We start from the raw sequence: 60,948 nt of genomic DNA on the forward strand, positions 1-60,948 counted from the left end.
ATCACGCTTTAGTTTAGAAATTACGTTTTCCTTGTCGTTTACATACTAGAAAGGTTATTTATTGTTATTGTAATGTATTTCCTTACGTAATATCGATGATGATTGAAAGATCTCGATCGAATTTTAGATTGATTATCCCGAGATTAGTGAAGGGTTTCAATACTCGATCAAGTTTGTAATGTTTTTCTCCTGAGATTACAATTTTGTTTATTAACTTTTTGTGCATATTTGTAAGATGCCTCATATATTTGTTAATTTTGGTGATGAATAGAAGGAGAGTGAGAAAGAATATGTTGGAGGACAAATCAAAGGGTTAAATATGGACGTTTGTATTAAATTTGAGAATTTCTTAGGGGAAATATATCAAATTAGTGAGATAAGTTCTGCTGAGCATGATTTGATTTTTGAGGTGTTTGTATAATGTAAAACCTCTTATAGATGCTTCCATTATTAGTAATCAAGATAATCTCGATTTTCTTTTAAAGTGGTGATGATGCCTCTCAAGTTGTTGTTTTTATTTCTATGGCATTAAAACCATCTCTTAGGAGTACTACAACCCAAGTGTATAACATTCCAATGGCCCAAAAAAAGAAAAGAAATTGTACTCGTCTGATCCCAACCTTGAGATTATTCGAGAGTACACATCTATCTTGAATGAGGTTTAAAATTTGAGTCCATTAGCTACGAGTGTGTGTACTTTAGAGTTGGGAGATAATCCAGGTTGATTAGGTAGCATGGTCGATGTTTTCCATGATAATGATAATGAATTTGAAATGGATGACTCATCGAATTATGGTGTCGATGCATTAGATGTGTGTGATTCGGATGTCAGTAATTATCCTAGAACTAATATTGATTCGATAACATTGATCATATACTGATGGCAACAGAGGTTGAATGAACTTTCAGTCTACAATCAAGTGAAGAAAGTAAGTAGTTCGGTGAGCCTAGTAGACTGATAGAGCACGGTGATCAGTCATAGGGTCTAGTGGATAGTGATGATGAACCTCCATCAATGAGTCCCAAAAAGGGAAAATGTGTAGAAAAATTGTTGGAATGGTCTGTTTTCGTCTCCATCAAGTCATACCTCAAAGATGTACATGTCAGTCACTTGTTTTTAAGCAAGAAAGATTTGGCGAAGAAACTTTCTATGTTTACTTGTATGAAGAACTTTCAGTTCTGTGTTTGTACTCTGATTCTGCCTATTTGTGGCAACTAATGGCTATCAAACTAAAAGTTTAACTTGTTCAAATTTTTCAAGTATAAGAGTACGCATACATGTCAAAATATTATGAGAAAACAAGATCACAAACAAGAAAAGAGTTGGGCCATAGTCGAATTAATTCAGTCAAAATACCAAGATGTTAGTTGTGATTATAAGCCCAAAGAAATAATTTAGGATTTTCTTAAGGAATTTGGCATAGACTTGTCGTACGAGAGGGCGTAAAAGGGCTCGAAAAGTTGCATTGTCCATGGTAAGAGGGTCCCTTAGAGAATCTTACACTTTGTTAGTTCGGTATAGGGAAGTGTTGAAGATTACTAACCTAGGTACTCAGTACAATTTGCGGGTGGATCCCATTGGTCATTTCAAGTACGTGTATTAGGCCAGTTTTGATGGTTGACATTGTATGCTACAAAAGGGAGTATAAAAGTATCATGCTCGTAGTAGTGTCCATTGACGCTAATAAGCAAGTGTACCCAATGGCTTTTGGGTTAGGTGATAAGGAAAATGATGAATCATGGATGTGTTTCATGAGAAAGTTAACAACTATCGGCGCTGTCAATAGGCTAGTGTATTATATTTAGTAGTTATAAGAGTGTTGCAAAATCCATTGCACTAGTCTTCCTAGATAATTTCCACACATTGTGTATTCATCATTTGAGCTTGAACCTAACAACGAAATTCAATAATGATAACGTGTGTGCAAATTTTATGTTAGCTGCCAAAACATGTCGTGAGTCGGTGTTTCAGTACTATTGGAACAAGTTCGAATCATACCGGAGAGTTAAAAGATATCTAACCAAAGTAGGGTTATCAAGGTGGCCTCGTGTATACCAGGGTGGCATGTGATATGAACTGATAACAATTAATATCACAAAGTGTATCAATGCAGTTTTAAAGGATGCATAGGCATTACCAAATCACCGCTTTCTTTGACCACATTAGTGGTATGCACGAAGAATGGTTCGTCTACCATAGGGAAATAGCGTCAAGTCAAGATTTAGTATTGTCTAACCATGGGAAGTCCCTACTTAAGCTAGTTGATTTGAAGTCCGAAAGGTATGTAGGTGCCCAGTTGACCACCACAAGTTGGAGATTGTAGACGGTCATCTAAATCCTCACGCCAATTTACATGAAAGAACTTGCATGAGAGGGAAATTTGGTTACTATGAAATCCCATGTTCACATGCAGTTGTTGCTTGTAGGGTGAGGAACATCGACCCATATACATTATGCTCCAATGCCTATACCGTCACATCCTAGTTGGCTAGTTAAGCCAAACCTATCTTTCCGATCTGCCATGTCCCTGAATGAAAAACTACATAAGGTTTTGTCGATAAAGTGATCTTACCACCACGAATAGTTGATCAAGTTGGTCGTCGTCAAACCGTGCAAATCCCATCAAGCGGTGAAATAAAGAAAAGGAGACATCATTGTTCTCGTTACAAGACTGTAAGTCACAATTAGAAGACATGTAGAGTTAAACTTGTGGACCAATAGTACATTTTGTTGTATTTTGAATTTGTATGTTTTTACATTCAGTACGTGTATGTGTGTTTTACTTCATTTTGATACATTCAATATGTTTTATATGTGTTTCTTTTTAAACTCTTGGGCAAATTTTGGCATGAAATCAATCGATATTTTTTAAAAATCAACTCTAAACTCTACATCTCGGTCTAACTCGGGGCCACTTTGGCCCGAGATTTAGTAACCTAAAGGCTTCTGTTTTACATCTCAATCTAATTGAGAGCCACTTTAACCAAGATCTAATATCCTAAAGGCTTTTGTTTTTCATCTTGAGAAATCTCAAAGCAACTTTTGCTCGAGATCTAAAACCTATTGGCTTGTGTTTTTCATCCTTGAGAATCTCAAGGAAAATTTGGCTCGAGATCTAATAACCTATTGACTTTTTTTTTCATTCGAAGAATCTCGATGTCACTTTGCCGATAACTGAAGGAGAGAATTCGGACTTAGGGTTGTTTTGTAGTGTTGTGTGTGTAAAATTAATTTTATGCGTTAAGTCATTGGTCATGATCATTGTATGCAAAGTACTCACTATGTACCTCTTTATCGCATAATAGCCAAGTCTTCCATGAGTACATGTTTTCCTAAATTATAATCGAAATAGTATGTTTTCCTGGATGAACCAGAGTTGTACACATGAAATTGATATCAAAGCTTAGCTCTAGGGTCTACTCATCAATTAGGTGGTACAAAAGAATCCTATACAGCATGAAAGAATATAAACCTGAACTATATCTACTTATGTATACCTAGAGAATCTGTAAAAAGGGATTAAGATGGTTGTGAGATGGAAATGCAAACTAACATGCATAAGAAAAAAAGTGAAAGAAGGTCTACGCATTATTAGGCGATTAAACAATGCAAGAACCTTGATGCGATACAACTTACTTAACTTGCTTATGATTAAGACGAGTTCCTCTAAGAGTGTTTGAACGCCACACATAGTCACCTTTCAGGATCCAATTGAGTAAGCTTGATTAAGCGAGATATATCTAGAAGAGTTCACTTACAAGATTTATAGAGCTTCGTGTTTAAGAGCGGCAACCTCTCGGCACCTAATGTCCACACTTGTTCTCCTTTCAAGATACAAATGATGAAAGTTATCTCGCCAAGGTGGATTTTGTCTCCAAACTCCTCTTTGCACGTGTTAGGTATATCCTTGCTACTTACCCTCTCGAGTAGTTGGTGATATACGCTGGCCAAGTGATGAATGTAGCTCAGCTAACGCGATAAAATATATAAGCTAAACTTCTTATCAATAACTTAACACAAATTTAAACTACAGATGGAAAGTAAAGATGTGATGAATTGGAAAGGTAAAAACATGTAATATATATTAAAGAATGTAAGTCTTCGACCACTATACAATATGAATAACATATATTACATACAAATACAAAAATGGAAAGTATCGAATAGAAAATATTACAAGTTAGGGGAAACTAGAACATGGATTCTTCTCTACCCAGAATCTAAACTTTCACGTTACAATTTGATTGAATAAGAAGAAGAAAACCTCTTTACAGATGGTAGAAAGATTATTCCTTTCCACCTCTCTCTAGGGTTTGGCCTATTTAGATTGTCCTTGTAAATAGTGTAGAAGAAGGCTTTTTATAGACAACTTTTAGGCTGGAAACTATTTCTTTCGTTGTGTCAGTGCCTAAAGTAGCCTCTGTCAACAGGTCACATCACTCCAACTGCGGCTTTTGTCTTATATCGAACTTTTTCTCGCAATATGGCCTTCTCGTCTAATTTTCGCGCAAGTTTCCTTGTGATTCGCTAGCTTCATCTTTTGTTCATAAACATGCATTAAAACAATAAAAACACAGTAAAAGAGGCATGAGAGCTTATGTAAGGTGCATTTCCAAATATTTATAGATTTTCAACATAAGCTATGCGTTTTGACAATTTTACTATGCATTTTGACTTCATTATCTATTTGAAAGGCCATAGTAAGTTGTATTTCTACAAGTTATCTATAACTAAGTTGTAACAGATCACTTGGCCCACGATTTGGACAAACTGATAAGGTCTTACGCTTCACCAAATGTCTATGATTTCAACAGTGGGTTAAGACCCTAAGTTTGGCGAAACTGTGCGGTTTGAAATCAAACTCATAATGTTGTAAATAATTAACTAAATATGCAATGAATAGAGAGATACAGAAAAATGAGAGAATCATAAAAAGAAAACATCAATAACATAAATTGACTTTTAAGCCTATCTCGTTATAGAGTCAATATTACAAATCAATGTTATAAAATACACAAATGGAACACAGAAAAGTGAAGCAAGTTGTAGAGTATCAGTGTTCATACTCTTTGGCTCTGAGTTTTTGCCTTTACACGGAGGGGAAATAGAAGGGAGAATCTCTCTCTCTTCAGACTTTTACCTAAAACAGAGACAAAATAGAGGAAGAAGGGTTCTTGCTGTCTGCAACAAAGTCTGCCAAAATTCACACTCCTCCAATGAAGAAGAAACTTCTTATTTATAGGCAAAACATGATGTGACAAGACGGTATGGGCAGCAGACAACATGGGCACTAATAAATTCTGATAAAGCTAAGTTGCTGCAACAACGGTTCTTTATTAGCTTTATAGGTATTCGCACCTGTTGCAGGGTTACATGCCAACCACTTTTGTTTGCTAGTGCTTTTATGTCGCCTAGTCTAGCTACAATGATTGCTAGGTTGGTTCTTGTACATCCTTCTCGCCTGACATTATCTCGTCCGACTGTTCTTTATCTCACCTAAAATCCTGAAATAAAACACTAACATGCGATTAAAAAAAAACATACGACTCTTTTGTAGTTTGCAATGCACAACCTAATACAAAATGGAATGAAATTTGAAATGAACCTAGAAATAATTAATAAAAATCTCAAAGTACATAGATTAGATTATGTTGTTTCATTTCAGTGGAGTTATGCGTCATAGTAGGAAAACCTGAAAAACAAAAGCTTGTTAACAAAATGGTTTAGCTGCAGATCTCGTTTTCTTAAAGACGTTTCGCGACTCTCCTCGAATGTGAAAACAGATGTGAAGTGCCCCGTCGTCCCCAAGATAAAGCAGGCTCTAATTCGTCTATGGAACCAACTAGTATACTAACACTCGCTAGATACTTAGTTGCTCAGAAAACAAGATTAAAACAAAAACATAAAAGGAGGGAGAGAACACAAAGTAGAAAGTGAGAGGATAGAAATTTGATTTTTCATTTTTATATCAAAATGAGAAGAATGTGTGCCATACATATAATGGAGCAAAACGTAACCGTTCAACGTGATAAATGGTGTAACGATCAAAATGATCAAAATAGTTCAATAACAGTTGAAATATTTGTAACATTTGTATCGGTAAAAAAATTTCATCAACAATCCCCCACTTAAAGAATTTTTAGAGAACATTTTCTTTTAGCAATATCCATCTCTGTAATATTGTGCTTAAGCAAAGGTGTTTTACAACTTAAAATTTTACATAGTAACAATGATTTAGAATATTGTGTAGTAACCATTGGTTTTGAACTTTACCTCTAACAACATTGCACACACAGTATTATTCTAATGAATTTCTAAATGATCCTACATTAAAGCATTGCATGTATATCCCAGTTGAGTGGATGCTCTAGAGAATTTGCCTAAAATTTCATAGGAAATGTCGCTCACTTCCACATCTACAAAGGTGAGTCTAACAAGACTACCCCTATACCTAGGTACTATACTTGATATCAAGTATAAAATTCATTAAGAACTAAGTTCAACCTTTTCATTTGTTTCAGAATATCATACTAATCACTGTATCATAAGAATGAAACTCCTAGGTGTTTTAGCATGATTCTTTTCTTATCACTTGTATTAAGTTATTACCCATTCAACTTGTTTCTTAGGATTTCCAGTCTTTCAAGTTGGATTTACCTCATAGGTGATTCAGTTTTCTATATGCTTGAGTTGCATTCTTTTTAATTTTTTGAAAACTTTCTTTCTAGCTAGTCCTTTCGTCAAAGGATATGCCATGTTATCACCAGTCTGTATGTGATCCACTATTACTGCACCAATAGTGAGAAATTCTCTAATGGTACTGTGTTTACGACGTATTTATCATCTTTTGCGTTTGTAGTAACAATGAAAAATAAGCCCGACCCAGATGTGCACGCTTCTCATCTGTCGGCTCAATCACTTGTATATGAACCTGAATTTGGAACATCAACCAACAAGTATGAGTTATTAAACCTTAAATCCTAATGTGAAGGTGGAAGAACAAAAGAAACCAAAACATACCATTTGTGACCCGAAGATGTGTGACTTAATCACCTTCAACCTAGGTGAGTAAGTGCAACTCTATCGCATGATGTGTGGTATCACATAATGCAAATCCCTATTTGATATGCAAATAATTGACATTGATTATCTAAAGCATAGAACAAGTAATTTTCAAGCTAAGCTTTCCAGTAAACTTAAAGAGTTGCAACGCTTGGTACTTCAAAAGTTATTTGGACACTCAAGAGTCATAATGAATCTAGAAATTTAGATTCATTCACATATTTAATGAATTATGTACTTATTTAATATTATGTGTTTTAATTTAATGTTATGTGTTTTAATTTATTATAGTAGTTGAAAAAGGCATAAAATTAAATGTTGTGTGTTTTTGTTTAACATTTTTAATTAGATAAATAGAATTGTAGTTTCCACATTTTTGGGAGGAAAATATCAATATTAAAAAGTTTGTGCTTATTCAACTATTTTGATGTTATCTTTTCAAATCTTGCTTTAGATTTGATGTAAAAAATCAAATCATTAGATTAGTCTTGATCAAGCTAATTCTGGAGTAAGTTGTCTTAAGATCTAAGAGTGACCATTATAGATTCTAGGTTTGATCTAAGTTAGCTTTATTTGTGAGTTTTTGCCAGGATCCTAGAAGGACCTTTAGCTTTGCATCAAACAAACATAGTGAGCGCTTATCACTATTGGCTACCCACTTACACAAGCGCATATTGATGAAATTGTCAAGATTCATCGAAGAAAACCACATCATTAACTTAAAATCAAGTTCTACATTCAACTACAATAGAAAACCAACTAAATATTTTTTTACCTGAGGTCCACTTCAGATTTCAAAGAAAATACTATAAGATAACCTAAAATTCAAATCTAAACTGTGAAATTGTTCAAAGTAAATCAGATTCACAAATTTAAGCTTAAGAATGACTTCCTAAAATTTTGGGACAAAAAATCAGATAAATCTCTTCAATTTTGGGAGCAAACACATTCCATCTCGGCCGAAATGAGCATTGGGTTTAGAGTTTTGAGAATATATAACATTCAAGCATCCAAGGATATTTTGGTCATTTGAAAATATCCTTTATTTTGAAATTTAAAAATAAAACCTACAATCTCGATGACGATCTCGGGCCAGATGAACCAAGAAATTACGTTGAAATAGTTTTTTTAAAATTTGAGAAGAATCTCTATGTCGAGGTCCAAGTTTCTTTTTTAAAGTGTGCAACATTCAAAATGTAAAACTAAAAGTGTGCAACATTCGAAATGTAAAACTAAAAGTGTGATATTTCTAAAAAAATTCATCCATAAAAGCATATAGTAGTGTATATTGGTCTATTATAATAAGTCGTGATATTTTATTATATTTGTAAATATTTTAAAAAGTTTTATTAGTTAAAATAACACAAAGAAGCACCGAAATGGTAATTTAACCTAAAAAAAAAGAAGAAGAAGGAAATAGGCATAAAAAAATGTGTATATGATTCCATTGTTTAATTTGTCGGTATTTCCCTCCCCCGCCCACTTCATCCTCTCCCTCTTCTTTCAGTTTCCCTCTTCTTTACAAAATTCCTCATTTCTCTTCTTCGCTGATCTCTCCCCTTTCTCAATCCTCATTCCTCACAATCCTTCCGCGCTAAAATGGGTAAATACATCAACAAATCCAACCTCACTGCCCACGTCCCACTCATGGACGTTTTTTCAAATCCCACCACCACCACCACCGTCCGGACCAGAGCCGCTTCCAAATCCCTCGCATTGCAGAAACTTCACAAATCGTCTCTTCCAGACCCCACTTCTGACCTCTCCTTCTCTTATCTCCAGCTTCGAACTCGCCGCCTCGATAAAACCGAGACCTCTCTTGGGGCTTCCACCAAACACGTCTCAAAACCTAAGAAATCTGCTCGGAATCCTAAGCCTCCCTCCAGTTTGGATGGTGAGACCCAGAGTTTTGGTTTTGTGTCTCAGATTGAAGATTTGGAATTCCATCTCCCCAGAAGGTACGTTTTTATGTGTTCTGTTGCTTCACTTCTGATTCTGAATCTGAAATTAGTTTATGGTAAATTGCGAATTTCATTGATTAATGCTTGTTTCAAATTTGAAATTTTGGCAACAAATTTAGAGAACAAATGTGCAGATGTATGTATAGATACAGAACAGTTCATAACTTATGAAATCTGCCCTAAACTTTTGAACTTTCTTCAGTATGAACTTGGGCTTCTTTTTGACATTCTGGCCCTATGAAAAGGCAATGGTTAGGGGTGTAGAGATAATATGAGGGTTTTTTTCCCCTTACACAATTTAATCATACATGCACCAAAACAGGGGAATTTATTCCTGTTTATTGGTTTAGAATTTTGTTCTTGTTCAGATCAATAAGTTCATATGTTTGGGTTGGCATTTGTTTTGCTGCTATATGTTATTGAAGTTTTGTTCTGCCTTAAATTTTGCAATAAATTTGGTCTATCCTTTTGCATTTAGAAGCTTCAAAATTACTGGGAAAGCTCTCTATAGCTTTGCAGTGTCTTGCCAAAGATTGTATTTATTTTGAGGTTGAAACTATCAGCTATACATCCGACTTTAAGAGCCTGAGCCTAACATAATCGTAGATTAGCTAGTAAGACTTTTACTCATTTCCTTTATATTGGAGTTTCAAATCTTCTCATTTCCACATTTTTTCGTATTAAAAGTAAATAGGACTTATTGAGAAAATATTGATGAAGCCTTCTTAAAGAAGAAAGTTACGATTATGTATTTGCCCCTAACGGGTTCAAACCAATTTCTGCGAAAATATAAAGCAACTTGATTAGACTTCATACCTAAAATTAATATCATATGATTAAACCAATAGGGACATTGTAGAATATGCTAAACTTATATGCGAATTGAGATTGAGAAGAGGATTTTTTAAAAATTAATTTCTTAATATTTTTGTTTCTTTTTCATGATGTTAGTTGAAAGGGTATTCAAATTAGAAACTTTATGATATTGTGTTATTAGAAACAATTATTTGGTTTTCAGAACATCCATAAAGTCAATGAAACCATTTACATTTGCAATGACATATCATTTTCATGGGGCCTAGACATGTCTTGGTGTATCATGGGATGCCTCTTCTTTGTTGATAATGCTTTCTCAAGTTAACATGCAGTTATTACAATTTTTTTTTTTTAGTATTCTGCTGCTGCCAGTTGACGCTGATTTTGTCCTATTAGATTCATTGTTCCTTTGCCACAAACTTTATGCATTTGTTATTTACTCTGTATACTGAGATCTGGCATAAATAGGGATATACATAGGCCCCTTCGGTGATACTTTTTAATATCTTTTCTTTTTTTAAAAAAAAAAAAAGTTTTAGTATTTGAATTGCTGATTTAGGTTTTAAAAATGTAAGATTATTAGTTTCTTCTTATTTTCATCCATTCTTTTTGTTTTGATTTTGTTTTCCCAGAGACTTAACTACTTCATAGGGATCAAATTGAAATCAAACACAAACTCTAAGCACTAAAATAATAGTTTAGGTCTTGTTTGCTAACCATTTACTACTGTTTTTAAAATTAGGCTTTGATTTTGGAAGCACTTCTAAAATGTAAACGAAAACACATGGAAATTAATAGATGGAAGTGATATTTATAGGCATAATATTCAAAATCAAGATTCAAATAACAAATGGTTACCAAACAAAGCCTTAGATTTTTGTTTTCATTTTTCATTTTAAAAAGATGTGGCTAGAGTTTTAACCACGTTTTCAAGAAGTAAATACGAGATTGTATCTATAAACATACAAGGTGACTATTTAAAAATAAAAACTAAAAGCAATTATAACACGGGTTTTCAATTTCTGTGGATTTAAAATCATTACTCAATTTCTTTTGTACAGGAGCACAAACGAAAACACAGCAGGCAGCAGAAACCCCTGTTCCCGTACACAGTACAGTAGTGACAATGCAACTAATAGTATTATTCAAAACAATTTGCAAATCCCAACAGCACATGAGATGGAAGAGTTCTTCACCTCTGCAGAGCACCAGCAACAGACATCATTTATGAACAAGTATTTATTCTGCTCAAATCCATTTAAGTTATTAAGTTCACTGGTGATTTAACAAACATAGTGTTAGCATCACGAATGTGATGGATACCAAGCAGATAAAGTGTTTGATGGTTATGAAAAACTTTCATACAAATCTACTGAATGATTATGCAGGTACAATTACGATATTGTAAACGACAAGCCTCTCGATGGACGATACGAATGGGTTGAACTCGTTCTTTGAGCTTCTCGAGGAATGCAGGTTGCTATAGACAAGGAAGTGGTGGGAAGAGGAAAGATTAAAAAATTGGGACAGCCCCCAGTTGGATTTCAAACTATCTGTTGTGTATATTTGAGAGAGGTGGAGAATTGCGGACATGAGTTTGAAAAAAAGGGAAGTGTCCTGTGTCCAACAGAATGAGTGAGTACAAAGGGGTAAGGGGGTCCTTGTAAAGGGACACTGCTCACTTGCTATCTGGGGTGGGGTCCTAGGGAAGTCCATTATCAACTCTGTCTTTTTAACTTACCTCATTTGCCTGTTTGGGAAAAGAGGAATTTTTCTTCTCTTTTTGTTTTTTTCTGTTTTGTTAAAAGAAAAGTTTGAGGTGGTGTTGTGTTGATAACATAGGATGCTAGTTTGGAGTTTCAGTGCTTCTTCATTGTATTTACCCTTTCAAGGCCATATCTTTCTTTCATCAAACATTTAGTTTTCAGTTGTAATGTTATCTCTCATCTGGATTCTCTCTATTTATGGGATCTTACCGGTGTAGGTTATCGGGCTTGATAATTAATTAGTCTTATCTAACCACAGTTTTTGTTACTAATTTTTAAACTAAGGCAATTAAAATTAGTGGTACATTCGTTTTAAGTTAATATGTCCTTCAAGAATTGAGGAATTATTCGAGTGAGTTGCAGAAGAAAACGTAGAATCCAATGGATTGAAAAGCTCTCAGAGAGGAGACTCTTAGAAATCAACTGATACCATATTAAGATGCTCTTACAGTAAATTGACTTTGCTTGTATTAATCAAAATGTGAAATTTTATAGGTTTTACATAAATTTCTATTTCAAGATAAATTTAAAGTATTAAATAAATATTCTGAGTGTTAAAAAATTTGGTATAAAAATTGAATTAAAAAAAGAAAAAGAAAACGAAAGGAATGATATAAAAGAGAGAAATGGGGAATGCAAAAGGGTGAGTAATAAAAGTGTGAAATTGGTAAATTAACAATCATGGAGATATGAATGCGAGCACTGAATAGACAGTACAATGGTAGACCAAATAATTGGATTCTGCATTCATTACTTTCAAGTTTGAATCTCACGTTTTCAAAAAAAAATATAATTTCTTTTTCTTTTCTTTTTCTTTTTTTTGAAAAGTTGAAAAAATTACATTTTTGTCCCTAAATTTCTTGTGACAAGTTTGTTTTTGCCTTTAAATTCTTTTAAAATGTACACACTTTTAGGTATGAATTTTGAGAATCTAACCAATGAAAAGAAAAGAGAAAGGTTGTTTATACAAAAGTTGGATGACAACCTTGTGATGAGTGGATGAGTTATAAAATGTGTTTGTTTGTTTGAGCCTTTTCATGGTTGAAATGTTTTTCAATTAATTCACGACAAATTAAGAGTAAATTTGCTTTTGTATTAATTCCTTGATTTAAATTCTATATTAGTTTCTAAATTTTGTAGCATACATTAGAGTGTGGATTATAGCAAAGGATCAACATTAATGATTGATTACCTCTTTACTCTTCAAGATCCTACTTCTAAACATTGAGTTCATACAGGATGATTAAGAAGATAAAGCTAAGTATTTGAGTTATGGGAATTGGGAGGATTTCATGGGTTAAGTTTAATTTTGTAAGCATTTTTGTAGGGAACTCTTGTTCACTTATTTTGTACAATAAGCAGTGGGTTTCACTTTTGTAAGGTATAGAGGTGGGTTAGTGGTTGATCTTCATATCTATGTAAAAATTCTCTCATTTAAATGGATCGAGAAATTTTATATAGAGACACTACATAACCAACACTACAAAAATATTAATTAATTTTAAAAATTAATTAATTTAATATATTACAATTATTCTTTACGAGTTTTCATATTTTGAAATATATAAAGTAAATATATGAATTTAAAAAAAAAATTCTTCGTAAAATATTGTTGAGAGAGTGAAAGTTGGTTAGATAACAAGTGGTAGTAAATCAAATTATAGTTTTAGAAAATCAAATTTTCAAATGTCATTTATTATAATAATAATGGATTAATTGACTTTTATCGTAGAATGTGTTAATTTTTTTTTACGTTTGCAGAGAGTAAATTAATGAATGACATTGGTGAGTTTTCCATTTAAAGAAAACATCATTCATATGCAATATTCATCCATATCTTAATTATTAAACTTTCAAAAAGTTGGATGACTTTGATATATTTATAATGTAATTAAGATTTATATATTGTTATATTTATTTTACCTCAATCCAAAAAGATAACAACAATTTTGTATTGACATAATTGAATAAAAAATACAGTGTGATGTTTATATTTGGATTTAAAATGAAATTTTTATCCTCATACATAACAAAAACCAATAGATAAAAGTAAGTGACGTTGCAAAAGTAACAAAAAGAAATTATAATAATAGAACTTATGTCATTCTATTTTCTAAATTGTAAAAGCAGCAAATTTAAAAGTTAACTCTATGATTACTGTCTGAAAGCTCTTCGATAGTCCTATGACAGTCGTCTGATATCACTAATTTTGTCATATTCACAATATACAAAAAATAGGTGTTATGAGCTTTTTTTTCTAAATGTTTTTGTCATTTGATGCATTTTTCCTAAAAATAAAGAAGAAAATAATTTAGAAAACACATAGTCAAAACATTTATTTTTTTAAACATAATTGAGTTAATACGGATGGAAAACGGGAATATGCACAACGAAATAAGGATCAAACTTTTTTTAGCTTTTGTGGGGAAAAAAGGAGTCTTTTTGGTTTTATTTTGCAATCCCTAATTACAAAATCAAATCTCACCACAAAAAACGAAGAGTTCTCTTTTCCATTTGCACTAAAACCATTTCTAAGCAAACTACATGAAAAGCATGTAATGGGCTTCCTTCATCTCAATACTTGGCATTCCACTAACTATTATTGGGTTAAGTGTCTTGCATGCATGGAGCCACTTGCAAATCACATGAATGTGATAAGCTTGTCAAATCTAAACAAATGTTATTAATTAAATTAGTCTAAGGGCAATATAGTAATTTGACATTTAAATCAAATTCAAAGTTTGACTTTTCAAGTCGAAAGTCAACATTTTGACTTTTTACCATTTTATTCGTCTTAACTAATATCAATCTTTCGAACATGAATTCACAATCATTTTTTCGAAATTCAAATCATATTTGAATATAAAATTTTCCCTATAGCAAGTCACAGTCACTTCTTGTCATTCGCCAACTTTCCTCTACCTCTACATTTGCTTGAAAAATTAAACATATAAAAAGTGAGTATAAACATATACTCAGTAAGGGACCCAATACTAGTCCTGCTAAGTGTCTGTTAACTTTCTATTAGGATTTTGTAAGGAAATACTCCAAAACTATCATGCTTTCGAACATATGCACTATCTAGTGATCCTGTAGAGACATATCTGAGCTCTTGGTGAATCTGAAGGAACACCTAAGAGAAACCAGTCTTCGATGATCTTGAAGAAAAACTTAAGAAATCAGGTTGTAAGCGACCCCATCAGACCACTCATAAAACATATCACAATATACTAGTGATCTCGTTGAACTCATGCTGTCATAAAAAGGTGGTGATTCTGAGGGACACCCATATGGGTATGACCCTAATAGATAGAGTTAACAGAATACTCATGCATAGCAACATGTCATAACATAATAACATGACATGAATATCAATTATAACGTCTTTATCATGCGATTAGTATAACATGCATCATAACATATCAGTCATATTGATCATATCAAAACATATTAGTCATATTAGCGATATCAGTCATCCATATCGATCATCCATATCAGTCACATTATGCATCTCAGTTACATCAATGCATAATGGAAAATACATGCAGACTTTTAACTTCATATTCAAAGGTCTAGTACTAAAATTTCTTACCTCGAGATTAGCTAAAACAATAATTCCTTGGTTGACAACCAATCCCCAAATTTACCCAGTCTCAAAGTTGAGGTTGAAACCAATTCAACCTTGATTGGAAAAACTTCATAGCTCAAAACGTCCAACTAACATTTAGCCAAATGAACCTAAGGAAAATAATCCCACTTTAAGATAATTCAACTTAATCCAAAAATAAATTTTCTTAAACCAAAGATAAATATTTGATGGACATACCTGAAACCCAATCAAAACTCATACAAAAAAAAAAATTGCTCAAATGATAGCAAAATTGGTTTGGCTTGGGAAAGTAAACCAAATGACTTAGGCGACTCAGGTGAGAAGAAGAAATGGCTCCGATGGCCTAGAAGAACTCACGCGCAGCTGATGGAGGAAGGATTGCCTTGCTCTCAGCTCGATTTGGAGGGATTTGGCTTAGATCTAATACACGGATTGGACTGAGACAGAGATAGATGACCAGCGGAATGATGACCGTTTGGTTTTACTTGAGGCAGAGAGAGAGCCGACGAACGGAGGAGGAGATGACTCACATGCAGACCAATCGACACACGCAAGACGGAGCTATCTATGACTTGGTGAGCCTTGGTATGGAGAGACGACGGACGAGGAACGCTTTGCCTAGGCTTGCAACGACGGGCGACGTCGTCTAACTTACGTGGAGCAGCGAACGTCGACAACGGTGTACTTTGCGGTGTGATGCACGACGACCGACTATGGCAAATAGAGAAGAGGAAGAGTTTCTTTTCTCTTTCTTTTGATTCCACGCAGAACGAGGTCTAATATAATAATAATAATTAATATTATTATTATTATTAAAGCTTTTCCTTTTTACCTAATCATTTTATTTTCAAAATAAATCCAATTTTTTTTCTTTCCTCATTTAGTTCTCATTCAATCAACTTTTACCATTTTTCCAAAATAAATATACTTTTAAAAGTAATTATATTTTCCACCATATAATTATTTTCCTTTTTCTTCAAATATTTATCTTTAATCTTCTTCTTTCTAAAATACAATATTTTTTTGGGGAATTTTTAAAAATAGTAGATTTTACAAAATATTTACAACTCATAGAAAATTCTATCACTAATAGTCATTAATATGCTATAGCAAAAAGACTATGAGTGATAGAATCTAAAATTTTGTTATAGCTTGTAAATATTTTAATTTATTTTTCTATGTTTAAAAATGACTCATATTTTTTCTTAAATAATTATATTTTTCTGGGACATTTTTAAAAACAGCAAAATAATCTAAAATATTTACAAGTTATAGCAAAATTTTAGATTCTATCACTATAGCATATCAATGCCTATTAGTAATAAAATTTGCTACAGGTTGTGAATATTTTGTAAAATTTGCTATTTTTGAAAATTTCTTTTTTTCATAATAATAATTATTATATATATATACTTATATAATTATTAAATCTTCAACAAAAATTCATTCTTCAATTTAATTAAATAACATCCAAATTATTTAATAAATTTCAATTTCCATAAAATCAAATAATTTTCACAACTTTACTTAAACTTGGTAACATACAATTAAGTCAAATTCTTAACAAACACCACAAATTCAAATTCTCTAATTAATTAAATATTCATCCAACAAATATCTAATTAATTTCAATGTTCACAAAATCAAATTATTCTCATTATGTGAAATCAAAATAACGCCCAATAAGTTAATTCTAGTTAAACAAAACTAAGATAATTATCTCAAAAAATTATCTGAGTTTTTGTTGCCTTAGACAGGTTCGGTTTGATTTTTTTGTTTATCTTGTTTTGTTTTTTTAGTTTAATTTATTTTTCCTTGTGCTATACCACATTTTACATTTTACCTTTTTTATTGTTCATGTAAGGAATAACTAATAATTTTAATTTAACTTCAATCAAGGGATGTTTGTTGTATAGAACAATTTTGAAACGAAAAAAAAGGTCACAGGTCCACAATGAAAAATACCAAAAATGTCTTGGGATTAATTGACATCCAACGTGCTTAATATATTTAGGAAATGATCGTTTAGATTTAATCGAAACGATTTTTTGTAAGATTCTTTGGTTTATGTTCATTTACATTTGGCACGATAATTTGATCGTTTAAATTTTGGGTAGCCTAGTCTAAACGATTTAAAGATTTTTTGGTACACGATCTTTTAGATTTGATCGTTTAAATTTCAGTAGTCAAATCTCAATGATTTTTTTCAAGATTGATCATTTAGATTTGATCGTTTACATTTTGGTAGCCAAATCTTAATGAAATTTTTCAATATTTTTTGGTATACAATCTTTTAGATTTGATCATTTAAATCTAATATTTTTGGTATACAATCTTTTAGATTTGATTGTTTAAATATGGGTAGTCAAATCTTTAGGTACATGATCGTTTAGATTTGGTTTTGGTAGACGGTAGTTTTATATTTGGAACACGTTCATTTAGATTTGGTACAAGATCATTTAGATTTAGATATTTTTTAGTACACGACCGTTTACCTTTGACAATTGAATATCCCAACGATTTTTTTCACCATCTTTCTTTTATATTTGACACATAATCTTAAACAATCAAATAACAGTTTAAAAAAAAAAACACCATCTTGAACCAAATAACAAATTGAAAAAAAATAACAGAAGAAGAGAAAAGACGATGAGAAGGAAAAAGAAAAATTGTAGAATAAAGAATACGAAAAGGAAAAGCAAATGAAAATATAAGCTAGTCGAAAAGAAGGATGTGTTAAGACATCCGACTGATGCATATGGTTGAAGCATTTTGATCGTGAATTTCCTTGTTTTACTTCAGATTCACATAATGTTCTTTTAAAATTAGCTTAAGATGTATCAGTTCCAAAGAATCATTACTGCGGCGTCCTGACTTATGCATTCTCGACACCGTACTAATGGTGCACAAGTCTTAAGTTCCTCTCCCAATGTGGTTTTCCTGGCCATGCCCCCAACGACCAGTTAGTAGTCGACATAACTATTTCCAACACGTTTTGGTATATAATCGGATGAATCTATGCATCCAGAGATCCCCAAATTTTTGTATTATAATACTGATGTCACCTTTCACCCAGACCTTTCTTTTGTTGGGCTTGGTGCTGCTACGTGGGATGCTGGAGGACTGTTGATTGCTGCCTTGGCTCAAGTGCATCATGGGTCTTTCCCGACTGAAGGGGGAGAGCTTTGGGCTTGGTGCTGCTATGCGGGATGAGTGTATTGCTCTGATTGCGAGGTTAATTAAATATTGTTAGCCTTTTAGTTGGTTATCCCCTCGTGATTGTAATCAGGTTGCTCATAAATTGACAAATCAGGCTATTGTGGAATTCGTCTACAGATTTTGGGACTATTGAGTTCCTAGCTCTCTTGGTTTTCTAATATTGTTGAGTCGGAAATGGAGTGACGCCTATTTGTTTTCTGAAATTTAATATATATTGTTCCTTTTCCTAAATCTTCTTTTAAAACTTTAATTTGAAGAAAGAATTATCCATCATCAAGCCTAGGAGAAGTTACTGGATGAAACCACAAGAATATGATAGTTATTAAATACAAAATTTGAAAATTCACATGCCCTCTCCATAACATCCTTCCTTCTAATACAAATTTATGTTATATCTCTCTTGTACATCCAACGATGTACAACTATCAACTATATATTAGAGTGGTATATCATCCAATAACTTCACCGCCAACATGCAAACATTATGCATTAATTATCATCTACATACATCAACCATTAATGAGGCAGCAAGTTTTGAAAGGGACTCAATAACTGTCCTCTGTTTGGCTACAGGTTCAACAATATCTTCATTAGGAATTGAAAATCTCACTTTCAAATTAGCCAACCGAGGAGCACTCCCAGGCTTTCTCATGCAAGATCTCAACGACGTCGTTGTTTTCCATTTTCTATAACCACCGCCACGATCATTTTCGACATCCTCCCTCGACATGTCGGTGCTAGGCACACTGCCACATTTGTAACAGTCATGCACATGCGAAGAAGAATACCTCACGGTTGATCTCTTATTGCCAACACCATGTGGAGGCAACATTGACAACCACCACTCAACATGAGCGTTTTTCCTATTCCTTATTCCGTCGACTTCCCCCAATGGCTTCGACTGGGATCTACGGAGATGAGTTAGGTGCTTTGGAGTTGTTCCCGCATTTGACCTCAAAGGTAAGGATGGCCTCGAGAAAGAGCGAGATAGAGGGGACGACAACAGCGACGGCAACGAGCCATCGGGTGGATGGTTGGTCTTCAAGAGGCGATGGAGGGTTCGTTTAGGGACAAGAAGGAATACTTTTCCAGGGACTAAAAGGGAATCAGACCTCACAACAATCCATGGATATTTAAAGACATCAGGTCTTGTGATGCAAAACTTAGGATATTTTTTTAGGACTTCAGAGGCAAGTATTGGTTTGGTATAAGTCTCAACGTGTTTTCCTGGATGAATTAACTTTAACACACCCTTTTCTGTTCCCGTTGTTCTTCCCATTTTATTATTATTTTTTTCTTGGGAATACTTTGGATTAGAAAGACAGAGAGTTGGGGAAAAGGGGAATGCATGAAGGGTTGAAGGTTGGATTTTATTTATGATGTGGAAACAAAAAGACAAGAAAATATGAGATGATAATTCTTATGTTGTGAATCTTTGGTAAATGTGATTTATTTTGATTGGAAATTTCAATTTTTTGGTGATATTATATCTCATTGTACATGGCCATGATTGAAACTTGGAGTTATTTGTGGAAAAAAAATCTTTTTTGTTGTGTAGTTTAATGAATATTCTATATCTAACCCTAAAAGCTTACAACCACATTATTATAACCAAACTTTATTTCTAATTTTTTAAATATAGTTATGGAATATATGGACAATTTTCAAATATTCTAAAAAATTGCCAATTTTTTAATTATAATACTCAAAATCTTTTAAAATTTTAAATCACGTCCTTATGCATTTGATTTAATTTAAGTGTTTACAATATAAAAAATATGTATAAATATCAGTAGATAAATGGGTGATGAAATAGACATAGGCTAAGAGTTAAAGAGTCTCAGAAAAGCTACACACAACCACACTTCAATAATATGATTTGACTGAAGAGTAAAATTATAGATTCGGTCCAAACATAAACTTAATTATGAAGTATTGAACCAATAAAAAAATGTGTTTTAGTATTACTACTTCTGATAACAGGATAGATATCCTTTTCAAAATTTACACACCATCTTAATTCTTTTAACATTTAGGTCACAACCAAGGACTAAACTATAGAAACAAAAAGAGAAAGAAAAAGGGTCAATCTAAACACATAGATGGGTAAAGTAAACTAGAGAGTTAAAATGATTGAAAGAGTTTCATAAACAAAAGCAGCAGAAAATTGAGGATCTATGGCTGACATTTGGAATATGATAATTGATATGCTTTGTAAATCACCATGAATTATTGTAGGTTTCAAATTAATTTCTATGAAATGATGTAAAACAGTGCTTAGTAAATTTCAACTTAAACTTGAAAGATAGGGTTATAAAGTTGTTTGGTATATAAATAAAAAATATCTTATTTTTAGATATGTAATAACTAAAATAGACTTTCTAATATTAACTTCTTTTTTCTGTAATTTAAAATTTAAAATCAGTATTTAGTGTGATAATTGAAATGGTTGGTTATATATAAATTTCACATATTAAGGAAAATAGTTTATTGTTGAAAAAAATTCATATTGTATACTTTTTTAAAAATATCAATGTATTCAACTTATTAAAAATAGAAATTGGGATTTAATCAGTGAAAATAGATAAATATATAAAATAAAAAGAAATTGTTAAAATAGTGAAATGAACAAAATATTTAAGAGCAATATATTTTTTTGTTGGATTTTATTTTATTTTATTGTTATTTTTTTTTAAAAAAAAAAACTCCTAAAATAAATCATATTCTTGAAGTGTAAAATTAAATATAAATATTGATTACAAATTGTTAGGCATCTAATTCAAACCCTACTTGATAGGGTTTATTTATTTAAATAAATGACTATTGAATTTCTCTATCATAAATGATTGAAAAGATTCCAAAGTACTTTTAAAAAGTAATCAAAATTGACATTTTTTAAAAAAAAAATCAAAGAAAACAATGGAATCATTATTCAATTGAAAGGTTATCCAAACTTGGAAAGAAAAATATAAATAGATCAAAAAGAAGAATCCAAATAAAAAAACAAGCAACTTTTTTTTTCTATAAAGAAAAAAGAAAGGAAAGATAATTAAAGGATTTGAATGTGAATTTTGAATTGGACGGATTTTACAAAGCTAGAAAATTAGTCAATTTTCTTTTTTTTTAATTTGACTGAAAATATTGTCTTCTATTAATTTGTCTTTTACAATTCCTTGATATATACCAATGTTGAGCTGTAATATCGTATGAAACTTGAAGGTAAAAGGAAATATAATTAGTGTAATTATGAATAACTAAAAGGAGTCTCTCAACCTAAAAAGTTAACGGATATTAAAGAAGATTGAAATATATATATAATCGCCGACTAATCTTATAATACGTGGATGTCATGACCATTTGTAGGAAATTTATTTATGTATAGATGAATTCATGATCTTAACAAGGTAGACTTCTATAATTGACATTAATAGAGACTAAAAATGCATGATTGTCTATGATATATGTATATCCTTTGAACATAACAACCAATTAATATAAGTAACACGATGACATAATAAAGTTAGGGAAGGCAACATCTCTTTGTTCTTCTTATATATCTATTTAGCTTTATTTGATCTTGTCAAATCATTTCCAATGTCCAACTTCCACATTTAAATACCTAAAATTAAAGGATATCTTTGTTACTAAAAACACCTCTTCTGCTATGTGTATTTATCATATTATTCTATTTCATTTCTTTGTTTTAGTTTTGGTTAATTCGTAGAGTAATGCGTACTCATATCATGTCTCTTCTCAACTTCTCTATGTTTTGGTGAGGAATGTAGATGATTTTGATATGTGGTTTTTGAGGGATGTCGATCGTCTAAAGTTATGGGTGTATCTGTATTATGTTTGATTCATTTTTGCTGCATCATTGGCTAATCTTATAATTAATTAAATCAACTAATTATATATCTTTTCTATGTTCATCGTTATAATTTTTTTATGTTTCATGTGTTTAGAACTTGTGTGTCGTGTGTATCTTAGCTTTTTTCTTTCTAAATAAATTTTTGTCTAGATTTTTCTTCAAAAACAAAGAGAAGCCACTAGAAAAATATAAATAGAGGAGTTATTGGTTAGGCAAATGATTGCAACGAGATCACAATGCTCAAGTGGATAGGTTGTTGAAATTTATGTCATAAAACTTATAGATTGTAAATATAATCCATTGACCGTTATTAATAAAGTGTTATTATGATAATAAATGTTATTGATTATATTATTAGTTTTGTCTTAATAATCCAAATTCTCAATAAACTAATATCATAAGCTATTTGATGAGTCTTGAATAATATGTAGAGACATACAAGAATCAATATTTGAGATCAACTATAAAGGTCTATAGTATAGAGATAAGGCTAGATACCTTATCCTGGTAACACTATATATAGATACGACTCACTTTGTATTTGATACAAAATGCAATGATCCAACGCATTCGTGTAAGTGACATTCGAGTGAAGGTATCCTATGCAATGAGTTTGTATAAGAACGAACCACAAAATAGTAACAACTATATATAACTTTGTTAACTAGTTAGGTTTCTATTTAATTAAGATGACCTAGGTATTTCAGTTTTAATCCTGAGTGTATTATGAACTACTGTTCAAGATGGATTATCTTTTGATTTATACGGATGAAAGTTTCCAAATCGTCGACTCAATATATGCTTATCATTTTGCGGACAAGATCAAGTGGGAAGCTGAGAGCATAATTACACAAGATGAAATTCACTTCTTTCTAACTTTAGAGTAACTAAATTAGTGTTTCCTTAAATGGTGTCTTCGGGACTTTAACAAAGGACTCTACCCTCTCTATGACACGATGAGAGTTTCTATTTATTGATTGGACCATAAACAGATTGTATATTAGAGGAGCACTGGTATTTAAGGATTAGAGGTAATCTAGGGGTAAAACAGTAATTTGACCTAGGTGGTGTTACGAACACTCGTGAATGACTAACTTAGTGTTATTGGTCTATATCCGTGGACACAAAAATATATCTACAATGAAAAGAGTTCAACTGTGAGTCTTTAGTGGAGTGTACACACAATTAACGAATATTGATTAATGTGGTTAATGAGTTTAACCAATTAATCTCACATCAATAGCTTCTTATTTGTAGGTCCATTAAGTCCTCTTTCTAGCTAAGTAATAAAATTTATTTATACTGGTTGTTATTCGAAACCTTCAAATTCACTTTGGAAATTAGTATAATATATGGTGTTATATTATAATATAAATTTAATATTTTAATCAAATTTTATTATATAAATTTAATTTTGGATATAATTCAAAAATAATTTATGAGAGATAAAATATTTGAATGATTTCAAATATTAATTTAATTTGAATTATATTCATATTAAAATTATTGGTTATTGGTTAGGAGAAAAATTTATATTTGTATAAGATTCAAATTTGATTTAAGTTAAATATAAGATATTATGATTTTTTTTCTACTGGTAAATATTCTTAGAAGTTTTTTAATTTAAAATATTTTTCTTTTTCAAAATTGAGTGGAATAAATTATCATATAAATTTTAAAAATAGAAAATTAAAAATAAAATTTGTGTATGATTTCTTTCAAGGGGTCTTTTAAAAATATAACAAAGTGTTAAAATATTTACCCTCTATAAAACAATTTCAAAAACGAAAAGTGCTCACACATCCACAATGAAAAATACAAAAAATGTTTGTGATTAATTGACATTCAGTGTGCGTAATATATTTGAAAAACGATCGTTTAGATTTGATTATTATTTCATACACGATTGTTTAGATTTGAAACAGGTTTTTTCACGATTCTATGGTACAAGATTGACTATTCTGGTACACAATAAACGATTTAATCGTTTAAATTTGGGTAGCTAAATCGAATTTTTTCAAGATTTTTTTGGTTTATATTTGATTGTTTAAATTTAGTCATCCAAATCTAAACAAATTTTTAAAGATTATTTGATACATGATCATTTAGATTTGACTATTTTTTTTAATACGATCGTTTACCAAATCTAAATGATGTTTTTTCAATATTCTTTATATTTGGGAGACGATCTTGATCGACCAATAATATTTTTTTAAAAAAATAGATCTTTTATATTTGGTACACGATCTTCAACCAAATAACAGCTTGAAAAAAATAAAAGAAAAATAATGAAAGAAGAAAGAAAAATGGCGGAAGAAGAGAAGGAAGACAACTTAGAGAAAAAAATCGTGAGAAGAAATAAGATGAAAAGTAAAGACAAATTTAAATTATTAAAAAAAAGTAACTTTCATTGTTATCTGGGTTGTAAATATTTTGACTTATTATTACATTTATGAAAATTAACCTTATTTATATCTTATCACGAGACTTCACCATATCACTTTGGTTGTTGATGAGAAATACTGTGCTGGTAAGATTTTTTTTTAAAGTGGAAAAAAGAAATTTTATTTTCAGAAAAGAAATATGACAAAAAAGAATTATTATTATTTTTAAAATAAATTTGTACTCTTGTATTTTTTTCTTAAAAAATGGTATATTAAATTTCAATACATAAATAATCATATTTTTAATGTACTCAAATTTAAAAATTTTATTGGATTAACAGTTGCACTAAATTTCGTAAATACGATGTCAATTTTGAATACTTTATACGTAAGTTTTTTGTGCTAATAAATTAATTGATATGTTACGTGTAAAAGAAATTATATATATTTTTTGAAATTGATAGAGTAAGTGCAATGTTGGGACATTGTATAGCATTAACAATCGATTTACACAAACAATGACGAACATAATAGCGCTAAAATAAAATGAAATACAATTTTTTTTTTTATATTCTGAATGCAGTTAAATGGTGAACGTCAATTACATCGTACATCAAAATAACGTAAAATTAGAAAAAAAAAACAATGAAAACCAAAACAAAAACGAATTATGCGGTTCAAGCAGACAAAGAATAATAGGATATTTGATTTAGAATTTATGGTTTTGTGAAATTAAAATTAATTAAATATTTATGAATTGAATATTCAATTAATTATTGAATTTGAAATTTTAGCGTGGTTGAATTTGAATTTAAATAAATATTTTTTTGTGTTTATTTAATTAAATTGAAGAGTGAAATTTTGTTAGAAATTTGATACTTATATTTATATGTATACGTAGATATATAAAATTGTTGTGGAAAAATGAAAAGATAACTATATTTGTTAAAATATAATTATTAATGAAAAAATATTTATATTTTTGAAAAAGAGAAAAATTTGATGTGATTGAAAAACTACTTATTGAGAAAGAAAACGTTCGAGAGAAATAGAGAAGAAGAGAAAGAAGGATCGATTATTCCTATTATTTTTCCGAAGGTGAAAATAAGGTAATTTCCTTTCTCTCCCCCAATCAGTCCAAAGTTACTCAAGAAGAGATGAATTCTGACCCAAAAATTAGAAAAAGTGACAGAAATCTACAATATAAATATAAGTATTGAAAAATGGAAGCATGATAAAAGATGAAGAATTTCAAGAGATGACCATATAATATAGCTTGTGGGCGTGCCGGAGTGGTTATCGGGCATGACTAGAAATCATGTGGGCTCTGCCCGCGCAGGTTCGAATCCTGCCGCTCACGGCTTTTTATCATTCAGTTTTTCTTATCGATCAATGACCATCGGTTCATTTTTTCATAATTGGATATATAATAATATTATTTTTTTTTTAAATATAATTTAAACGCTATTTTCTGTCCCATATTTCTTTGGTTTTTGTTTTTTCTTATCTAAAACTTTAGTTCAAACGTCAAATATAAAATAATTAAGGTATCGTTTATTGCCACAAGTTCGAGATGATATGGAGTAGCCGACACCCTAAAATTGGGTTAACTATAAAAAAGAAAAATTAATACCAATTCTTTTCAAAATTGAAGTTGAATTTGAGAGTTATTTAGGTACAAAAAAAAAAGGTGTTAGGACAACATAACTCATTTAGAAGAGTGATGGCCAAGTTTCAAAACTTAAATTGAAATATATTTTTTTCATCTTTCATCCCTTTAGAAATAATGATTCCATAAAATAAATAGAATAAAATCGATATTTTGTTTGAAAACACAAAATTTTAATTTCTTTAGATAAAGTTTTATGAAAGAATTTTAAAGCTTAAAGAAATTTTTAATTAAAAAGATTGTTCAAAACTTTGAAAATTATTTTAGGAGTTTTTAAAAAATATAACAAATCGCCAAAATATTTACCCTTTATAACAATTTCGAAAATAAAAAAAGTCTATGAGCTTACAATAGAAAATATAAAAAATGTATCAATATCGTTTACATTTGGCTACCCAAACCTAACTGATTTTTTTCAAGCTTCTTTGCTACAAGATTGTCTATTTTTTTTTTCAAAATTATTTGGTACACAAACGTTTAGATTTGGCTACCTAAATCTAAACTATTGTGTACCAATATCCAACAATTTTTTTAACGATTTTTTTCATTATTTTTTATACTTGGTACACGATCTTGAACCAAATAACATTTTGAAAAAAAATACAAGATTTATGATTGATTGAAAACAAAGATCATGATTTAAAAAAATATATAAAAGAAAAATTGGAAAAGAAGAAGAGAAGAAAGAAGGTGGAAACCTGAAATAATTTTAAAAAATGACAAATTTCATAGGACTTTTGATTTTGTTACCCGAGTCGTAAGTATTTTAGTGTTTTGTTATATTTATGAAAATTAACCAAATTTTTAATTAAAAATCAAATAGGAGTTAAGATGGACAAAATATAAAGAAAACACAGTCAAAGTTGCATCATAATAAAATTATGCAAACAAAAACACATATTAACAAAAACAAAAATCAAAGAGATTGGAGAGAAGAACACGAATAATATTATTTTTTTTATATAAGAAACAAATATATTCAAAGAATGAAGGAGAACAACCTAAAGGCAAGGGATAATAGGGTCCTCCTAAAAAAAACTAAAGAATAAGGGTCTTCTAACTGTTGAAAATCATAGCAAGGCTGTAATTACAAAATTGCTTGGTGTAATTCTTACTCCACCAAGAAGCGGTGTGTTGCAACACAGTCTAATAAGAATCAAAAGAATTATAGTTGTCTTAAAAAATTATACTATTCATCTCTTTGCAAATACACCACAAAAGGGAAAGGGTTGCACAACTTCACAAAATGTTTCCTTTCAACCATAACCTTTGGTATTGAGACCCTCCAATATCTAGCTATCAACCTTACTGGAAGACAAATCTCCATATCAAATATTCTAAACAAAGTATTCCATGCTTTTCTAGTAAAGATACAATGCAAAAATAATTGTCCAGGTCTCCTCGTCTATGAAACAGTGACAACACATCGAAGGATATTGAACGTGGTGTGCTGGATTTTTTATTTTTTTTAAAGTTTTTCGTGAGTGCTAAGACTTCTGTATGTGAGCGATCATAAGAAGAATTTTAGTCTTCTATATTTGAAGAACCAAGGGTGGGGGATCTCTTGGTTAATTTAAGAAAAGTAGATTTTGTAGTAAAGCTGTCATTAGCATTAAGATTCCATTTAAGCCTATCATAATCGTCCATTGGGACCCAAAAATGAAGAGTTTTCAAAATAATGGCCACGTTGTCAAATTCATTGTCTAACACATTTCTTCTAAGACCCAGATTCTAAGAGTGGCTAACATTACACTAGCAATCGGCCACAAAAGCATCCTTATTTAGCACCAAAGAGAAGAAATCAAAAAAAAAAAAAATCTACCAAGGTTTGCACCTCGTCACATTAACTGTCTTTCCAAAATCTGATTTGTGTTTCCTCTCCCAACAAAAAGGCTTAGAAATTAATGAATGTCTCCTTATGTTTCAAGATGTCAGCCCATAGTCTATAAGACCTTCCCCTATTCGAAGCTTTAATAGACCAACCATTCTCTTCTAAGTTGTATATGGCCACAACTAAGCATCTCCATAAAGCATTGTCTTCCTTGCAAAGTCTTCATAGCCATTTAGTGAGAAGAGCATTGTTCTTTTGCCTAAAGAAGCCACTACCAAGGCCAACCATAACAGATTGAGCGAGAGATAAAATCTCAATTGACAAGGTGGAGAACCGAATTGGTAGACTCCCCTGTCCATACAAAATTCCTAACCATATTCTCCAATCTATTGATAACACCAATTGAAACTTGTGCAAGAGAAAACATATAACAAGGAAAGCTATTCAAAACTGATTGCACAAGAGTTAATCGTCCACATTTAGAGAGAGACAAATGACCATTTATCAAATTTATACCTGAACCACTCTTCAAGGGAGTTCTATACCTCTTTCCTATTACGACCCTCTCCAGTAGAGAAGCCTAGGTAATTAAAGGGGAGAGTATCCACCATACAACCCAAGGCATTAGCATAAAAAGACAAATCGACGCTGTCAAGGTTAATGCCTATTAATGATGTTTTGAAACTGTTAAGGTATAAACCAACTCCCAGAAGAAAGAGATTAATCACCCTCCACCAAGTCTCTAAATTTCCATCCTCCCAGGAAGAAAGAGAAGAGTATCATCCGCTTACTGAAAATTGTTAAGCAAATTCTAAAAATGGAAGCCTTTTATAGTCTTTTTCTCGTTATAGTAATGATTAAGGAAACTAAGGGCATCTCCTACAATTGTAAAAATAAAAGGGGCAAGCAAATCTCCTTAATGAATACCCCTTTTAGCAAAAATCTTTCCTCTATGCCTTCAAGAGAAGTTAGCCATCAACAAGCATCCCCAATTCCATCTCCTTCATCTCTTACCAAATTCTTTATTTTATGGCCATATCAAAAAAAATCAATCCACCTTCTCATAGGCTTTCTCAAGGTTGAGTTTCAGAAGAACACATTTTCTGCCTTTTAAAGGCCACTCATCGATGGCCTTCGAAGCTATCAGAATAGCATCAAAAGATTGTTTCCCCTCCACAAAAGCCAATTGAGTGTTGTTAATTATGGAAGGACTTTTTTAAGTATTTCCGCAAGCACCTTAGAAATGATTTTATACAAGGAGGTTATGAGGCTTATAGGTCTGAAGTCAGACATGGACAACCTCTTTCTTCTTGGGAATTAATGTGATAAATATAAGTTTTGTTGCATTTTTTGTCAATGATTCCGTATTTTTTAAAAAAATGGAACACTCTTACTAAGTCAGATTTCAAAATGTTCCACCGTTTTTTTTTTTTATAAAACTCTCCCGTCATACCATCCAGACTGGGGGACTTAAGACAACATAACACATCACAAAAACATCTTCCATGATCTCTTTTTCACTAAAGGGGGCCTCAAAAGAGTTAGAAGCTTGTAAGCTAAGGACTTTCCAATTGAGACCATCACAGATAATCGGATAGGTTGAGATTTTAAAAAAGTCAAGGATCTCACCCATAATGTTTATGAGCCGAAACCCACCTGAAGCTAAAAATAACAACTTAAAAACAAAATGTAGAGTTATTTTATTTACTTATTTTGAAATTATACCTTTTAACAAACTAAATAAATAGAATTGTGTGTAGGAGAAAATTATTTGCAGCATTGTTCAGGCAAATGTTTCAACAATGGCAAAAGAAGAAGAAGAAAAGACTTGGTAACTTAGATCACTGTTTCTCTAGACAATAATATATATGTATATTTTTAATTATGGAAGTGGATTTTTTATTGAAAAATTATGGATATGGATATCAATAATCTCTAATTATGAATCTTAATATGAATATGAATCCAAAAAGCGAGGGAAGAAAAAATAAATGATATAAAGTTGATCATTTAATGGTAAATCAAATAGTGGGTTGTATCCTTCATATATATATATATATATATATATATTGTTAGCTACTGGGAAAAATCATTGAAATTTCACTTTCCTTTGTTGCAAAGATATATATTACTTTATGTTTTCTTTTTGTTTTTTGTTTTTCCATTTTTTAGTATGAAATGAGAAGTAAAGTCTACTAATGAGGAACTCCAAAAATATTATCATTGCTGCTTTGGATGATTCATGAAGCAAAATCTATAATTTCCTTTCAATAATTAATTCAATTTTGTACAATATTATTTAATTATTTGTCTTAAAAAAATATAGAGTATTACTTACTTTACCTAAAACTTTATTCACACACTATGATTTAAACAGACAATTATGGGTTTTCTTTTATATTTATATTTTAAATGTTAAAAATCATGCTTAAACTTTTCAATTAGAATTTAAGTAAAAAGATGAGAAATTACATCATATAAATATACTCATTTATCTCTAAACCCTTAATTTGTTCAGTTTTAGACTTTCTACTCCCCACTAATCTCTAATTTTAGAATTTGTAGTTTCCATAAATTAGTTTATTGTTACTTTTTCTATTAACATTTTTACTACAAATTTTAAAAACTTATTCATATATCATATTCTCTTGCGTAAAAGTTATTATTATTATAATTTAATCGTCTTTTTAAAAACATGATCGTTTGTATTAATAATAATCGTACTAAAATCAGAAAATTCAACCTCTAACTTTTGTTGTAAGATAGTATTATATACGTTAATATATTAAGCTTTCCGTTAGTAGGCTGTTAAATAGGTTGTTATTTATGAGTTATTATAAATACTCTTCTCTCTTGTAATCTCAATTGATTAATGAGAATATAAATTTTTTTAAATGTTGTTTGCAAGTTATATTTTGAAGATACATTTTAATATTTGTACTTTTATTTAATATATCATAATATTATTTAGGGATATTTTTTAAAATAAATAAAATATTTATAAGATATAGCAAAATCTTGAATTCTATTAATGCTACTAATAAAAAACATATTAGTGTCTATTATTGATAGAATATGAAATTTTACTATTTTTGATAATTTTTCTATTATTTAATTGAGCTGAATATTAAAAAAAAAAAAGAAAAATTATGTTGTATAATAAATTTTCTATTTTTGAAAAAAAAAACCCAATATATAATTTGGAATGAATTTTGTGAGAGAGATAAAAGCATGAAATTCAAGTAAATAAAACAAATATATAAGGGAGAGTGATGGGTTAGCTTACTCATTAATGAAACTTTTACAATAAAGGAGCAATTGAGTTTAGAATTAGTTAAGAAAGAGAAGATTCAAAACGTGACCTATACTACCCCATTCCATATTTTGAAAAGGTAATTAAATGTGATTGTTTTGTTAGAAATTATATAATTAAGCTCATGGACACTTCTAATTTTATTTACTTATCTATTCCTTCTGCATCTTTGTAAAATTCATACCCATAAGCTTTTGGAAAGAAAGTGTTTTTGGCTATGATTTGCTTAGGATATATAGGAGAGGACGAATATCAGAACCAAACAAATTGGGAGAAACAAGCTGCGATTCTTTTTGGTTATCTTGCATTCATATGTGCAATGATAGTTGTAGTAAAATATAAAAACATATAAATGGAAATTAACTAATTGTAACTTTGCTTTGGGGTTTGCTTTCTTCTTTTGACCTTTGCTTCTCTACAACTTATCCACCATTTGTTAGTTGTTATAATTATAACACTTTTAACAATTTTGTTATTCCACACTTTAATCATCGATATGCCTTATCATCATTTCCATTTTCTTAACTTTTTTTTTCTTTCTTTTTCTCACTCTTTTTTATATTTTTTCTACTTCATCAATTCATTACTAATTATTATTTTATTTGCTTCTTCATCACTTCAACTACCTTACACTAAAAGAGAGAACAACTTTTTCTTACTTCTTCTTTGTTTTCTTTCTTTTTTGCAATCTAAACCTTTTCTTTTTCTTTTCTTCACTTCTGTTATTTGCTTATAACAACTCATCTTTCATTCTCTTATTTTTCTTAGAGAGAGAGAGAGAGAGAAATTAAAGGAGAAGAAAATTAGTATAGTGGGGAAGGCTGCTTGGGACTTCACTCTTGCATACTATACTCCAAAATTATTTAAGTGGCATTAATGGGATTTCATCTCTTGTGGGTTGGCTTCTTCCTTTGCTGTGAGTTTTGGGTTCTTTCCTTGAGTGATCAAGATGGTATGATTTTATGCTTCGTTTTAGATTTTTTTCCTGTCATTTCTAACATTCTAATTCTAATTCTAAGGGTTCGAAAAAATAGTTCTAAGTGATCAAGAATTTAGCTTTGTTTATGCAGTAGGTTTCAAAAAATTGTTTAATATGATTTTTATTTCTAACAAAAATAACCCTTTTAACAAGTATGAAAGTAGTAGTTTCTTCCTAAAAGAAATTAACAGCAGTGGTTTTGATTTCTTTTAGGGTGGTAAGTAGTGTCTTTGATCAAATTTAGAAAAACAAAAGCATTCAGTTTGATTTCATTTCTTAATGACTTGGCTATTCATGAGCCATATCAATAGTTAGAAATGAAATATCATCAACTTGATGTTAAACCAGTAACTTTTTGGTTGAAGATGGAGTTTTTTCATATGTTTCTAATGGATAAAATCACAGTTTATTAAATTTATATCTGTAGTTTGTTTTAATGGTTTTAACCATCTATACCCTTCATAAAAATAAATTCTAGAACAAGAAAAATACATAAGGGCAGAGAAATAAACACTGTTTTCTTTAACAAAATTAATTAATTCTCTTTAAAAAAAAAAAAAAAACTGAATCAGGTTTCATAAGCTTATCTTGTGGAGCAACTACCACCTTCACTGACTCCTCCAACATTTTATGGATTCCGGACGTCGACTACATCAGCTCGGGTAACACTTCAATCATTGACAATGGCAAAGCTGGATCCTTTTCCAGTGACCATGTTCGGTTCTTCCCCATCCCTCGGGCTCGAAATTGTTACAAGCTACCACTTAAAAATGGCTCCTCATCAGTTCTCATTAGAGCTAAGTTTGTGTACAAAAACTATGACAAGGTTGAGAAGCCCCCTGCATTCTTTGTTTCTCTTGGGACAGCCATAACTACCATTGTGAACCTTACTTTTCATGACCCTTGGACTGAAGAGTTTGTTTGGCCAGTAGTTAACAAGGAAACTGTCTCCTTTTGTTTACACTCCATTCCTCATGGTGGTAGCCCTTTGATATCTTCCATTGAACTTCGGCCCCTACCGCAAGGAGCTTACGAAGATGATGGCTTGCTTCAGAGTCAGGCTCTAAGAAAGTTGTATCGAATCAATTGCGGTTACACCAATGGATCTCTCAGGTATGCATTCTTTAAGTTTGTTTTGTTATGGGAGAAATGAAGCTCTAACTTTGAGGTTAATAATACGATAACACTCTGCTAATTAAGCCTGACTTATTTTGTTTGTGTGAAATTTGTTCTAGTACATTACTTAAATATATAAGTCTGCCAACAAATGAACAAAAGTTTATAATATGGTTCGGTTCTGTTTTTATCTCTTCTTAGACATTCAATTGTATAAACTTAGTTTGTTTACTCTCAATTATCCAAATCTTCAATGTACATTCACAACAAGAAAATAACTTTCCATGTTGCACAAAGGCCAGAAAAATTAAGGGTAGAGAAAAAAGAGTCACAACAGCCAAAAGAGATATTTTTGTATTTTCCATAAATAACGACAGTTTTTCAGTGTCACGAATCAATGACTATAATCAACTTTCATTAAACATAAGTAATTAATTTATAAATAGTTTTAATAATCTTAAATTTAGTTTTTGTATACGTACGCTTGAAGAATTCATGATATATACATGTACGTTTGTCTAAAATACAGGTACCCGATCGATCCATACGATCGAATATGGGGCACAGACCGGAACTTCAAGCCATTTCATGTGTCATCGGGGTTCAAAGTTGAGGCCAACTTCGATGTGATAGAAGTGAAGGAAGCTCCACCAGCTGCAGTTGTTGAAACAGCAAGAGTTTTGACAAGAAGAAAAGAGCTAAGCTACAACCTTCCACTTGAAAAGGAAGAAGGAGATTACTATGTGATTCTTTACTTTGGTGGGATTCTTGCTGTTCATCCTTCATTTGATGTGCTGATCAATGGGAGAGTTATTGAATCAAATTACACTTTTGAAAAGGGAGAGATTAGGGCTTTGTATATCATTCAACACCAAATCAAGAACTTGATTATCACTCTCAAGAGTGTTAAATTCTATCCTCAAATCAATGCTATTGAGGTCTATCAGATTGTTCATGTTCCTTTGGAAGCTTCATCAACCACAGGTTTGTCCTATTTATGTTTTTTTTTTTCATTTCTATATTGTATTTAGGGTAGCACGTTCAAATCAGATTCAAAATTACCATTTAAAATCAGTTTAATGAACTTGGCTTTATACTGTTTTTTACCCACCAAATTAATTCTCCATTATTTTTTTATTCATCTTGCAATATTTTTGCCTAAACCCAGTTCAACTTTTGGAAGATTTCGGGTTCGAAATTAGATTAAAAACTTTCAAAAATTTCTTGCAGTTTCAGCCCTTGAGGTGATTAATCAATCTATTGGTTTGAATTTGGAATGGGAAGATGATCCATGTTCTCCAAGAACTTGGGATCATGTTGGATGTGAAGGAAACCTTGTTACATCTCTGTATGTACTTCAACTTTACCATTAATACATAATATCTAATTTTGTTTTACCATTTTTTTTCATCTCACAACCATTCAAATTATGCTTTTTTCTCCCTTTCCATCTTTTTAATTCATTCACTATTAGAGAGCTTTCCAACATCAACTTGAGGACGATCAGCCCGACGTTTGGCGACATTCTCGATCTCAAAATACTGTAAACTCTTCGTAAATATTTACTTAATTTCTCATTATTCTATACGTTATACATCTTATCTCATTGTATCAAATTCTGTTAGTGTTACGTGACATATCGTTGAACGAATGCATGATATAAATACTTGTATGCTCGAGACAATTCTTTGTTATTTTCATTAAAAACAAATCCAAATTTTGAACTTTCTTTTTCCTTTTTGCATTAAGTGTGCATTTTGTGATTTTTCTCATCTCTCTTCAGGGATCTGCACAACACTTCCCTTTCGGGAGAAATACAAAATTTGGGCAGTCTGACTCATCTTGAGAATTTGTATTTTCTCATCCATCTCTCTTTTTCTTGTGAATAATTCAAATTTTATTAGATTTTAACTTATAATTTATAGCTGAATATATTAATTACTCCATATTCTTTTCTGATCTTTTGAAAAGGAACTTGAGTTTCAACAAGCTAACTTCATTTGGGTCTGATTTGAAGAATCTCAGCAACCTCAAATTTCTGTAAGTAGATGAAAAAAAAAACATCAATTGTTTCTCCAACAATCATTTATTTATTTTAAATTTGAAAACTGAGATTGTATGGTTTTTATGGTTAAGAATTATATTGACGTTGAAATTCATAAAATGAGGGTGATTCATATATTAATAAAGATATTAATTTCAATGTGAAGGGACCTGCAGAACAATAGTCTTCAGGGAATTGTTCCAGATGGCTTGGGAGAACTTGAAGATCTTCAATTATTGTATGTCAGTTTTTTTTTCTTCTCTTTTTCTTATGTGATATATGCACACATATATACAATAATTATAAAAAATAGCAAATTCGAAATATACTTTTATAATTTCTAAACCCTAATTAAGAAAATTATAATAATATCTTAAGGAATTTGGAGAACAATAGGCTGGAAGGCACCCTCCCATTGTCTTTGAACAAAGGAAGTCTTGAAATTAGGTACGGATTATTTTCTGATCTCTTTGTATTTATATATTTTGGTTTAGCTTCTTTTAATTTGTTATATTCAATTATTGTATTACGTATTTTACCTCTTAAAGTGTGTAGACACTATAAAATGAAAATATTGATTCATCTATCATATCATATTTGTGTAGAACACATGAAAATACCAACATATATTTAAACATATAACTATCCAAGCCTGATTTAGAAAGAAAAAAGAGAGTTAGTCACGTTAATTAAAGATTTTATCTTGTGATTGGCAGAACAATAGGAAACCCTTGTTTGTCATTCTCCACAATGACATGCAATGATGTGTCATCAAATAATAATAATCCAGCCATTGAAACACCACAAGTCACAATTGTTCCTGAGAAGAAGAAGAAGAAGGAGGAGATGAGCAGTCATAATAATAATTATCATTTGCCTATCATTATTATTATTGTTTCTGCACTTGCTGCTGCTTTATTAGTTCTCATCACTCTCTCCCTTTCACTTTTACTCTACATGAGGAATATCCACTCTCAAAAACACACAGCATCTCAACTCACATACTCAACAAGTAAGATCAAACCTTCCATGCGCCATCCTCCAATTCTTCTTCCTTTCATGTTCTTTTTTTTGTTACTTTTCTGTTTCTTACAAAAAAAAGTAAAATAAAATGTGTTTACTCTAGCTCATGAGTAAGGGTTATTAGTAATTAAGTTCAAAACAATTAATTAAGTCACTTAATTTAATTTTTTGTTCCATGAGTTTTTTTTTCTTCTGTTAACTCTTTGTTTATGCATGCCAATTATAATTAAACATTTTGAATTTTTTTTAATGTTGCCTCTCCCAATGCCATTATAATTGGCGTCGAGAGATAGGGCATCAAGACCGATTTCGACACTAATGCGTATGGCGTCGAAACAAAGGGCCTATTCCAATGATCACTTAAAAACGGTGATGGCTCACAAACACAAGTACATGATGCGATGAGTTGTTATATACCATAAAAATATCTTATTTTGCTATAGTGTTGTTTAGATTTAGATTTTCTTGTAGTGATGAATCTTATCTTAGCCTACCATATGGGGGTTTTTGGTCTCGATTGTGGAAATTCTTACACGGGGTTCATCGGGTACTTGTGTTTTCCTTTGTAGAAGCAGCAATGGAGCTAAGGAATTGGAACAGCGCAAAAATATTCTCCTACAAGGAGATAAAATCAGCTACAAACAACTTCAAGGAAGTGATTGGAAGAGGAAGCTTTGGATCTGTTTATCTTGGAAAGCTTCCCGACGGTAAACTTGTGGCTGTCAAAGTAAGGTTTGACAAAACCCAACTTGGGACTGAGTCCTTTATCAATGAGGTACGTTCAAATTCTCTCTCAAAATATTTGACCCTTTTAACTTTTCAGGTTTTCATTCCTACTTAAAAAGTTGCAACATGAGGACTTTCCAAGGAGTCATCCAATTTAATTACTCTTGTCTAATCATCCTTAACTGTGAAGTTTTTATTTCATACTTAAATAACATATAGAGGTTTAGCGTTTTCTTTGTCTTTTAGAGAAGTGATACTTTATTGCACTGTGAGCAACATGAAAAAGAGTGTAGTCAAATTTAAAAGCATTAAATTTAGAGAGTAACCAGACAATAATTTTGGTATAGTAGACCAGAGCGAGAGTAGATCTCTTCCTTTTGTTCATTAGTAGCAGATATGCTACTTTTTAAGCTTACAAATAAAGATTGCTGAAAAAATATATATATATATATATTTGAATGCATCTTGAATATGTGTTTACCTTGAAAAAGTAAAATTTAGTAAAAGAAAACCTTTTTACGTACTTGTACTAGCATTAATAAATAAAGGTTTCAACAACATAGATCTAATTTTTCACCTCATTTCATATTACTATATATAGTTCATCTCGCATCGATATCATTATAAGAGTCAAGAGAGGATTTTGAGAGAACAAAAGATTGAACTTTCCAGGCCCTTAGATCTTTTCGTAGTGGTTATATATTTAACATATAGTATTAGAGGAGAAAAGATATATTATAAATTTAGATAAGTTATTCTTTTTCCCTTCCTTCATATCAGTAGTTTAGAGATCTGTTTTAGGATCGAAGTTTAATTATGAAATTTTGAGTTAATATTTTAAGAGTGTTTGGATGTGTTATTGTTGCAAAAATGAAGCTTTTTAATATATGTGCTAAAGATAGAAAGAGAAAAAGAGAAAAAGAGAAAAAGAGAAAATTTCTTGTGCAAAACATCAATAAAATAAACATATACACAAGTTTATGGGATTGAATTAGTTAACACTAATTTATGAAGTCGAGGACTCACTTGTTATAAAGGTTGTCATATACGGAGTGCTAATTAACAAAATGTAGAAAAGAAAAGGATTAGACATATACTTGGTATGTTAATTTTAAGATAATTACAATCATTTCTGTTAACTCTAAAATTTCTTTGAAATATGAATTTAATTATTGAAAGTTAATTTGATGTTTAGTTTTACATTTTTAAATTTCTATTATCATTATTATTTAGTTTAACCATTTTTAAAATCATTTTTAAGTATATACTCTAAATTTCTATTTATGAAATGTTGATTTAACGATGTAGGTTCATCTCTTGTCTCAAATTCGTCATCAAAATCTAGTTTGTTTGGAAGGATTTTGTAACGAATCGAAACGACAAATACTTGTTTATGAGTATTTACCTGGTGGATCCTTGGCTGATCACATTTATGGTAAATATATATTTTTTTTGCAATGTTATAATGTAGCAAATGTTAACTTGTTGACAAATGATCTTTAGATTCTTCTTTGGATGCATATGGTTAATTATAATTTGTTCAACGTTGTAATTTTTTTTCCAGGCAAGAACAAAAAAATCGTTTCACTTAGTTGGATTAGAAGACTTAAAGTTGCTGTTGATGCAGCAAAAGGTTCCTTTTCATATACACTTTCTATATATATACTCTCTCTCTCTCTCTCAATGCTTTAAATAGATAGAAATTAGAGAGAAATGGTCAAATTATACTAACAGTGTTGGAGTTAAATACTTTTTAAATAAGTGTTTATGATTGACAGATTCTAAAGTTTTGCTATGACTTATAAATACTTTCAATAGTTTTTCTTTTTTGAAATAATTCATCTCTATATAAATGTATAAAATGCGTTGATAAAATGATAGTTTTTTAGGACAATTTTTGGAATGCAAAGGTGTTGAGATTGTTAATTAATGAATTATGTTACAGGGTTGGACTATTTACACAATGGAAGTGAGCCAAGAATAATCCATAGAGATGTGAAGTGTAGTAACATTCTTTTGGATATGGAAATGAATGCAAAAGTTTGTGATTTTGGGCTTTCCAAGCAAATTTCACATCCTGATGCCACTCATGTCACCACTGTTGTCAAAGGCACTGCTGGCTATTTGGATCCTGAGTATGTTTTCAATCTATTTATGAAAAACAAAACATTTGAAGTGACCTTAGAAATTCAATTTCATATATATTACTTTCTTCTTCTTTTGTCCGTTAGGTACTATTCCACACAACAATTAACCGAAAAGAGTGATGTGTATAGTTTTGGAGTTGTATTGTTAGAGTTGATTTGTGGAAGAGAGCCCTTGAGTCGCACAGGAACTCCAGATTCATTCAACTTGGTGCTGTGGGTAAGATTTGATATGCCTTTTCTTCAACTATGTTCTAATTTAATTTCTCAGAAATAATACTGATAATACATTTGCTTTAATTATTATTCAGGCAAAACCGTACTTACAAGCAGGTGGATTTGAGATAGTAGATGAAAATTTGAGAGGAAGTTTTGACGTTGAAAGCATGAAAAAGGCAGCTCTTGTTGCTATAAGATGTGTGGAAAGAGATGCTTCTCAAAGGCCTAATATTGGACAGGTTTTGGCTGACCTAAAACAAGCTTATGATGCTCAACTTGCATATCTTTCTACTTTTGACCATTGACATCATTTATTTTAATTAGAGACATTAATACTAAGGAATATATATATAATCTATATCTATTATTGTCTAGTTATTCATATTTATATTATAAACTTGTATGAGATAATTTTTTTCTTCTCACACATGTATAATAAGATATAGTTGTCTTATGAGAGAGGGTTAATTGTTATGAATGAGGGACAAAAGTAAATGCTATATGTTAAAGTTCTTCCATGGATCGGACTCGTTTGTGAAGAGAAAATTTGAATGGGACACTCTTTTTTTAAAACAAATTATATGTAAATTATATGCATTTTTATGAGAATATGATTGTTGTTCCAATTTATTTAGAGGATTGTTGTTCCAATTTATTTAGAGGATTCAGTACTTCAAATGATAGTTTAACATGCATGATCTAAACTAAAATCATCTGGTTTAAAGTATTGCTATACATTACCTTTTACCTACAATGTGCCACTACACATTTGTCACTAAACATACATTTTTTTTGCACTTAGATTAGACTTTAAATCATGAAATCATTCAAATATTGATCAACGTTCAAAAGCATAAAGAACAGTCATGCTATAAAGTTATGTAAATTGAATTCAAGATCCACATAAAGTTTAGCAATACTTCGTTAAATCCAACTAACCTTAACCCTAAAACAATGAGAAATTAGCCTAATATAGCTTTCTATTGATAGACCTCTCTTATTAGAATGCAAAATATAAAAATTAATCCAAGAAACAAAGAGGAAAGAGATTGTATTTGTAAACCCTAGACTTTCTATCTCTTCATTTTAGCAAGAATATTGAAGTTTGCTTGTTTATGTTGTATATTGTTTGTTAGGCAAAGATGTTAACTTTTAAGAGAAAAATAGTAAATTGAGATGCTGGAAGGTACAAAGAAGTATCCTAAATGTTGAAGAATTATGGTACTAATTAGTGGACGGTCAAGCAAGTGTGTGTTGTTGTTTCTTGAAGTGTTGTGATAGGCAGCCAAGAGAGAAATGTTGAAAAAATAGCTAATTAAGTGTTTGGGTAGGGAAGCAAAAGGTGTCTGGTAGTGTCTAAGTTGTACTTTATAACTTCAATTATATTTAATACAATTACAATTCAGTCAGGTCCTTGCATGTAATGCACTCATTGTGCTCTCTGGACACTCTCTGTATCGCATGTTTTATGTCATTGATCATAGTCGTGTGAAAGGCTTACAATGTACCTCTTCATCGCGTAATTCCTAAGTTCTCGTTGAGTACAAATTTTTCCACTACTTGTTCAAATGCAAGCGAAACAATAAGTTTACCTGGGTAATCCAGGGTCTAACACATAAAATTGTTTTTAGATATTAGTTCTAGGGTCCACTCTTCATTTTGGCAAGTTGGAAGAATTAAAGAATAATAAATTTAAGAATTAGCTAATTATACAACAAGAGTTTGTAAAGCAAAGTGAAGAGAAAAGATATAATCATGCGTCTAACTTGCATTAGGAAAAAGAACGCAGGAATGTTCACACGATATCATATGAATAAGTAGAGAGATAATCTTGACGCGATCTAACTTGCTAAGACACACTTGTGATTAAGGCATGCTTCTCTCAAATACATATATGTCACACATGACTGCTTTTCAGATATCTATGTGATCAAATATGGCTAAGTGAGTTATATCTGGAAGAAGCCCCTTATGCATCTTATAGTATTTCGTGATTAAGGACCGTTACTTCTTAATAACTATTGTCCACACTTGCCATCCTTTCGGGGTCCAAATGTTAGAAACACTCTTCAAAGAGACAAAGTTCCTCTTCATGCGTGTTAATGAAGTTCTAGCTACTTTTCCTCTCAGACGGTTAGCAACTTATGTTGGCCAAGCAATCACAAAAGCACAATAGCACGTTAAGATTTATAAGCGACTTTTCTTATCATGAACTATAACCTACTCAAACTATTAATAACACATTGACTTACAGAATATGAGAGATAATGGATTGAACAACTATGTTTATATAAAATTATCAAAGAATGTGAGTATAAATTTTTAAAGAATATGTACAACATGAGGTATATAAAATATAAATGAAAACAACAAAAATAGGAAGAAGAGAAGGTGGATTGCTACAAGTTAGAAAATCAACAAAAAAATAATATTTTTCTTCATCACGGCTGCATACTCTCAAGGTAGCTCACTTGGGCCACTCTCTCTATAGTTTGATGTAAACGATAATGAAAAAGTTCAAGCTAACAATCTTCATAATGAAATACATATTGTCTTACAATAACAATTAAATCTTCTAAACATTTGAAACAAAAACAAAATTTACAATTCTTACCACAAACAAAAACAAAAATGATCTTCATATGGAAAGATAGAATTCTTAACAATATTTTATAATGTCTAAACAGTTCAGACAAAAACGATATTTAGAACTTTCACCGAAAACAAGATCACTGTTGCAATCATATTGACAAAGTAATATAAACGATCTTGATTGTTGAAACTAATGACGAAAAAGACAAAGAAGAGAGAATATTGAAGAGAAAGAATACAGTGCTAAATATTAAATTAAACATATTTGAAGATGTATTCCATTCCAAAGACACCCTAATTCTAAAATTAGTTTTTTTAAAGGTAAATCTATATAAGTATAACAAAAGTGCTAAATATTTACGGACTCGTGTAACAATTTAAGAAAAGCCCATGAAACTCAATTACTTTTTCATAAATTTCATATTTGTCTTTATAGTTTTGTATTATTGTGGAAGGATTTTTCAGTTCTTTTTCTTCTTTGAGTTATTTTTCTCTTCGTATTATTACTTCTCCTTCATATTTCTACTTCTTCTCGTTCGTAATTTCTTCATTTACTCTTCCAAAATTTCTTTCTTCTTCTTCATCTCTCATCTTATTTTTTTCTTCTTGGTACAAGATCTAAATGATATTGGTATAGGATCTAAACGATCAGTTGTCTATCCCAGATAGACCACTATCACTAATAGACCGTTTAGATTGAGTACAAGATCGTTTAGATTTAGTACAAGATCGTTTAGCCTAGGTACAAAAAAGGGATCTCTCGACACACAAAATTGTCAGGAGATATACGAAAATGCATCGAAAAAGGATCTCCTGACCTATAAATGACCGTCGGGATTGAGGTCAAAAGAAAAGCGTTGGGAGATCATAGACGTCATCTCCCAACATCTTATGGATGGCGTCAGCAGTTGTAAACTCTTGATGCCTTTTTGTGCAGCGTGGGAGATCATAGACCAACACATCATCGGGAGTTCTCGCAAAATTGTCGACGCATTATTTAATGCATCAACAATTCCCTTATATCTCTTGACGTTGTGAATGTAGGCAACGGGAGATGGTTACAAAATGTCTTATCTCTCAATGTTGTTTCTTCCAACGGTATGAAGTTGTGTCAGGAGATCTAGAATTTCTTGGAGTGATCATTTAGACTGGATACAAGGTACAAGATTGTTTATGTTGAATACATGGATATAAGATCGTTTATATTAAGTACAAGATCGTTTAGACTAAATACAGTGATACAAAATCATTTTGACTTGGTACAAACAGATTGATTGATAGTTTACCAAACAGATTTTAGCGAATGGAAAAAGTATATCATAACCACATAAGTTGATAAATTGATTAATGTGAAGATAACCCACTAAATTTAACTTTTTTTATATCAAAACCACGTGGTTGATGAATCTACTCACGTGCAAACATCTTATGAGACTTGACAAAATGTTACCGTTTGTTTTGTATTACTTTAGTTTATTCTTGCTTATTGTGGTCAATAGTGCAAGTGATTACGAGTTATTTGCCACGATCCTCCTAAACGCACGACTTAATTGTAATGTTTTGGAGGCAATTTAAATTCCTACAAGCAAAGAATATCTCACACTTTGCATTATATACCATCTTTACTATGCTATTTTAAAAACGTTTGCCAACCTCCAACCCTCAAGTTACACAAACTGTTGTTCCTATTGCTGCGAACATTTCTCAATAACATCTTCTACATAAAGTGTAAACTAGTTATTATATATTGATGTTGATGAAAGTAGAAGTTTTAAGTTGATCTCAACCACAAATTTTAAAGGTTGCATTGATTACGTACTGCTTGGAGTGGTTACTTGGCCGATCCACCATCTCCTCAATTGCCTGCGATGTGATGGATAGCAAGACTTCAAAAAAGGGCTGAAAGGCATTATTCGAAGATGTATATGGATGGAGCATCTAACAACTAACCAATTACAAAATGCTTTGCAAAATACATAAAAGGGAAAATATGAGAATGTCTGATTATTTAGGCACTCATTGAAAAATCTTACATCAGTAGGGTGAACCTGTTACGTTAATGTCATGTGTCTTTATCTGATGGTATGATAGGCCTAACTAATCTAAAATAATTAGAACAGAAGAAACCAAAACGGTAACTATAGAAAGTTCAACAATACAAAAAAGAATTGTCAAAAGATGAGGTCATGCATGGAATTTAATTCTAAGCCTACTTATCAAAATTTTAATATCAAATTTTAATACAATGGTAAAAGTATCTGCCCATTCGAAAGGACAATAATTGAATCCCTCACGTTCCGAAGACAAATATAATTTATCGTTCTTTGAGAGAAAATAATTAAGAATATAGTAACATTTTTTAAAAATTGCAAATAAAGTAAAACTGTCGCTGATAGACTTGTATGATCTATCAGTTATAGACTAATATTTATCACATGGTCTATCAGTAATAGACTTGTATCATTGATAGAATTTGACAAATTTTGCTATACTTACAATTTTTTTAAAATGTTGATATATGCTTAATTATTTTGAATCTAATGGCTAAATTTACAACTATTTCTCTCCAAATTGAGTAAATTTATTTATATTATATTAACACAAAGTCAACAATTATTTATAGAAACAAATTTCTAAATTTGTGAAGTAAAAACAGGGAGGAGAGTAAATAGTCTCTAAATCAATGTTAGAGTACTCCAAATTTCCAAATTAATACCATTTTCAAGAAAAAGGGTTCTAAAAGGTTTTGGATTTTGAGAGGTTGGCACCCGGACAATTTTGTAAATTCATAACTATCCTTACCCTTGTATGTATGTTATATATAAAAATATGGATGAGGAGAAAGATTTGGTTCCATTTATGCCATTTTGTTATAAGGTTTCTCATTTCTCACTATTACTTTAGTAGCAATTCAATTATTTGCCTAATTTTTATCCATTCATGCCCTATAAACTTTATACTAATTCAATTCAAAAGTCATATGAAAAGCCACAAATTCTAAATATTAAACTCCACTAAAAAACATAAAACTTGTATACTAAAAAATATTTTCAATATAATGTTTTGTTCTTCAAATTCATAATTATATACATGGCTTTTTATTTACTCTAAATTTTTTATCTTCTTTCAAGTTTATAACTAATAAATTTTTTATTTGCTCACTCTATATCACTATAATTTATGGATATTTTTAGGTTAAACCTAATCCAAGTAACATTTATCGTTTTTTCTTCATTCTTTATCCAAGTTTGTTTTATATAAGACGATTTTTTTCTCAATGGTTAAATGCTCAAACTCTAACTTTACATATAGATTGATGACGTAGATATTCAAGTATGAAACAAAGTACTCTTAAACTTCATATTTTCCTCAATCTTATCTCTAAAATTTAATTATACCAATTGAATACATCGGACTAAATTGGCTTGACAAACAATTAGACATAGAATTAAGTATATGGTTCCATCAACATTGTATTAGTAGTATCAAACAATCCTCAAACTTTTTTGATTCGTTTATCATGTTACCACTTTTGTCCACTTTTTGGATTGACTAGATAAAAATTGATTTTTTAAAATTTCATTTTTGTTTAAACGCTAGTGATGAAAACTGTTTTACCATCAAACAAACGTTATGTTTCAAGAGTTTAAGAGCATATTTTGGTGTTTAAAATTACTCCAAACATAGCTTCAATCAATCAAACACAATTTAATGTTCGAGTTTACACTTTCTAATTAACATAAGAATTGATTTGGAATGATTTGCATGTTCCCGAGTACTTATAAACATAATAAAGTGATTATCCATCAAACATCTAAACATTTTTTAGCCACTGTTGATATGATATGAAAACAAGTTAGAACACATGCAAGGTATATTCATATTTAGGGTTTAGAACACATGCAGGGTATATCCAATATTTGGATCAATGAAGCAAAAGAATAAGGGAAAAACAAAACAAGAAATGTTCTGTATATTTAGAAAAATGTTAGTCGATAAAATACTCAACTGAGTGAGGTCATGTATATTTCTTATATCTATGAATTAGATTAGTTTAAGGAATCACAAAGGAAAAGTGAAAAAAAGAGAAGTGTAAATCATGTACAATACAAATGGAAAACAAACAGTTATTGTGTGGGTGTGGGTGTGATATTCTGTGTTATGCCCTATACAAAGGAACTATGTCTTTGTGTGTTTGTGGTGTATACTATTTTCTTCTCTATGACGAGAAACATCTTTTCGACCCAAACAAAGATCTGAAAAGAACAATGAAATTGGAAGTAAAATAAGGTGATGCTTTGTAACAAGCCATCTCGGAACTCTGAGAGAGAAAACCTAAATTGATAATTCGACAAAACTTCGAACTGCTGGCAACATCACTCAACTTCCATTCAAAAATGTTTTTCGATTTCTAGGCCAACATGAATTTGCTCCCTGCAATTTGTGATGAGCCAACTTAATCAGCAAAGTCCTATTTAGCAATTGTTAACAGAGATTATGCAAATTTGTTTTTTTTTCTTTTTTGAGAAATAAGTATTTGGGAGACATACAACTAAGTTGTTTTCCTTTATACTTTCCATTGACTCAGCAAGCTCCACTTGTTTTGATGCAGTAACAAGCAATGCCTAAAGGAAAATAAGTTCATCAGTTAAAAGCACATATATTTCACTATTTCAGCATTACTATTATTATGGAAGAAGAATAGTTTTCTTACTCTCTTTGTCTTCTGCAAGTCATATTCTATAGATTTTATACGATTCAGCGATTCATGAAGCATGTCCTCTTTTTCTAGAGGGATTTTTGAAGGTTTATTTGTAAGTTCCGTCACCATAACTTCCAAATTTAGTAGCCTTTTCCAGAGTGGGTCAACCGCTGATTCTTTAGATTCTTCTCGAGTCCCTGAATCCTCCAAATGATTTTCGGAAGAGGCTTCACGTTGTTGGTTCTCAGTGTGTCTAATCATGAAAATTCTCCGGAATCCAGGAACTAGTAGATATATACAAGCAAAAAATTTGAATACAAAATGAATAAATGTACTCATAACTTGAGTAATTAATTTTTTTGGTTGCCTTGCTGGTTGGACATCAGCGTTAAGATTATCTGTCATGTTCACGAAAACCCAGTCAGACAAAGAATGTTACCAAATAAAGTAAAGTACTATTAGTGCTGTAACATTCTAGTTACTACAATTTGAACAATTCATCAGTTTTGTGGAATAAAAATATCCTTAGGCAACTTTATAACAAGAACATATTGGAAGAGGTAAAAATACGGTGTCGCGTATTTGATGTATAATTAGTGGAGAATTCATAAGCTACCCGAAAAAATGTTAAAAAATATTAACCCTGGCAATGTTAATTTGATGTTTAATTGTAAGATATGCATAAGCATCCTTAAAAGAAGAGGGAAAAAACATCAAACCCTGAAGCGTATTGGAAGACACATGGATCATTTTCTTTGACACCAGTAGGAACAGTAAGAATGAAAAAAAATCGAAATATGCATATACAGTTCAAGTTTAAGCATGCATATCATGCTATCAGAAGAGGATGGAAAACATATGCCAAGAAATTCAACAAGCACGTGAGTTTTAGCTATCTGAATGGAGCATATAGATCAACTAAATTAGTTTCTAAAATTGTGATTGATAGGTTCGTTTTTTCATTATTAGAAAATCCTTTTTGCTGGCTTTGTATCTCCAGGAGCACATTCTGCCACTCCATTTGGTAGACTTTTCATGCAAACGATGCAAGAAACTGAGTGAAATGATGCTCAACAAGATGATTGAAACTTTTTTGTTTTTCTTGTTTATGTTTTTGTTTCTGTTTTTGCTTTTTGTTTTTGTATTTTTTTTTATTATTTTTAATCATGGCATCAATGAACTAATTGGAAATTACCCCACCCCATCCAGGGGTGATTTGTTGCAATTCTATGCACAAATAAAAAAAGGATTTCAGGGGGTCAAATTTAACAAGTACGGAAGCTAGGTGCATGCAATGTATGAGTGTCTGTATTCTACAGCGAAGATACATCCTTCATCTTGCATAGATTTTATCAGGCTCGTTTCTAAGGTAAGAAAATGAAGGAATAGTTTGAATGTTAACTTACTTGAACTATATTCTTCAACTAATCCAGCAGCATCCGTAGGTTCAATCACGCTGCTAATGGGCCTAGACGTAGAACACTTTTCCTGGCACAAATATATAATAAACAAAGAGTAAAAAGATTGATATTTACATAAAAATGTAGAAACTATTCCTCAATAATGTGATCTGCTAATGAGATCAAAGCTGCTCAAAAAGCATACACCTTACCAACTAACTGGACAATTTTCAGCACCTTTTCCCTTTATACTTCCCTGAAATGCAATGGTATTTTTGAATTTATGATAGACCTATATAGAAGTACTTCTTTTGCAAGGGGACCATAAAAGAAAATTCCTAAAACCTATCCTGCCTGACCTGTAGTTGCTATATTTACAAGACAAGCAAACGGCTTTTCAGAGCAAATGTTTTAAGCAATTGCACTTATATCACAAACAGCATACAGCATCCTAGTGTGTAACAGCGGAAGGAATCAACTCCAGCTTTGTAATAAAGAATTAAACCCTCAGAATAGGTTGAAGCTAAAAAACCTCTTGTTTACAAATGTGCATAAAAGAATCTAATTTCCTTCATGCTTACCCTGGCAGTCACTGAAACAAAATTTCCGATGCTAGAAGCACTGGCAGTTGCAGTTGACTCTGACCCTGATTCAGGTGAAGATATTTCATTACCCTCCATCTGCGAGTAGGAAAAGAAATAGCATCACAAATGGGCAGGTTAGCAAAAAGATATAATGAAGCCAGATATGATATGAAACAACATGGCCACCTTCGAGTTAAAAAAGTTGATTTCGAAACTGCTCCTGCCATAGAAATTGTTGGCCTTTCTTGAGTGAGTAGCTTCTTCGGAAAAAACAAGCTGCTAGGCAAAACAAGGAATGATGTAACTTCATGCTTTATGTAATGAAGCTAACAATATAATAAACATGAAGACTCCGATGGATTTTAAGATTTTTAGAAATTGATAATTACAAAGTATAATAAGCATCCTAAATTGAACAGGATCAGACTTTCATGATTTCGGGATCATTCCAGGGGCCCTTGTCAGATCTAAGACATCCACCTTCATTTGAACACGAACAATCTCCTCCTAGGAAGTCAGGAAGCTGTCTGTTTAAGGAGGAAATATTCATTTCAGTTTGGTAGAATTAAAAAAAAATCAACACAACGTTAAAAGAATATATGAGAAACAAAAGTATTTTGAAAGGATTTCAGACCTTGAGTCTATGACCTCCAACAGCTTGTTTTGAAATTTGCAGCCTAAAACCTGCATAACCAGCAAAGAAACAACTTCGTTGCTCAAAGTTCATAAATGGGTGCAAACTCAGAAAAATAAAAATTCACTGAAAAGGGGCCTTTTGTACATGAATCTTTGCTGTAGTCCTCGGATCAAGAAAGGTTTTTGCAGTGTTCCATAGAAATTTGAACCCATTCCCGGCATTTACAATGTACATTTGATTCAGCGTCTGCACAGAAGTGTGTATGAAAAAAATTATAGATGCTGACGGTCCTAATGTAAGAAAACTATGTAGTATAAAGTATAGTTTAAGCAACCTCCGGATAGTTTTCCCCATCAATTTTTTGCATGCGCAAAACAAGGTCAGTCGCAAGCTTTCTAAAGCTCATCAAGTTCTACACCATTAGAAGAAACATTGCTGATTTCAGCAGATACAATCCAAAACTACAATAACATGATAACACTCAGATATGCTCAGAAATTACCAGTCCCTGAACATCCAGTATCGTTGTTGTACAATATATGTGTCTTTTCGCAGCAATAGAACATGCTGTGAATTTCTCAGCAAAAAGCTTCTCAAACCCTTGAACGTGATATTTTAAAAACCGATCAATTGTGGTGACATTCATTAGCTTTCCCGGTTCAATTTTTCCAAGTCTTTCAATATAAACAGGTCTTCCTCCTTTGTCCACACCATGGTAACCATGAGGATAATATTGTTGAACTTCTTCATACTCATCATACATGAAATCCTACAGTTTAGGTATAGCATCTCTTAAGTAATGAAAAGTGAACAAGCAGAAACTTCTCATACACAGAAGGAAGAAAAAATTGCATTAAGAGTTGCTTCTGATCAATACCAGCTGAAGGTTCTTCTAACCTCCCTTGGTTCTAAAGATGGGACAGGGTTCCCTTCCATACTTTCTTTTTTTAATGAAAATTCGTTTCATGAAAAACTAAGACCTCACTGCTAACTCAGGGTATAGAAGCATTAGCTCATTCTTGCATAATCATTGATGTTTCATGTTTGAAACACCTATTTACTCAAAGGAAAAAAATATATATACACAAAAGAAGAAGACATCATCTCACATTACCTGCATAATAGTATCTATATGATTATCTTTTCTCCAGCTGAGCATCTCAGTCCACATATTGAGAGTTTTATCCAAGTCAAACTTTCTAGCCTTGAGAAATCTGAGACAAATTGAAAAAAAAAATTTGTAGAGAAGTAACAAGCAATAGTAGAAACTTCATATCTCATTTCTCTTCCATAGTAAATCACAATTTTATCTTTTATGACATAATTTGAAACTAGACACCACTCCAGCTTGTTGCAACATCTTATGGAATTCTAAAGTCCAACATAAAGTTGAAGTGTCTACGTGGTATACGGTTCTTGGTGGAGTGAACACTAGCAATAACTTTTAAAAAATAAGTCTCATTTATCCTCGTGATGCTCGCTCATACATATCTGATGGTTTAATCTTTTTCTAAAACACAAACAAAGTTTTCACTGATGACGGAAAACTTTTAGCAAGGATTTGTTTGTTCAAATCTCTTGAGGAATTTACGAGAAAGAACCCACTAGTATTAGAGTTACATAATTCACTATATATTGCACACACAGAGGCCAGTTGATCTACACATGCAATCTAAGTAACTCGAGCTTTTCACCCAATCAGAACTTTTATCATCAAACATTGTTGATTTCTCTTGGCCCAAATTCCCCATAACAGTGCTTTGACAAGCTTGGCCCCATTAATTTTTCTTCTCCTTTGAACTGCTTCAAACCATCATACAGTTAAATAGTATTAAAACAAGACATCACACACCTGAGAACAATCAAAATATTGCACACAGCACAGTACCCACCAGTACCAAAGGATAATGAAGGGGAAATTTCCTCCCAAACCTTCAAAGACAACACAGCTTGGATCGATTAGATATGGATGTCCAAGCTCATCAATGTGTCAAGAGTAGACAGCGATCCCTAAGTATGTCCACACTTCTAGCATTCAAACACTTCATAGTCAACCATTCAAAGACTAGGAAATCCTATGGGAATATGTTTGTTTAGATACTGTTTGGGAGTTTCAAAGTGAAAGGAATGAATGAGTCTTTAGTGGAACGAATTAGACTTCAATACTTTAGGGATTATTATGTTCTTTTACATCTTGGAGTGCTGTGACAAATTCCTTGTGTAATTAATCTCCATTTCTCTTATTTAATCCCAATTGGAGAAGAGCAGTTTTTAGGTCTCTAAAGACTCAGGTTAATAGAACGTCCTATCTCCCCTGTTTCATCCATTTATTTTTCTCTCTTCAACAAAAAAACAAAAGTCGCATCAAAAGCAAAATGATTTACTTGGTACATTGCATACTTCAAAAGATGATATTTATTTCTACATGAACTTCAAACGTGCATTCTTGGGTGCTCCCCAAACCTGCCACTAAGGACAGAGAAAGGAGAAGCAATTGAAGAATGAAGAATGACCCAACCAAACATTATCACAAAAGCAAATGAGTCCCATTTATCAACGACACATATTCAAGAAAGAGGAAATTAACATTCCAAGGACTACACTGAAACCATCGATGGGAAGACCAATCTAGAATTCTGGCCATTTGAATGAAGCCAACGGATAATTAAGGGAATCTAGCATCACCCTCAAAATGGAATCCCGAATCCTATAACTAACCAAATAACAAGAAAAGCACATCTTACTGATCATGTTATCAATACTATTTCTTACAAACCAGGTTACTAATACCCATCTCCCATAGAATAAATGTTCCGAAAGACACAACTCCAACTTAACGAAATAGGAGCCAGCCTTTTCTCCAAAGGTTTCGTGAAATTAAACTCTCTAAAAACCTAGCAACGAAGGTAGCTTAGGTGATAAAGAATTACTATGTTTCTTGAACAAAATAGAGGAACTGATGCGATTGTAAATTTCTAGCAAGTTGGCCAACAAGCACAGTCAGGCAAATAATTGTATAAAGAAAATGCCGAGAAGACGTCTAAATCTAAAATTTTCCAGCAATTGTTTCATCGGCGTCGTCTATACGGTAGAACCTTATTCAGATCATTTAAATATCCATTAGTATTCAAACAACAGAAACACCAGTTCAAACTCGCGAACTTCAGAAACGAGATTATGATGATCAACAAGAAGAACGAACCTATAATAATTTAAGAGACTGGGATCGATCCAAAATACTTTCAGCTGTCAAACAAGAGTTAAGGTACCTGAGCATAGTGTGATAATCATCGTGACGAGGTGGCAACAGATCTCGAGCGATCAAAACCTGGCGAAACTTATTGACAGAATCTTCCTCCCCAGCATCCCGGACCTCATGAACCGAAATCGTAGCAAAGCGGCAATCAGCAACCCTACTGCTTTGTTTTCTTAGCGTATTGCTAAATTTAGCAGAAGCAGTAATGGCTCTCTTCCTAAGAGATTTAGAGCGAGTTCGGCGTCTGTCATCTTCAGAGGATTCAGGTTCAAAAACCCTGGGCCTCTCATCATCCTCAAATTCTCCTGAAACACAAAAGAAAGAAGAGGATCAAGGTATGAGAAGCAAAAATGGAAATATAGCAAGAAAACGAATGATTCGAATCGGATCGGAAAGTGTACCCGGCATTGTGATGGATGAAAGCGTAAAGGAATCCAGAAACCAGGAGATGGAAAGAAGGGAGAGATGATAGAAAGGAAATCGTGAAAGAAAAAAGGAAATTGTTCGTCTTCTCCGATGGATGGCTCTGTATTTGACTACTTTTGGGTTAGTAATTTGACTGCTCAACTCCTACTCCTTTTCTGTTTCTGATTTCTTTTTCTTCACACCACTTAAAGGAATCTATTCACGTCGCAATTACTCCCTCAATCAATTCTTTCTCTAAACACGTTCGGTGAGGGAATCGAATCACGGATTTCTGACTTTGAAGTTGCAAGAGTTGTGAATATTAATTTCTACCCATATTATCATCTTTCATTGCCTTTAATCTCAATTCTCTAATGGAATAGATTCCTATAATGTCCTCAAGATGCTTTTTTCAATTTAGTCTCATCTAATTCTCTTTTCTTTTGTTTTTGCAATGAAACACTATCTTTAGATTTTATATTACTTTTAATTACACCATCTTAATTACTATATAGTCCATATATCTTTTTTATTATTCTTCAAATATAACTATCTTTCGTGTACAAAAATAAATTTTAACTAATTCAAAAATAAAAAATGTGCATATTGCCAAAATTATTATAGATAAAATGTCGTCAATTTCGAGATCCAATCTCCACTCCCATAAGAAAAAAAAAAAAGAAATATCATACCTAATGATTTTACCAACTTTGAAAATTGATATTGGGCTAAATTAGATTTATTTTTAAAAATTTGTTTCAACTAATTTAAGAAACCAAAAAGAACATTTAAAAGATCAAAAAATCCTTAACTTTACAATAGAATGTTTAAATGTGTATATGTATGTTGGATTAAATATATACACACAAACAAAAATGGTATGGGAAAAGATTGTTCAAAATCAAAATGGTAGCGTATGCACAAAAATCTGGTTTTTCATAATCTAACTTTGTATCTCCCTTTTGTAAATTATGTGTGTGGTTCAAAAACTATTGTATTTGGATGAATCTTGCTATTCATTTGAATGTGTTTGGATGGTTTCATAGACTAGACCCATGGACTCAACCATATGAATTTATGTCATATATTTAGCTTTGGGTTAAATTAAGTTTTTTTTTTTTAGGTTTTTAACTACTGTGGCCTAAAATAGTGTACCATGTTACAAGATGGATCCAAAATTTTCAAACTTTTCATAAATGTCATAAACGAGCTCATATTTTATACAAATATAGAGCGAAAAATGATTGATTTATCCATCTTTATTATTAACAATATATTAAAAATAGAAAAAGGAAAAAAGGAAAGTGTATCCTGACTAAGATTTGCATTTATTAAATATTCTATCTAAATATGGTAAGTGATTAATTATATTATGGTTATATTATAATCAAAATTATCTTCTTCTTCTTTTTTGTGATTTTTTAAAAAAGTTATTCTCTACCGATCTCTCCCTCACTTTCCAATCTCTCTATCCATTCATTCTTTATTTTATTTTGTATTTTTTTTCATATAGCCCACATAATTATAGTAATATTGAATAATACGGTGTATATTCTATTAATGAAAGATTTTGATATCAATTTGTTTATGTATTTTATTTAAAATGTTCATATCTTACATAGTAAATAATACGTTATGTTTGAATCAAATTATTGAACTAAGTATGTCTTACTGTATATATACATTTGTATATAATTATGAAATGATTTATGTACGATCAAAAGGTAGGATATATGTAACAAATCACGTAAGATATATGTATTATGGAATAGTATATATGTAATAGTTTAAAAAAATATTGAATTATTACACAGTATGTGTATGCAGTGGTATATAAATTAAGTGTTAAAAATTACAGAACTAAAAAAAATTCGTAAACGTATTATCCAATATATGTATGAGTATATATGTAACATAATACAAAATTTTACTTCAAAAGTACAGTGTCATATGTGTAAAAAAAAACATAACACATATCTTATAATATGTGTATACGGAATATGACAAGAAGATGAATTGAAGAATAAATAACAAATTTTTTGAGGAAAATATTATATGCTAAAAAACGGAAATTAAATATTATACGAAGAAAAGAATGAACGGTAAAAAGAATATTAATCCATTCAAAATCGTCGAATCGGAAGGAAAGAAGAAAAAACAAGTTTATTTTTTAATGGAATTGAAAAAAGAAAAGAACTACGTGATGGAATGAAAAAATAATTTTGATTTATGATTTAATTTGAAAATAATTACTATCAAATAAAAATATATAATTTATAACATTTTAAATCATAAACAACTAATAAATATTGTATTAATAAATATAAATATATATGATATAATAATTAAGAAAATTACAATTGATATAACAAATTAGGTGGTTGATAATTAAGGAAAAATTTGTTTAAGATTTTCGAAAATATTAAAAAATTATTTAAGGAAAATATTAAAAAATTATTTAAGATTTACGGATATAATTTATTTTTAAATAATTAAGTGAAGGTGAAAATTTGTCTTAAAATACCACGATTTCCTAAATTAGATAATAATTAAAATTTTATGACATTTGGGAAATATCATTGATAATTTAGATATTTCCTCCAACAAAAAATTTCCTCAATTCAACTTTCAAGTAAATAATATTTAATTGAACCAAAATAATTAACTTGATCACGATTCAGTTGAACTTACAAGTAAATAATATTTAAATGAACTAAAATAACTCACTTGATTCAATTGTCATTATGAAAACATGTGACATCATTAGAATTGGCCAATTTATACTTCAATTTTAATTTGGACATATGCCAATTTTTTTTAACTCATCTCAATTATTTGTACTTTTCATCGTTAATTTAGTAAATGACGTGGCAATTTGTAATTGATCTAAAATTTCGTATCCAACGAATAAAAAAAATAACAAAAGAATATGCAAAATTTAAAATTATGCTAAAGTTGAGATTTCCTTTTACAAAAATAAAAAATTAATATCCTCGTATATATAGTTGACATGTGACCGTTTCTTATAATTGGATGCAATAACAAGTTCCTATAGGGAGAGGAAAAAAAATATATATATCATAGTTTGAATAGTATTTTTAAACAAGGAATAGTTGTAAATTTAGCAATTAGATTTAAAATAATTAAGTATATAGCAATATTTTTAAAAATTTGCAAACATAGCAAAATTTGTCAAATTCTATCGATGATAGAAGTCTATCACCGATAGACCATGTTGTAAATATTGATCTATCACTGATAAATCATACGAGTTTATCAGTGATAGTTTTGCTATATTTGTAATTTTTTTAAAATGTTGATATATACTTAATTACTATTTTTAAAATAGTGATCGATTATAATTATCTTTAAACAATTTAGGAAGTCTAAACTCGCTAAACCTTACTAGAAACAAAGGTTGAACTCAAAGGTGCTTAACTATAGGAATCATATAGTGTTTTTGGTTTCTTTATATTTATGTTTGTATTTTCACAAATTTTATCATTTTCTCAATATTTCTAAAGTAAAATATTGCAATTCTTAGTTCCAAAGCAATTTAAAATTTGACTTGAATTGAATTTTGTGTATTTAAGTGTTCTCTAGTAGATTAAATTTGAAGTTTATTTGCATTAGCTTTTTGTTTTGGGTAGCTTTTAAAAATTAGGTTCTAAATACTATTTCATATTCTTCTATTTATTTATGTTTTTCAAAGTTGGAAGCAAATTTAGAAAACCTAAAAAGTAGTTTTTGATCCTTTATTATTCCAATATTTGTTAAAACTTCTGTTAGGAATATGTTAGAACTAAAGAGGAACAAAAGTGTGCAAGGAAGTCTAACAAACTTTCCTATACATCAACTCAAAAAGCAAAACCAAGAATTAAGATAAGCAGATGGTGTATCCAATCTACAAGAGATTAGTAACAACGACAAAACTATGAAACTTTACCTCTCTAACAATTATAAAACGACGTCTTACTTTTATTTTTTCATGAATTTAAAATGTATCTGCTATGCCTTCAACTTTCAAACTTGTATTTGTTTGATCCCTAAACTTCAAAACATATTTAAAATACGGTCTTAACATTTCTACCAAATAGATCTTTAAATTTAAAATTTAATAGTCAATAGGTCTTTAATATATCCCATATAATTTCTTAACATTCATAGATTTGTTACTATTCGAGGAAAGTTTAGATTTTAGAGTCCTAAACATTAAATTTCATTTCATATTAATTAGTGTGGCAGTCAAGTTTTAAATAATGAAATCAAAAGTTTGAGAACTTTTTAGACACAAACAACAATAGTTTAACCTATTTTGCTAATTATCACTCACGTCCATAAAAAAATCGAGCCAAACTTATTTTGGATCAAATAAATAATAAAGTGAAAAGACATACTTTCAATTTCAACTCAGAAAAAATGATAATTAAAAAAAAGCATAAGCATAATTGTTGAAATGCATGGGAAAGAAAAGATGACAAAATAAATAAAGAAAGGAGAAATTGCAATGGATTACTATTTTAGTAATAATAATTAAGGATATAACAACATTTTAAAAAAATTGCAAATATAGCAAAACTATAAGTAATAGACTCTATATGGTATACCAATGATAGAGCAATATTTGCAACATGGTCTATCAGTGATAAATTTATATCATTGATAGAATTTGACAAATTTTGTTATATTTATAAATTTTTTAAAATTGTGTTATATACTTAATTAATTTAAATTTAATTGTTAAATTTGCAACTATTCCTAAAGAAAAGAAAAGAGATATCATCAAACGATAAAATTCCAAAATCTGGGGAAAGAGAATTTAGGGAGTTTATTTTAATAAAATTGCTAATTGCCCAATTTTGCAAAATAATGAATAAATTGGCTTTCAAAATTTCTTTTCTTTCCCAAATAAACTAAATGCATACACCATACTTTAATTCACCATTCCAGTTGGATTTAGTTTTTGGTTCTTTGGGTCATTTTTAACTAATTTAAGTCACTTGAAACAACCCTAACCCAAATTTGTGCTCTACACAAATTCAACAGCCTAAAAACCTAGAATCCAACAGTAGCAAAATGTAAACAAACAAATTGCAACAATCCATCGAATAAATGCAGGTTTATCCAATTACAAGAACGAAGCATTTGCCAAATTAACAACTATAACAAAACCTACGTTGTTGTGCATGAGAATGGCACATCCTAGCTCGAGTTGGTCTTTATCGACAAACAACAAGATCCCAACATAGTACTTCAGACCGACAAATGAAGACACAATGGCATGATTCTCATCAATCGGCTCCTCCAAATTTCCAACACTCATCGGCGAGCCACGTGGGTCGTCGACCTTATATCTATCTTCTTCATTTTTCTCCTCCTATGGCTTCAACAACTCTTGATTGGTAACAAACTCCTCCTCCATGAGAAAATAGTTCTTGACTTGCTCAAGCTTTAGAAGACGGAGCTTGCACTTGGCCGTGTAGGGTGACCGTCAGGAGTTGGGTGCCAAGATCTCATTTCTACGATGAATTTTTAAAAACCAACCAAAGTATTTAATCTATTTTAACAAATAAACTAAATAAACTGTCTGTTTAAACATATTTTAATTAATAAAAACAAAGTATATTTAGGTTTGAAAATCTTTTCTAGGTTTATGTTTCTTTTATAGAATAGTTGAACTTAAAGTTAGTTTGAAGAACATTTAAGTTTCGACTAGGTAACTTAAAATAGTTGAACTAAAACAAAGTCCAAACTTGATATTTGATTAAAAATAATAGAGTATAGAATCTAATCAATAATATGGTTTTGAAATGTATATATACTCAACTTGACCACACATAAATATCACAACGTTATATTAAATTGTGCTATATATTAAATTAATTTGAATTTATTAATTAAGGATTCCTCGCAAGATCTGTAGCCCACAACGTCGTTCATAAAACATCCACCAACGAAATAGTACCCTACCTCAACCGGCTGCACTTCATCATGTTGTCCATCGACATCTGTTCAATTGTAAATTAGGAATACTCTGAAAGTGAATCCATAACTGATTTTATGGTGCTCTTTGACAGCATGCAGATGAACTCGTCAATGTCGAAGAACATCCACTTGATCATAAGCTTGTAGCGATGCAAACGGTATTGGTCGTGAGATAGTATCGACCGAATTTCTCCTCCTTTAAAAAATAGCAACATAGGTCTAATAAAAATTAAAACATCAATAAAATATTTTTAATAAAAAATCAAATTATTAAAAAACGAAATTATAGTTGCTAGTTGAGCTAAACTTGTGTTAACAACAAATAATCTTTAAATTTGTAAGATAATTTAATCTTTTTTATAGAAGAAAATATGATTTTAATTTACATTTAAAAAACACACAAATACCTGGTCAATTAACCAAAAAAAATATTATAATCTAAAAATTAAATCATCTTGTAAGGGTTGGTTTACAATTCTAATATAATTAAACAAATACTTTGTATTTGTTGAAATTGAAAAATAAATTTCAACATGCAAGGTAGAAGGAAAAAAATTAATATATTAACGAAAGTGAAATAAATTAAATAATGATTAATTTTTATAAATATAACCAATCGGAAAAATATTTACAGTATAACAAAATGAAAAAGTTCATGATCACTTTTTTAAGTTTCAGGTTTGTCATTCCTTATCATCGTCTTTCTTCTCTTCTCTTCTGCGATCTTTTTTCTTCTCATCTTCTCCGATTTTTCTTTTCATCATCATTTTCTCTTCTTCTGCAATTTTTTAAAAATATTTCCAATATTTGTCATTCCTTTCCATATTCTTTCTTTTGCAATTTTTCTTTTTATTCTCATCGTCTTTTTCTCTATTTTTTTTATTTTTTGTTAAAGATCGTGAAAAAAATTGTTGAGATATTGAATTGCCAAATATAAACAATTGTGTAAAAAAAACTAAATCTAAATGATCGTGCTCCAAATCTAGACGATTGTGTACTAAAAACATCTTGAAAAAAATCGTTGAGAATTTGGCTATCTAAATTTAAACGATCATGTCAAATCTAAACAATCATGTACCAAAAAATATTGAAAAAAATCTAAACGATCGTGTCAAATCTAAACAATCATGTACCAAAAAATATTGAAAAAAATCGTTACGATTAAATTAAATGATCGTGTGTCAAATCTAAACGATCGCATACAAAAAAAAAATCTTGAAAAAACTGTTTAGATTTTGGGACCAAAATCTAAACGATCCTATAGGTAAGAATAGTCAAATCTAAACATCGTTTTCCAAATATATTATGGACACTGGATGCCAATTAATCTCGAGGCATTTTTTGTAGTTCTCCTGGTGAGTTTGTGGGTTTTTTTTGGTGCTTTGTTATGTTTTTTTACAAGACCCCTCAAATCATGTTGTAAATTGGTTTACCATTCTAATATATAATTAAATAATTAAATAAATACATTTTGTTTGTTGAAATTGAAAAAAAATATATATACAAAATAGAAGGAAAAAATTAGAATATTAACTAAGTGAAAATTTAAGCATACTTAAACTCTAAAGAATTTAAGAAACTTTTACCATTCAAAAAAGGAAAAATGTGAATACAAAATACATTGTCTAAAACCATT

The 60,948-nt window shown here is 30.7% G+C and overlaps 3 protein-coding genes, 2 long non-coding RNA genes and 1 other non-coding gene across 8 annotated transcripts; 3 read left to right on the top strand and 3 right to left on the bottom strand.

Annotated features, from left to right (window-relative positions):
* The first annotated feature begins 8,506 nt into the window (after nt 1-8,506).
* On the top strand, nt 8,507-11,810 carry LOC101222390 (cyclin-dependent kinase inhibitor 3). The gene is made up of 3 exons (XM_004139663.3): nt 8,507-9,021; nt 10,902-11,075; nt 11,229-11,810. The coding sequence occupies exons 1-3, from the start codon at nt 8,663-8,665 to the stop codon at nt 11,296-11,298; spliced, it is 603 nt and encodes a 200-aa protein (XP_004139711.1). The 5' UTR covers nt 8,507-8,662; the 3' UTR covers nt 11,299-11,810.
* A 2,542-nt stretch (nt 11,811-14,352) lies between these two features.
* LOC116405041 lies at nt 14,353-15,972 on the bottom strand. The gene is made up of 2 exons (XR_004218103.1): nt 15,433-15,972; nt 14,353-15,344 (listed from the first exon to the last, which is right to left on the bottom strand). It is a non-coding gene; the product is annotated as an uncharacterized LOC116405041 (long non-coding RNA).
* Nucleotides 15,973-25,965: 9,993 nt separating this feature from the next.
* TRNAS-AGA lies at nt 25,966-26,047 on the top strand. Its single transcript has one exon. It is a non-coding gene; the product is annotated as a tRNA-Ser (tRNA).
* A 6,184-nt stretch (nt 26,048-32,231) lies between these two features.
* On the top strand, nt 32,232-40,385 carry LOC101203637 (probable LRR receptor-like serine/threonine-protein kinase At5g48740). Its single transcript, XM_004139586.3, has 16 exons — nt 32,232-32,452; nt 33,052-33,592; nt 34,125-34,579; nt 34,826-34,943; nt 35,070-35,138; nt 35,379-35,447; nt 35,567-35,635; nt 35,806-35,877; nt 36,018-36,086; nt 36,356-36,651; nt 37,232-37,437; nt 38,697-38,823; nt 38,953-39,021; nt 39,334-39,523; nt 39,620-39,752; nt 39,844-40,385. The coding sequence occupies exons 1-16, from the start codon at nt 32,377-32,379 to the stop codon at nt 40,054-40,056; spliced, it is 2,772 nt and encodes a 923-aa protein (XP_004139634.1). The 5' UTR covers nt 32,232-32,376; the 3' UTR covers nt 40,057-40,385.
* Nucleotides 40,386-46,331: 5,946 nt separating this feature from the next.
* On the bottom strand, nt 46,332-53,718 carry LOC101222152 (phosphatidylinositol/phosphatidylcholine transfer protein SFH9). Of its 3 annotated transcripts, XM_011660881.2 has the most exons (14): nt 53,324-53,705; nt 52,936-53,227; nt 50,781-50,880; nt 50,169-50,435; nt 50,001-50,078; nt 49,811-49,912; nt 49,664-49,713; nt 49,457-49,556; nt 49,216-49,305; nt 49,027-49,125; nt 48,452-48,533; nt 47,058-47,443; nt 46,894-46,968; nt 46,332-46,777 (listed from the first exon to the last, which is right to left on the bottom strand). In XM_011660881.2, exons 1-14 carry the CDS (start codon nt 53,328-53,330, stop codon nt 46,724-46,726), a joined length of 1,782 nt encoding a protein of 593 aa, XP_011659183.1. In that variant the 5' UTR covers nt 53,331-53,705; the 3' UTR covers nt 46,332-46,723. The 3 variants fall into 3 exon arrangements, with proteins under 3 accessions (XP_011659183.1, XP_031744708.1, XP_011659184.1); XM_031888848.1 differs by lacking the exon at nt 50,001-50,078 and having other exon boundaries at nt 46,687-46,777; nt 53,324-53,709; XM_011660882.2 differs by lacking the exons at nt 46,332-46,777; nt 46,894-46,968 and adding an exon at nt 48,658-48,701 and having other exon boundaries at nt 47,406-47,443; nt 53,324-53,718.
* LOC116405131 lies at nt 51,105-52,907 on the bottom strand. The gene is made up of 2 exons (XR_004218228.1): nt 51,559-52,907; nt 51,105-51,466 (listed from the first exon to the last, which is right to left on the bottom strand). It is a non-coding gene; the product is annotated as an uncharacterized LOC116405131 (long non-coding RNA).
* Nucleotides 53,719-60,948: the final 7,230 nt, after the last annotated feature.

The sequence above is a fragment of the Cucumis sativus genome, chromosome 7 (assembly GCF_000004075.3).
Source record: "Cucumis sativus cultivar 9930 chromosome 7, Cucumber_9930_V3, whole genome shotgun sequence".
NCBI lineage: Eukaryota > Viridiplantae > Streptophyta > Magnoliopsida > Cucurbitales > Cucurbitaceae > Cucumis > Cucumis sativus.

Bases quoted from the DNA above. Each gene is read 5' to 3' on its own strand.
- LOC101203637 (XM_004139586.3), top strand. From the start codon at position 32,377: ATGGGATTTCATCTCTTGTGGGTTGGCTTCTTCCTTTGCTGTGAGTTT. The intron at 35,448-35,566 runs GTATTTTCTCAT...TCTTTTGAAAAG, and splicing joins CTGACTCATCTTGAGAATTT to GAACTTGAGTTTCAACAAGC. The intron at 36,087-36,355 runs GTACGGATTATT...TGTGATTGGCAG, and splicing joins AAAGGAAGTCTTGAAATTAG to AACAATAGGAAACCCTTGTT.
- LOC101222152 (XM_011660881.2), bottom strand. The intron at 50,079-50,168 runs GTAATTTCTGAG...CTAATGGTGTAG, and splicing joins TACTGGATGTTCAGGGACTG to AACTTGATGAGCTTTAGAAA. The intron at 49,306-49,456 runs GTCTGATCCTGT...TTTGCCTAGCAG, and splicing joins ATGATCCCGAAATCATGAAA to CTTGTTTTTTCCGAAGAAGC.
- LOC101222390 (XM_004139663.3), top strand. From the start codon at position 8,663: ATGGGTAAATACATCAACAAATCCAACCTCACTGCCCACGTCCCACTC. The intron at 9,022-10,901 runs GTACGTTTTTAT...TCTTTTGTACAG, and splicing joins GAATTCCATCTCCCCAGAAG to GAGCACAAACGAAAACACAG. The intron at 11,076-11,228 runs GTATTTATTCTG...ATGATTATGCAG, and splicing joins CAGACATCATTTATGAACAA to GTACAATTACGATATTGTAA.